General features: G+C 44.5%; 1 protein-coding gene across 1 annotated transcript; it reads right to left on the bottom strand.

The window, feature by feature from the left end:
• Nucleotides 1–1913: 1913 nt before the first annotated feature.
• DLL4 (delta like canonical Notch ligand 4) lies at nt 1914–31533 on the bottom strand. Its single transcript, XM_069637509.1, has 11 exons — nt 31117–31533; nt 30767–31027; nt 29452–29509; nt 27753–28019; nt 19439–19499; nt 19199–19329; nt 13271–13440; nt 10956–11175; nt 9667–10399; nt 8630–8738; nt 1914–3870 (listed from the first exon to the last, which is right to left on the bottom strand). Exons 1-11 carry the CDS (start codon nt 31171–31173, stop codon nt 3865–3867), a joined length of 2073 nt encoding a protein of 690 aa, XP_069493610.1. The 5' UTR covers nt 31174–31533; the 3' UTR covers nt 1914–3864.
• Between the last annotated feature and the right edge of the window lie 40556 nt (nt 31534–72089).

Below are 72089 nucleotides of genomic sequence, written 5' to 3' on the forward strand. Positions count from 1 at the left end.
TGCCCTCCCTTCAAGGGATTTATTGCTATTAGTACTCCGGCCCTCAAGACCGGAGTACTAATAGTCTTTTTTTCAATTGTGAGACGCCTTTGGCATTTCGCCCCTCAAAACAAAAATTGCTGCCACGGAACGCGGGGAAGGGCCTACATGTAGTCCCTTCTCCCTTTCCAAAGAACAACAATTAAAACAAAGAAAATGGCCGCCATGGAAAGGAGAGAATGGACTACACGGAGTCCCTTCTCACTTTCCATGGCAGCCACTTGAGGAAGGAACCCCGGGGCCACGGCAGTGAGCGGAGCCTTGTCAGGCATGTAAGGTCCCGGCGAGGGCCGATCAGATTGCCTGAAACAATCTGATTGTCCCTTGCCGGGTACTAATAGGACATATGCGAGGTGCCTGTACATCTAAAAGCTGAGAATGCAGACGGCAAATACAGAGTGAGCAGGACACTTCCAGAAAAGGCAACGACTAAGGGCCTCAGGAGACCATGGTAATATATGTATAGATCAAAGCAAGAGGTGCAAGACCCCAAAACACAACCTAATAAATAGGAAAGGAGAGGATGGGATAATCAAAGTGTTCAAGAGGAAAGCAGTTGATGATGGATGAAAAGTGAAGAGCCACGATGTGAGTTTATAAGCTGCAATTGTTGTCACTCATATGTCTGGGGAAAGAAGTGGCACCAGGGAAACTAGCGGAGAGAGTCTAAGTACAGGAGGAGGTCTTTTTAGGAACCTTGAGTCTACATGGAGAATCATGGTTGTGGCAAGACAAGTATGGAATGGGAACAGTCAGAAAGTTAAAAAAAAAGAGTATGCAAGAACTAGAACGTTGCAGACAAGATGAGAATGAATGGCCCACAAAGCAGACTGGATCAGCACAAAAGAGGCAGCAGGGATCAGAGACCAACATAGAGGGAGTGTAGCTAATCCTTTGATATGTCTAGGGTGTCAAAGTGTAAAGGCAGTGGAAGTACCGCACCTGCTCTTGACAGCAATATTGGGAGTGAACATTTCAAGTTGGAAGCTATTTGCCAGGCGGCAAAGTCACTTTCCCCGTTAGTTCTCCAAATGCACAGAGCACATGGGTCAAATGTCAACCATCATTTGCCAATGGCTGGTGTTGAGTTCAAATTTGAGTACGATAATAAGTTAAATACAAAGTGGGAGTGAAGGGAAGGAATACAGAGGGGAGAGTGTCAAATGATGAAATGAGAGGCAGGGAATGTGAGAAGATGGAGTGAGTGTGGAGTTCAGGGGATAGGGAATTATGTGCATAGAAGCAAAACAAAGTAAAATGTGTGAAAGGCAGAGTGAAATGCGAAGGGGCTTGTGTGCATTGTAATGAACAGGGAAAGATAGGAAGAGGGAAAATAATGGAGGGTAGTTGAAGATGTGAGTATGGATTGCAAGGCATGGACAGTGAAATGCTGAAGTGAAACGTAAACAGAACATGTTGCTTTACTAAGCAAAAGCAAGAATACTGGTTTTACCAATGCTTGCTTGCATTTCTTTTTCCAGCTAATCCACTCTAAACTCCCAGTGGCAAAGAAGAGAGGTCATCCATGTCATACTTTCTCCTGGCCATATTATTATTAATGTGCAGAGGACGCTGTGGGCTGTAGCAAAACGTGTATGCCTCACATGAGAGAGCACACCTGCTTTTAAGGCATAGAATACTACTCAGCGTTCAGTGATACAGAATTGTGCAAGCTGACATGGTTCCAAACAGTCTTGTCTTAGTAGTGTTGATGAAGAAAGCAGCGATCTAGAAGCATACATGCCACTCTACTGAAGAGAGTGGGGGTTTGGGAGTTGTTTTGATATGTAAGTTATCTATCATTTCTCAGAGACCTTGCATGTGTAGTGGCGTTAAGAAAGACGACCAACAGAAGAGCAAAAACGACAAGCAACTTCATAGTAGCAGGAAGATGTTTTCATTGTTGAAAACACATATGCAGACTTTGTTGACATAACATGAAAAACATGACATACGAAGAAATAAACATATCTACAATTCTGTATTGATTATAAATATACATTATATACAAAATAATGCTATAAAATGTAGAAAGTTCAGTGCTTTTCATTTTTAAATTATTGAAATTCTAGACTTCAAAATACCAACAAGCAACAACAATCAAAACGAAAAACGTATTATTGATTTCCAAAATGTGTCTTTGAAAAGTCTTGTAAAAAGCTTCTGTGTGGTCGGAGTGGAAGGCAAGCAGCGGACACGAGCACTGCCTCCCCACTGCACGATTCAAGGCAGCCCATGGACCAGTGGGCAAGACAGAGGATCAGTGTATTTCAGTGAGAACAGTCCCAGGTTCTCTAAATTAGGCCGTCATTCTTGTGTTTTCCTTGCATAAAGCGTTGTTCTTCCACAATCCCACTGAATTGACTCATTTCTTATTCAAACAATCATTTGGAGTTGAACTGCCATTGTTTTCGGCATGTGCATACAGTGTCCTCAATCTTCTCGAGCGTGTGTGTACATGTAAATATATTGTTCCATATACACATGTGTGCTCACTTTGCCAGTTCGGCTGGTTTAAAAGCATGCTCTTTTCCAACTGACGTTGGGCTTTTGTAGAATAAAGGATGTCGAAAGCCATCCTGTCACAGCCTACTTTTTCGTGGGTTCTCGGTTCAATAAAAGAGGGACAGCAAGAAGCTGCATCTGTTTCTTTGAGGGGCCACTGGAAACATATCTGAAACAGGTTGGAAAGACAGGAACTAACTGTAGGGACCACACTGTAGCACAAAAGAACAATAACACTATGTAAACCAAAGACTGGGAATGACAGATTCTTTCCAGCTCATAGTCATTTCGCTTTTTTGTTCCTAAACGAAACCACAAACTCCAAGTCTACGGAAAATACGAAAATACGATTGCTTCTTTCTGCAATCAGTAGTGCAAAAGGTGTGCAAGAGCAGAGATGGCCCTGCGCCTGTGGATTCCAGCTCCTGATTGACTCAAAACGCATTGTAAGGCTTCAGTAAAGGTATGGGTGCTGTCTCCCAAATGTAAATTTAGCAAGAGGAAGGGGGCGGAGGTGAAGGCCGGAGTTTCAGTTATATACACGCATCCTTCTTCTGGAGACCTTTGCTCCTTAGATTCCCATACAGCTCAGCAATGTCACCTACTTAGAGTTAACACTCACGTCGAGGTGTGAGCCTAGCCCTCAGTTTGTTGAGATGAAGGGTACTTCAAAAGGATTTCAACCTTATTAGTAATGAACATATGGGTAAAATGGGTCTCGACTCAGCCCAATACTGTTTGGGTATTAAAAGAAGGCAGTGATTCTCTCAATGGACGCTATAGATTCTATAACACACTTTAGGCACTTTCATAACCCAAGAGATTAAAACACATGTATATTTCGATTACTCTCAATCCAATATCTGCATAGCAAACATATCTAACTTGGCTTCTAAGATCTTGCCCGTTTGTATTGCATTGCTTCCGTACATCCATGGCTGTTAGCGTCTCGAAGAGCTGTCGACACCTCTGACTCTTACAGACAACAATGCCATTGGGTATTAGATGACGAAAGGCGTGCAACATTAGTGTCATCTTCAATTAGTCATTATTGCTCTTTTTCTCTCAGATGCATTTTTTTTCTTTCAGTGTCCGATTACATTCAAATTTCCAAACAGCAGAGCATGGAAATGCAGTCTATTGCATATCTCCTTACAGTCAGTCTTTCCTGTTCCCCTTGTTCCAGTCCACCTGAGAGCAGCAAATTGCATATAAAGAACACCCACTGTCAAACGCAGTTCTGCGTTTCAGACAATGCAGTGGCAGGTGCCTCTCTGGATCTCCTGCAGGGATAGCAGGTTGCAGATGTACATTCAAGCTTTACACCTGTGAAAAGAAAAGCAGGGGAGTGAGATTGCAATCAAAGGGAGGCGAAACCAACCATCAGTTCAATCATAGGCATTGTGTAACTGGGCAGAATGCATGCAACCTTTGTTTGCCCTTTCGCAAAGGTCAGAGTGCCTGAGCAGCTGTACTAATTTCCTAAAAACAGTGCCTTATGGACAGACTTACTGGCACTGAGCACAGTGTCCATCTGGAGGGATACATTTACTGATGGTGATTGGGGCTTTTTTTTGTTATCATTCATTGTAGTACCCGTTCGACCTGATGGCTCTAGCTAACTCACAGCCTCCTATTCTCTGGTATCTGTACCGTGTTACTTACCCTGTCTCTCTCGGCAAAAACAGCTGCTAGGGCGGTGACTTGTCTATTAACCCAGGAAACGCACTAATGAGGCCCTCTCACGCCTGTCCACAGTCAAACGCCACAGGTCAAGGTTTGTCATGATTATGCAACAGAGAAGAATGACCCCGATTCCATCTGCCCCTCTGCTGGTCACTTAACAAGTTCGCAAACAACACCCTGACTTACAATTTAGCAAATTCAAGAGCAGGGTTTGCTGGGGTCAGCAAGTTGAAGAGACCCTTCTTGGTTTTCTTTCTACGCCACAGAAGGCTGAGTTCCTGTAGGCTGAAAAGGACACGTATCAACTGCGTGATGTTAGCAGCTATGTACTTGTTTAGCGTATTATAAAGTTTCATCCACCCATGAATAATGAGGCTGTAAAAACGGAAGGATCCAAAGCCCTCATAGCGGATGCGAGCATGCTTTGAAACCGCCACTGTGACATTTTACAGTCTTAATTATCTAATTGTTGATAGTTGCTTTGTGTTGTTATATGCCAAAAAAGAAGAAAATGAATGGTCTAGCTTTCAAAAATGTCTGATGCAATGTCGTTTTATCAGCCAACCAACCTTATTCGGTCTTCTATTCTACATCCTGCTCACCTGCTCTCTTTCAAGCCAATCCAGACCATCTGTATGCTTAATATTTCATTAAAGGCTTAAACTACACTCTTTCAATTAAATAATTGAATCTAATGTTCTAGTTTAAACCAAACCAGTTTGCTGGCTTCGATCCTGCTCTGTACAGCTTTGTACAATATCACCATGCCTGCGAGGAGCCTCTAAGTCTATGTCAAGCCAATGACCTATATAACAGTGACACTTACTATTCTGAATGGCTTAAAACACTTAACAGATTCTCATTTGGTGATAAGAACAGATACCTAGTATCCAAAAGTGGATAAGGACTGACATGACCTTCACATCTGCCCATGCTCCCAACATGCAGATCCCAAATGGTCACTGGCATCACACGTTCTTTCTCAGTACTATTGTGCCCCTGCCCATTCCAGACCTTTTTATGATCAATTCAGGGTTTTGTATCAACTACTCCTATGGGAGGCTGTTCCATGCGATCACTACCCTTTGCGCTCTTCCTATGCCTCCCTCCTTAAACTCTAACTTGTAGTCCTAGGAGTCCCCTATTGATGAAGGATGTCCACTAGTACTGAGTTATTCCTCTTTGGAAGTGTGATTTTTGTCCCTCCGGTTTCTTGCTCTAGACCTCTTTTCCTTCAGAGTTTCATTCTTGAACATAGCTTAAGGCTCGTGGTTCAAGCCACTCATCATGTGGGTTATGAGTCTCTAAACTTAAATCTGTCTTTGATATTCCAACTATTTGGCTTCCACAACATGATATACCGCTAGTACCTACAGATGATGTGTATAATGACAGCAAACAGTAGCAGGAAACAATATATATATAGCTTAACCTAAGTGCACTTTTATGCTGGATGAACTTTCTCAATCAATCCTGACATTCACGAAACAGGGTCCACAGTCCTGATGCTTAGCCACATTCAGGTCATCTATACACCCTCAAGATACAAGGCCTGTTTAGAGTCCCACAAGCTCCCATCCCACACTGCACTTCATTATTTCTATGGACCAAGTACATACCTTTGCACTTTACGGCCCTGAACCCATGCCACTATGTCCAAGATGATTTTTACAGCTTTTAAGACATTCCACATAACACAGTGGGCTATCAAACGTATGCCAGCTGGTATCTGCAACCAGGCCTGCAGGACCTACCAGCTTGTCTAAATACTCTCTTAAAATGCATTAAATGGTATTTAAACCTGTTGAGAAGAAGCTAAAGAAATACAAATGGAATATTGACAAACAGGAGGTAGATCAGGTCAGTGCGTACAAGTACCTGGGGGTTGTTATTGAGGATAGCCTGAGATGGGACAAGCATTGGGAATCGGTAAATAGACGGGCTGCACACGTTTCTGGAGCTATTCATGTGTTTGCAGGTAATAATGGTGGCGTTCTGTACAGATTATATTAACCTTGTATAAAACTAAACTGAGGTGGATAATGACATATGGTGCCGAAATAGGGGCAGGAAATTCCTGAAGGAGCTAAATAAAATTGAAGCAAAAATACTTAGACGGCTCTTGAGATTACAATCTTCTCTACCTATTGGATACATAAAGCTAGAATGCAACATGAATAGTTGTAGTACTATGATTCCGCAAATGCAATTATTGTTGTGCACAAAATCATATGGGGCTGTTCTGGGTGCGCTAACGCAACAAATGTGATATGCTTTTAATATGCAGGAAGCTCAGCTGAAAAAGTGTTGTTTGGGATGTATTAATTAATACCTGCTCGGAAATATGGAAGCTGGGATATTGCAGTACCCAATGGAACAATAGAAGTCTAATGTCAGGAATGTACTAGAAACTCTTGAAAGAGAGCAGGATATTGTGACACTAGCGAAGACATTGAACAGTGGCCTAATTGTAGATAACTATATGGTGAGAAGTATTATACCTGCTTATATAAAAGCGTATCCCCACAGTTATAAGGTTAGGTTATATGTATGCTTTAATAAATACAAATACAAAAACAATGCTTTACTGGGCACTGGATCAAGAACGGAACCCAATTACACCCTACTTAATATCTCTCTGTCGCCTATCATTCCATCAGTTCCATGCCCAGGTTTCCTACCTTGAGTAGATCGTTGTTGAAACCTCCATTTCATATCAGCCACACCGCCTATTTCCCTAGTCAGCCATTCAAAGAAATAACTTAGATTTGTCTGGCATGAATTTATTTTACGGGACTATTATGGTCTTGGTTATGTATTCTACTGTGTGTATGCAAATTGACTAATGTTTTCTGCATCACTGATGACAGGCTGGTCGGCCAATACGTTCCGACCTCCTCTGTGCTCACATCTTCTAGCCCCCATGGAGCCACAAGTATAACTGGGTGTTGAGTGTGTGTGTGTGTGTGTGCGTGTGTGTGCGTGTGTGTTGGGGGTGGTGCTTTAGGGAGGTAGCATGGGAACTGTATGCGATGTGAGGATTTTGTAATTACTCCTAATGATGCCTTTGCAACCCTAGTTTGAAAATGAGATGGTATAACCTGCTTCAAAATTTAATAAGGATTATGGGCTATAGTTCAAGGGTTGGTTAACTCCAAGCCTTGAGGGCTGGAATCCTGATGGCTTTTCAAGATATCCCTCATTAATATTCATGAGAAATAATTTGCTACATTTAGAAACATTGTATGCAAATGTATCTTGTGAATATTAATGAGGGGTATCCTGAAAATCTGACATGTTTCCAACCCTCAGGGCCTGGAGTAGGACAACCACTTTGCTATCCCTCTTCAACCCTTGAGGTTACCATCCAGCACGAACGATGTGAGCTATTGCCCTGTGCTTCTACCTGTCAGTGAGAGAAGACAAGGAGACTCGAGGATTACTGTAGATCAAGGTAACAACCTCTCTCTCATATTTCACAAACATATATACACAGTAACTCATTGTTAAATCAGAAGGCAAATCAATTAATGAATCTTGCACATTGGTCTGAAAGGGTGGGATGTTTTCTAGGGTACGGTGTGATTACTTCAAACATATTTATTTACACAACTGCCATTTGCAGCAAATCTGAAATGTACATCAGGCTGTTTCAGCACAGCAGAACTGAAATGTACATTAAGCTATGTGCATCTTGCTTCTAATGAATCCTCTTAGTTGTTTACCTGCCTTCATATCTTCTGAACACAATGTAAGAGCATACCAGACTACCAGACTCTGCCCCGGCAACCCACCAGACCTATTCCCCTTGTTAGGTGGGTACATTTAGGAACATACATATGCTTAGCGGTGCACGTTAGTGGAAAATACATTTATATGTGTAATATATCACATATATCATGTAAATGGCATATCTCATATGGCATATATATGTATACTTATGTCCAAGTTGTATTTACCATATGTGTTTCATAGATATATATCACATGGTATAATTGTGTTATAATTGATATTTAGGGTAACACATGTGTACTGCCAGTGGCTATGTAGCCAGGGATGCCACAATATGCTGATTCACTGATTTCGCAGCGAAGGAGGTGCACACCCTTCGCTGCATACATTTTACAATCCATCAAAACAGAATGGAAGTGCAGAGGTGACACTAAATGGATGGGCTACTTCTGCAAAGCTGTTGTCCAATTACAATGGGCCTTCGGAGTGGAGAAGTAAGAACGTTCACTGGTTTCTAACCATTGGACAATTCAGTTCATTCTTAATGTGTTTGGTTGAGGCATTCCCATCTTTCAACACCACCGCCCCCTTCCATCTTATGTTCTATTTATTGCATACACTTTCTTTCGAACAATCCAACTAATGTGCACGTTAGTTTTGGACTTACCTCTGTAGCTATGACACACTCATTTTTTTCCTCTGTTATCACGAAAACAGACTGGTACATAGATTCCCTTGGAGAACATATCGTTGATATTCTACATTGAGGTTTTTCACTAAAAGAAGCACAAAACAAAATGAAATATTAAAAATTGTTTGTTGGTAAAAAAGAAAAAGAATTTGAAACCACAAAACTGATTCAGCACAAATTAGCTCCCATCGAACTACTTTCCTAACCAATTTCTCTTTCCTTAAATACTGGCTAATTTAGGATTCGGACAAAAAAAATTCCGTAACACCCAGAAACACAAAATGCGCCATATGAAGGGCATTGTGACATGGCAGTGTATAAACCACTTGGCAAAACAACTGGAAGATGCTAAATGCACAGCAGATTGTCTTCTACATGCCACATCGCCTGTTCTGTGTCATTGGCACATGTTGTGCTTGCTCCATATTTTTGGTAGCATGCCCATTTGCACCCTCCTTTAAATTCAGCTGGAAATGTTTTCCAAAGACGACGCAAGAGAAATGCTATATGACACATATGCTCTTAACTCACTTTACAAAATGTCATCAGCAATTAAAATCGCTCCCCAAATGTGATCCTTACTGAGTGAAACAATATTTGTATTGCACAGATGACACACACCACTGACAAAGTGGTTTGCTCAGGTATCATCTGCCTAAGAGAGATATGTAGTCATATTTCTAACCCAAGCAGCCTATTGGGGGTTCGGGGGTGTTGTACTCTTTCTCAGATACACCCTGATGGTTTTCTTCATCACAAACAGGGAAACAATAGATTATACAAGCACGAAGAAAATGGGGTATTCTAAACCAAGAAGAAAAGGCCTTTTAACACCTCATCGCACTTTACGTTTATACAATGGTATGCACATCTTCATTTCAGAATATGGTCTGTGAATATATATATGTTTTAAAATAGGCTGCTTCTACATAACTTCTGAGCACTCATGGTCCTGTCAAAGCATTAAAATGAGGGATCATGTTACAGTTATAACAAAAGCGGCACTTGCTCACCCATAAAAATATAGCGGAGACTTTTCTTCTTCTAAACCCTTTTCGTTTTTATGGAATTTCTCATCCTTTGCAGTTCTGTCATTAATAAAGCTTGTCCGATCCTTCGCCAGGTTAAAGTCCACTGAGTGATTTTTCAGTTTGTAGTTTGTTTTATCCACTCCACACTCCACCTCTAGGTCCTTCTTTATGTTATTGTTTTTAAGCTGAGAGTTTGTGATTAAATTGTCTCTCTGGAAGTCTGAAAGGTTGTTCATGGTTTCACCATCCTCTTCTTCGTTCTTTCTCAGATGTCGGAATACCATGAAGATCATAAATGACAAGACGAGTAGTGCCACAAAGCCAACACTAATAAAAATAGCCAACCAAGGGAAGTTTCCATCCTGGGGACTTGGTTCTGTCATAGTGACTGTGAGGACTGGGAACTCACACAGGCTTCCCATATACCCTGCAGGACAAGCGCAAGCAAAGCTGTGGTCAAAGGTTCTACTGTGGCACGTGCCACCATTTTGGCAGGGTGAGGAGGCACATTCATCTCTGGATTTGACATTACAGTTCTTGCCGCTGTATCCGATCAAGCACTTGCACTCGAAGTCATTTATCATGTCAACGCATGTACCTCCATGCAGACAGGGACTCCTGGCACAGTCATTGGTGTTGATTTCACACTTCGGGCCAGCAAAACCTGGACGGCAGCGGCATATTCGGGTGTGACCCAGGTCAAAGCACAGGGCTCCTAAAAGAAAAATGACATCAAGAATTCAGAGGGTCACATAATTTAAAATAAACTCTTGGGGCCTGATTCATGGAAGTGTTTTATAATGGTGCAATCCCATAGGAAAACGTTCTGTGAATCAGGACCTTGATCTTTTTAGGGGATGTATGTGTATGTGCTATTGGCGCTAGCCTCTTCCTTTAAACTAGCATACAGTGACTTATACTGGGAATTAATCTGAAACAAGAACCTTTGTCAAGGTTACCTGTCTTAATTACCATGGCTGTTTATACAACAACGGGAGCCTAAATCGAGATAAGTGCAGCTGATTTGTAAGTATGTACTTTGATCCACAAGGTTTATGTAAATATATAAATCTCTGTTGCCTGAACAGAATGTGACCTGACACTGCAATCTGACCTGCAAATAGCCTGATGACAACGGTGAGCAAAGAAATAAAAAGAGCCCTAAATTGGGTACTGCTCGATGGCATGATAATACATTAGAAGCAAAGGGTGATGAGTACTTAGCAGTAAAAGCCTGTGCTCAGGAGATCTTTACCAGTGAAAAGACGTACCATTCAGACATGGGTTGCTGGTGCATCTGTCCACTTTCTTCTCACAGTTGGAACCTGTGAAACCCAGTGGGCAGAAACAGGTGTAGCTAGCCCCTAGGTCTCTCTCCTGGCACGAGCCACCATTGAAGCATGGGGAATCTGCACAATTCAAGGCACTGTTTTCGCAGTGAGATCCGTAATACCCCGAAGGGCATTGGCACACGTAACCATTCTCTAGGTCCTGGAAGAGAAATAAAATGTTTAGCAACTGCGGTATGAGTAGATGAGTCAGTTACTTTGTAATGTTTGTTGGAGCAAATCGAATACCATCATAGCAGTGTTTCTAAGGTTTGACACAACCAGTTGTCACATGGTTAAGACAGGCACAATAAGGCAGGATTCCAGAACTCTGAAGTTACTCTAAGGGGTATTTATGTAACAGCATTTTGAACACTGGATTAAGGAAAGGACTGGGAGCAGCCCATCTGCCCTTGGATTATGTTTTTGAATGAAAAGATCGAAAAGGGCCACAGTATAAAACAATGTACACTTTCTGCATTAAAAGAAGAATTTAAAGACCGGGAATATAAAGCGTCATGCTTGTCTTTCACGCTGTAACAGAATACAGTCTCTTTGAGGACAAGCTAATGTCCCTGAAAAGAAACCCAGGAGTAATAATCAAGGCTGGTCCACAGAAAACTAATCAGTGAGACTTCCCCATAATTACTGCTTGTCGCTGTTGTTTCTTGTTTGTGGCAAAAAAGCTGAACCATAAGGTTTAATTGGATCTAAATGATACGACTAACACGGGGCCTCATTACGAGTCCGGCGGTAGCTGTGCCGGTAAAACCGGCAGGCTGCCGTCGGACTTGTGTATTTTTCCGGTGTCTGACTCCAAGGAAACACCAGGGTATTACGACCCTGGTGTTCCTGGACGTCAGGCGCTGGAAAAATGTAAATCCCCATTCCCATTTGAGTCCCATAGGACTCAATGGTAATGGGGATGAGGGAAGCACTGGCACCATTAATAACGGTGCCAGTCCATCCCAGAAAGTATGCGGGCAGCTGCCCGCCATGCCATGCCTGGCGGGCGGGACTGCAGCCGCACACAGACTCGGAGTGTGCCGTTTCGGTAACAAGGGTGCTGGTAGGCTTAACGGCACCGTTGTAACCGGACCCGCATGCTCGTAATGAGGCCCATAGACTAGGAGTGTATTATGGTGACTGCTTGTATGGCAGTCTAATACAAAATTCAAACTATATGACATGCCAACAATAAACTGTACTCTGGAAATATATTGACTAAATTTCTTCCCTGACAGCACAAGAAGGATTCCAGAGTACAGGGTTCATTCTGAATCTGGCATAATAACACATTTCCTGGCCAAAATGATTTTTTTCTGTGAAAGTCCACTTCCATGCTTTCCATGCTTCACAGCACGGAGTGCCAGTGGACGCAAGCAATGGACCTCCATTTTGAGAAGCATGGTGATTTCAAGTATCAGATACTCGAATCAGTGAGTAGATTGTGCCTGTTTATTCTGCATACACAAATTACAGGAATAATCTGCCAAAATGAAGGGCGGAGGTGTAAAATGAAGGGCGGAGGTGTTGCAATTGTTTCACGTGGCAGACCTCTACAATGTACATGCTCGTGCAGTGTACATGGTGGAGCTCGCATCTGATTCACCATATTCAAGTAGTGAAAGCTTGGCAAGTGGAGAGAGCCCCCATGCCTGAAGTGAATTCCCAATACGTTTTAGCACAGGGAAAAAAAAGCTCAGGATGGCTAAAGAGAAACCAGATGATGAGACATGTTATTGGTTGGGATTTCCATGCAGCGTTTATACAGGGATCAAAATGAGACACTTCGTGTCAGATCATGTTTCTTTGGCTGGAAATGCAACAATGGCTTTCAAAAACAAGACCTCTAACAGATAGACCTTCAAAATTCGAATGACTTATTTCTTCTTCTGTTAACTACGGTAAAAGAAGCTTTTCCTCCCACCTGATCCTTTTCTCGATTCTCTACTTTTTAAGTCCACAGAGGTGACGTTCTAATTATTGTGTGTACATATACTGTTGTAATAATAGATATATTCGCAGAAAGGACTCTGAAATCTTGACTGAAAACTATTCAACCTTGAAATAATGATACATCTATCACATATAAAACAACCTAACCTAACCCCCGTCACTTCAATTATACCTGGGTCTTTAATGCATAGAAACAAGTGATAAGGCAGCTTCATTTTTAGAATGTATATACCACTAGCTAATGATTCTATGATAACTGGATTATTCATTGTCAATGAATAGCTTCTTCCATTTCTTACCGTGCAACTCCCTCCATTTCTGCAAGGGTTGCTATCACATTCGCTGATCTTTCGCTCGCAGTCAACACCATTGAAACCGGGTTTGCATGAGCAGGTATAGCTGCCCTGTCCTGTGTTTGTACATGTGGCACCATTTTTGCATGGCTTATGGTGAGTGCAGTAGTTCAGATCTGAAAACAAACCAAGAGTTTAGAGAAATGGTTGTTTCAAAGATTTCAACAAAACATTTGTAAAAATATGTTTTGCATACGTTTTCACATCAATTAAAATGTAGTATTTACAATAAATCTCTGACTCATAATCCATGGAAAGCAATATTTATCTGTATGCACTTGTGGCCTACAAATGCACTCATCTAAAAGTTCTTGTTTTTCTTACAATTAAACGATACAGCTCATGGCCACGATTGTGAGTAGACCATTGTTGTCACTGGTTTCTTACATTGTATACCTCCACATTTATCTTCGGTGATATGCTCTGCTATCTGCTCACACCTCAATATCGCATTTTAACAATGAGGCAGAATGTAATATTATACGCATCATTCACATTTCTAGCCAATGACAATTATATATGGGATAAACACTCCCCTGCAGTACATCATTGGGATATTGCAAGTCACAGAGGAATTATGTGACCCTATAGAGGAGCAGGGCAAAGGTTGAGTTTCTTTATAAGGTAATGAAACTTCAGGGCGACTTGCAATATCCTTTTTAAGTATGGTAGGGGGTATTTAATTCCTTATAATACATGGCCACACCAGCATTCCCTTTAATACTGGGGGCCTGATTTACAGCACATTTTTAACATGGAAAAGTCACATTTAAAACTTGATCTCTTATTTACTCTACTTCAAGAGATCTTCCAGTTATTGGCAGATATAATCAATATAAAACAGACTTACAGCGTGTAGTATGTTTCAAAAAAGTATGTTAAGCAGTTTAATACAATTCATTTAAAAGCAGTTTTAAAGTGGCACAGAATGCCACTTTAGAACAAAGGAATCCGGGAATCTAGCTGAGGATATCATCAAGTGTCCTAGAGGAGGCTGGAATTCTCCTCTGTTCAGGTTCTAGCAGGAAGTACTGTGGTATAACAAATCAACTGTAATATGTTATCACAGTTATTGGTTACATTGATCATGTCAATTCATTGGTAATAAGGTATTTGAGTTACAGGGGACAGTGGTTGTGTAATTGTCCTATTACAGGTGAATAGTGATGTCACTGCTAGATTTATATTTTAGGGGAAAGTAGCATCCATTCTACTTTATAAAGATATTTCAAGTCATCAAGGAGTCATGTGACCAATTAGAGGAATGGGCATCAAAACAGGGTTCCTTTATAAGGTCACAGAACTCTGAGGTGGTATCCAATTCCCTCATATTGCACAACAGGGTGTATTTTATTCCTTATTATGTGACCCACAGTGCACAGATGCCTTAGGGCCTTGGTTTTGTTGTGCTTTACAAATATAAATCCATACATACATACATACCAACCCATAGCTGATCTCTTGCTCACACTTATGCAAACGATCTTCCCCTTGATGTAATGTGGAATAAATGTAGACTTTGTTTGGTTCGAATAACACACTAATATGCAGCATGTAATGTGTCAAAAACATTTAAAACTGTTTAATAAAATGCAGTAAATAACTGGCATTAGAGTTTAGAATTAGTGGCAACATCCAGATAGATTTGTACTCTCCTATTCTAAGTCCAATCAGTACACTAGATAAGCATACTACCACAAATGCCTTCTTATTTATCCAATAATGTCTGTGACTGGACAAAGAAACTGGGTTCAAAAGAAAGAAATCGGAAAAAAACTACTAATTGCTTTAAGTGCTTCAGTATCAATTGAAATTCTGAGGTACGTGCTACCTTCCACACTGCTCCATGGCCAAAGTCCACTGAATGTACATACAGGGATATAAATATGAACATTGATGGCATTTTGCGAGATATTAATAAGGCCTCACATGAAGAGTAAATGTGACAGATTGAAAAGCAAGTGTTTCTATTATTCAGAGCACAGAAGGTTTGTGTGAGTGCAAAGAAGTTTTCCCTAAAAGTTAAAAACAGTGACCTTCCCCCATCATACGCTAGGCTCTCCATCTGAAAGACCCTTGCTTTGAAGTGTCAGGGCCAGAGATGAAGCTGTATCCATGCATGACAGATGAATTTATTGGTGTGGCTGGGTTAACAGAAAGATTGCCGTTAATGAGTTGAACTGTGTAAAATCCCCAAAATTCAAGAACTTATGTGGTTACTCACTGGACTGACTGGGGGGAGGGCCTGCTTTCAGGATTGTCGCATGAGTCCAGAAACCCATCTGGACAGAGAGATAAGATCACTTTAGCATCCATTATCCAAGACTTTGACTATACAAGAATGTTAGTGGTTTACACCAGCCTGAGTCAGCAAAAAAATCTGATGCCCATGGCTCAGGTTGAATGGGAGGAAGCAAAACGTAATGTGCCATTAAAACAGAATATGCATATATGTAATTATTTTGCAGTTAATTTATATTGAGGATCAGATTGTGCTGATTTTCTCAGGAACCGTAAGTCATAGAACCCAGATGTCTTGGGAAAACTAATGAACAGACCTTTTAATTGATTCACCTCTTGGGAACAAATGTTATAACCTAAAATGTGGTAGTAACACCCCAGAAGATGTAAAAAAGCAGGGATTCAGGGAGGTGATAGTTTAATAAATTAGATATCTGTTTTTTACATGTTATGTTCAGAACTGTAATCATTTTTGAGTTATCCACAAAATTGGTCATTCGCACATGTAACGTTGTGTAGACGCCAGATACTCTTATTAAGTCTGGCAGGATGAGTAGAATTTGAAAATATATTTATATTGTTAGGTTTATTTAGAAATTAGAGAAATTTGTCATGTAGAGCGTTTTCAGTGCAAAAATTAAAATGTGTAAAAAGTAAATGCACGTGGTTGGACTAATCCCCTCCCAAATTTGACCTTGGTAAACTGAAGAGGGCAATCAAATCAGAGGGGCCAGCCTTGCACGAAGGGGCTGGAGAATAGTTGACCAATGAAAAGAAATAGCCAATAAGCTGGTATATGATCATTCAGACATTTTTGTGGGTGTGATTATGGGTTTAGAAGGTGACACAATAGAAATCAAGGGTAATTAAGAGAGAGCTGCCTAAAATCATCGTGATGGAAAGGCTGATGGAGATTTAACAGTGCATGGGAGCCTGTCTGGCACTACCTGGGTTGGAACGGCTTATGTGATTGTTGAAAGAAACCAGAGGCAGATGCTGCAATCTCTGCAAGGAGAGCTAAATAGAGGGATGAATGCTTGTGGTTTTGCCTTACTGAAGGGCCTGACCAGATCCCTGTGTTTCCCAAAAGAGTCCAGAAATGCTGATGTCTTTCCTGAGCACCAAACCCAGAGATCCAATGTAAGTAATTGTGCAACAAAACCAATTGTGTGGGGGGTCTGTTTCAGTTAATATCTTCCCCTTAATTAGTTGGTGGGGGCAAACTGAGTAGACCCTTAGCATATTTTACTGAATAGTAATTGAATGAACTCACATATAGTCACTGAAAGCGGGGTCGAAGCTTGGGCACAGTTCAAACCCTCCTCCTTCTTTCTTTCCTAGCGCTAATTCAAGCTATAGTCACTTATAACAATTCAGTATTCCTATTTCTCGCGTCCAACCTCGAAACTCCCTCAACTGTCCTTGTCTAAAAACGAAATTCCTAAAGTGTTCACCATTCCTCAGACCTGGTCATAAAGCAGAGGGGAGGTAAATGTACACTAAATGTCAGGAATTTAGGTGCTGGAGCAGACACGTGTCTTGCTAAATGAAATAGAGTGAAGTCCCTAATTGAAATATAAACTCTCTCTTGGGAGTGAGAAAGTGACCCTGATAGAAGTGAGATTTTGCATTGCTTCAGGGTGAAGGCGGAAAATGTTCCATGTGTGATAAATGTGCAGTTTTTTTAATTTTTGATGTGTTTCACATTGCTAGTTTGACATGTGCGCAGGGAGATTATAAATCAAGCGCACTGCATGGTAGAAAGTGTTTTACACAAATGAACAATGGCGCTGTGACTTAAATCCAACTTCAGAAAAGGATTACCAAGTTCATGATTTTGTAATGTTTCACAGTATCGTTTAATCGTTTAATTTTGACATTCAGGGTATTTTGTAGGACTGGAGGGTTGAACTATTTATATGGCCTGTGTTCCATGTACATGAGACCCAAAAGTGAAATCCCCAAAAAGGGGTTTTTCGTATTGAAGCTTTGTTATGTGCAACAGAGAAGGTGGCGTGTGTAATCATTTGGTGCAAATATTAATTGGACATATAATTCAATAAATATATACTGTGTCTGTACCCCGGCCTGGTTCTTAACTTATTGGTGGCACAGGGGGAGGGATCTACGTGGCTCTATATGAGTCATAGACAAGGCTAGACTGAATCAGACAAATGATAAATAAGGGTAGTCTCAAAATATATTGTTACAATTAGCACCCCAGGTTTACGTCCTGGTGTTCTAATAGTCATTTATTTCTTTGAACAAACGGGTTGCGGCGAGTGCGTGACCAGTTCTTTCAAAGAAATACTAATCTAACATGGACGCCATGGAAATTGAAGCGAGGCTCCAATCGGGGCACTTCTTTCATTTCAATCGTGGCAATCGGAGTTGAGCGCAGCGGGCGCCAACAGTTCAGAGGTTGCTCGGAACGTAGTTCTATACCATGAGGTACAGCCCGTGTTCCAAGTAACTTGACCGGCCGAGGTACCCGCCCGGGCTGCTAATTGCAAGTTGTCAGTTGAGTTGCATCTTGAAGAAGTAAATGTGGCTGGCAGATAGCATGCACCGAAAAAACATTGCATACAGAAACAGTAAAACAGAGGCTTTACAACTTTAGTAACCCATCCCTCAAAGTGCTATTGAGAGATGATAGATGAGTACAATACATAATGCCAATGTTGTTTGTTGTTTTAGAGACAATATAGAGGGAGCCCAACGGTTGTCAGAGGGGCAGATAAGAGCAGACATACTTGGCATGGTTAAGATTCTTCTCGTACAGACCACTTTTCAAAATGTCTAACAGATTTTAGGGGTTGGGAGATGTTTTTGTTTTGTCTACTATATTCACCCTAATTTGGGTGACCAGATAACTCTATATCACTGAGATGCAATATTTTCAGTTGCTCCCTTTTATTCTACAAATATGTATTTGATAGTTTAAAGAGAACCAAGATCAGAACTACCACAATGCATTAGTTTATTAAATCGTCTGGGACTGGAAAAGCAACGTCTTAGTATCATGGAGTGATCTGGTCACTGTAACCTCATTCATTCAATCATGAAGGTTGAAAGTTAGCATGTCAGCCATGTACTCATTTCTCTATTCTGCACACATCCAAATGTTACTATGAAGTTTTGTAATGTTAACATTCACACCTTAGATCAGTGGTGTTCAAACTGCGGTGCCTGAAGGATGTCCAGGAGAGGCACAGGCTCTTTAAAAAGGCATATGACTGTTTTCATATAAAATGTAAGCAGATTTTCTGCTTCTTATATTTTCTATTCAAACCAGTCACCTTTATCCTTGTTTTAAGACCCTGAGCCCCCTGAACATCCTTTGGGCCTCCTAGGGGGGCCAACCACTACGTGGGGGGCCCCCAGAAACAATATCTTTACTCAAGGGGACAGGGGGGCCTCGGTATAAAAAAGTTTAAATACCACTGCCGTAGATATACACTACTGCCACTATCCAACAATGTTGGTGATAGTCTCAAACCTAGCATGTGATGACGGAATACATGCAGATGGTCGCCTGCCTATTTTTTTTTTTAAGATAATCTGGGTGCAAGACAAGTAATTGATATGGAATTATCTGTCACTGTTGGCATGATGTTACTGGTTTGGACTCACCTTGATCACAGAAGAGACCACCCCATCCTTCATTGCAAGTGCATTGCCATGGAGTAGTACATGACCCGTGGCGACAGCCTACATGAGGTATACATTCTGTGCAGAAGCGACCTTGCCAGCCAGGGCGACAACTGGAAAAAAATAGTAGAATTCCTATTTAACCTGTATTTAAGTACTGTGCTTATACGATTATTCTTTAAAACGTAGTAACACTTGATATAACATATTATGTTTACTTACATGCACTCTCCTTGTTTACTGCAATATCCATTTTGTTCACTGCAGCCAGACAAACAGATGGCTGTAAAATAAATGTGTTTTACTTTAGAATGTAAATAGAAAAGTATGGTGCATAGGTCAAACAGTGAACAGTCATAGAAAATAAATTCATTTTCATCATTTACATATCATACGATATTTTGGAGACAAGATCTATTTATACTTATGTTAAGCATTTGTATTATTTATTTACTGTGCGACAGAAAATTAGTTTCAATGAAGATCAATGGATGTCATCTACTTCGTGCGCCCAACAGTATTTTCCACGTTTCCACACAGAACACGCTTAAGCAAGACGAATATTCGGTTGTATGTCATATTTTTGCTTTTTGTAGGTTGCCTAACAAAGAGCCCGATTTTTTCCTGCCGATTTGAAGCGGCCCCACAAAAAGCAAAAAATTACATTGCTTTGCTCCCACCCTCTCTGGCAGACTGTTTTCAAAATCGCGAGGGGGGGGGTTCACCCACCGAACCCCAGTCCCTCAGTCCCTGCCACCTTCCTCCCCACACAAGACTCACGCAAACCCACGCAAACCCAAACACACACACACAAACACACATGCACACAAACACCCATTCTCCCCTGACGGCCCTTCCGGGTCCTGGCAGGCCTGTCAGCCCCTGCATGCACTTGTGTGCGTCAGGGGCGTGACAGTTTGATTTAGAAAGACCACTCTGTGCGGTCACAGAGCGTTCTTTCTAAATCTGTCTTTTTTCTATTCGACGTATAGAATAAGACCGTTTGACCTAATACCGAATATTCTTCATATAATTCCTATGGTTGTGAACTTGAATAAGAACTGACTAAATTACAGGAGGAAAAGAACTGCAATGTCTGATGCATGACTGCACTCTCCATTTTGCTTAGTGAGGATGCCAAAGTACCTTAGACAAACATGAGTATTGGGGAGCAGGTCATCATATCACAGTCGAAATCTAGGAGCCCATTTTATTGTGGCTATGAGGATGTGAATGGGAGTGGGCAGGTGCATATTGTGGGGGCCAGAAACAAGTGGAAAGTAGGGACCTCCTGTTTAGCAGGAAAACGGCAGACAATGGGGTGGCACTGTTGTGGGGGGAAAACGGGTTATAGCAGTGTCCACCGTACATCAAGGAGAGAAGGAAAAAGAACCCCCAGACTAAAAGGATGCCGGCCACACCAAAGAGAAAATGATCCAGCCCGAGAGTTCGAAAAGCGAAAGGCCACTGGGGGATTGCAAATGGGGTAACCCATCGGTTATGGGAGGCAGGGAATTGCTCAGGATTAACAGGAGAGGAACATGAACAAACAGTATCAGTGGGCAGTATGGCCAGCAGGTAAGGAGACCAGGTGGCTGTTGGAAGATGCTGCGTGGAGTAATCTACCGCAGGTGCCCACATTAGAATGACCCTGATCTGAGTACTGAGCAGCAAGTATAAAAAAAGTTATATAAATTAGTATATGCTGAAAAACATTTATACATCTATCCTTTTACATGGTGATGAATCTTGTTTACCTTCAGCTGAATCCCAGCTTCATGTATGGAGGCAAGTTCGCCCACAGGAAGGAGCATTTAAAAAACTCTCATTTACCTTCTGAAGATTACTAGCTAAACATGGTTGGACTGCTCAATTAATTGGCACTTTTAAATAGAAACAGTCCCATGTTCTCTCATACAATCCTACGTTGAAAAGAAAAAGTAAACGTTGACCCGTGTTTCAGTGATTAAAATGTACCCTCTATTTCACCACATAGTTTGCAGGGTTTTTTTCTTTTTTAGAAAAGGCACTGAAAAAGAAACCACTTCTCTGTGTTCGCATACATTTGGTGCTTATTTATTTATAGTTCTTGTATAGCGCTACTCGCCTGAGGGCGTCAAAGTGCTCAAAAAACAAAGACAGGACATACAGAACAGAAAGCAGAAGGGGGTACAGAGACCATGGTCTGAGCTGATGAGAACAGATCTGGATCTAGATTGAACGAATGGGGGTTTAAGACTTTTCTTGAACTCAAGGCAGGACTTAGAATGCCAGAGTTCAAACTGAAGTTTATTCCAGGATAAGGGAGCCTGAAAATCAAAGGTGGAGCCGCCAAAGGTTTTTATATTATACCTTGGCTGAGTGAGTTATAAAACCATTCTCATTCAAAGAGCCGGAGATGTAGGTTTTGTAATACCAACTTCACTGCACCGATCACCAGGCCTGTAACAGACCCAGACAAAATCATGCTCCATCAATCGTTGCCCTTTCTTTGAGATTGTCAACAGTCATGCCCTACAATGATACCATTTAAGAAAATCCATCTTTCCATTGGACAGAGCAGTCTTCTCCACATTCATGGGGGAAGTGTATAAGTTCTTTGATTTGACTGAATTCAGAAAACAGCACACATTAGAGTGTTTTCTTTAATGTAGCTTCAATGGAATACATGTGTTTCCTTCTCTCCTGTGGCTTCAACGAAATACATGTCTTTTTCCTTCTGAACCGGTCTGTTTCACAACCAGTGCATGATTTGAACCATTGACAAGAGGCAAAAACTCAATCATGGATTCCTGGTATTTTGGAGCAAAATGTCTTTGTTGAAGAACATTTTCCAACTTGTGTCAAGAAAAACATGTTACCTATTTCAGCAAGACACACCAACCCACACATGTATTCATTCTTCTGCTTTACGGTGGCATATCACTTCAGCTTTACCAGCTCGAAGGCACTGGTAGTAGCCTGTGTTTGTTTCAATGAAATGTCCTATCATTCTCCCTAGATCAGCATCTCAATGTTTGGTGAATATAATATTTGGATCTGCAGCCTCTTGCCAAGGTTGTCAAAGCGGCAATAGAGTCTTGGTAATGAAAATGCTGTTCGAGCTTACAGGTTGCCCCAAAATGCATTGCTTAAGATAACTTTTTGTGAGGGATGCAAGCTAAAATGCATATTTTTTAAATAGAATTCAAGGCATAATTGAGGGCAGAATGACCTAAGTGATGATTGCTTCAGTTTGACACCTCTAACTTTGTTTCTACATCTGAAACCCACAAAACGTTTGGAGTGGCAAACCGGCAAATACGAGAGGACCTATTCATGCGTTAGAAGCAGTTTAATAGAGCTCAAGAGGGAACTCAAAAAGCTAAACTTTAACACTGGGATACATTATCTAGTTGTTAATTAAAGAAGCCTTGGGGGGTCAGCGTATGGGCCCTCAATATGTCAGGCACCAAGTTCATTGCATGTTCGCCAACCCCGTGTCTGCGTCTCCATAAACACCTGACCATTGAAGGGGTTTACTTATTCCAGACAGTTGTATGTTCTGTTAAGATTTCGGAGAGGGTTGCTTGCACGTCCAAGGCAAATATAAAGGAAAGCATTTGCCGCGCATTTGGGAGATATTCTCTCCCCTTTGGAAAAAAAATGTTAAGCAGAGGCAAAGGGCCGGTTAATTTAGTGCCGTGGGGCCTTTGCTGCGGGGGTGTCATTGATTGTGCACGCTTACAAGCGTCGCGTTTAATGCCTGGTTGGCCACGAGCAGATGCCTGCCTCCCATCAATCGCTGGCAGCTGCTTCATTGTTGCTCTCTGGTGGTAGCGGCGAGGACTTCCCCGCTCCCGCCCTATAAACCCCCACCGGTGCAGCTGCTGAGCCCCCACCCCGTCATGCAAACAATAACAGAAGCGCCAGGCGGCGGCACGTGGCGGCAGATAACGACTTGCCCATTAGTGGGAGACGCGTGCGCCCCTTACGCCCCCCACCTGACAGGACAGTGGGGATTAAAGGATCACAGCCCCCGCGGCGGGGGTGTGGGCAGGCTGGCAGAGAAAGGACGACGAGGAGGAGGCCACAGAAGCGGAGCTTCCAGAGAACGCGCCCTGAAGAAGGAAGTGTAAACCGCCCCCATTAAATTCCCGTTCCCAGAACACTCCAAAGGGTTCCGCACTCTGAGGCGGCTTTTTCCGAGTCCGTGATAAAAAAAAACGGACTTCTTTCCTCACAGCGCAAAAAAACGGACTTCTTTCCTCACAGCGCACCGCGCGCGCGGAAGACGGTTGGGCGGCATCGCAGGCAGCCAGCGCGAGTCAAGTGCGCGCGGAGGCGTTTGTTGTCGTTGTTCCACCTAACGCCAGAAGGGGGCGAGCGAATCTGAGCGGGAAACACGGGGAAGCGTGGCCCTTGCCCCGTTTCGTCCTACGGGAAATTGGTTAGGGAAGGAATTAACCTCCATTTGTGGGGGAGAGGTCGACCCCTATTGTATTCAGTACAGGTTTTTAGCCGATCATTGATAGATTTGAAAGTTAATGACAAAGTTGAGACCTGCGGGAAGAGGAGTGTTTTCCATTATCCCAGGTATGTGCCAACGTCCAAGGCCTCCGGGTAAGAGACTTTCCAGTCTTGTAGTAAACAGGGGTTTTAAAGCTAGAAACCATTGCCAGCCTACATTGTTTACAAAATCGAGAGAACCTTTAAGGAGGTATATTCCGAAGGACTTAGGTATTTTTTTTATGGGTACAAAATAAAGAATGTGCTAACCAGGACATTTAATGCTGACTTCCACACGCCTCCAAAACTGGAATTAATTATAAAGACAAATCACCACATTTGCATCAGGGGAACTGTATAAAATGGCCACACAGCACCATGACCACCTCACTCCCTTTCCATACTACAAACCCTAACTCAATTTCCACCTACAAACCGACAACCGAGATGGTTGTAAAAAATTGCACAAGCTGCACTCCATGAAAACTGAAGTATGAGCAAATATCTATAGTTAATCAAAGAGTGGATAAGTGCCATGGCCCAACTATTGTGCCACATTGAGTTGGCAGCTTGCCACCCACTGCTGCCCTCACTCACTGCTGCACCCCAAAGTGTCAATATTTTCAGGGTTGCGGCTGCAACTCCCACTGGTGCATTGGGAGGAGGGATGTGTGCTCTATCCATTGAAGACCTGTGATTTATAAATACAAATCATAATAACATAACAGTATAGTAATTGTGCCTTACAATGAGACACTAAGGGCCTAATTCACATAAGCGTTTTATAATTAAAGCCCCACATTACAAAACATTCTGTGACGCAGGGCCTAAACGTATAACTGCTTTTTTAAAACGCATTATCATGGGTATCTATTTGCTAAGATTCCAAAGGGAGCACATGGAACATTTTGACTATCCATTCATAGAGAATAGAGTAAGTGTGCTTTCTTTCTATAGTAAAGGGTTGCACGCATGCAGACAACTATTGCTGAATTGATGAACTGTCAAACACCACAGCCAGACCTTCTGTCATAGGGCAGCACTCAGCACAGGCACTCCACTTTAACTGTGGTCTTTTCTCTGGCCTTGCCCCTCCCTCTGGTGGTGCTGGTGACTGTCCCCTCTGTGCTGGGTACCCCTCTGCCCCACTAAGGACATGGATCACTGTGCAGCACTGATCATACTCATGTGCCAGTGCGCATTTAAGACTATGTGAGTTGGCAGTCTGGCACACTAGTATTGGTGCACTCCAATGTGTACCAGAAGAAAAGGGGGACATGTCCAGCTTAACAAGGCCCTGTTAGGGCTCACTAAGTGCCCCATCCTGAAAAGATGCAGCAAACTCGTCGTGATACTGACACTGGAACAAATAAATATGTGTGCCCACCTGTCTGATGAACTAGTGAATTGCACCTGGTAATGTGGCTACCTGCTGCTGCCCACACCACACACCAGAGCCCCCTATCCTGCTGTGGCAGTGAAGCCAGTTATTACACAAGCGGAGCGGCACCAATGTCATCTACGCTTACTAGATCCGTGTGCTGGCATGACACTGCGCGAGCAACCAATGCTGTCACCTTCCAGTTCATTGTTATTCATGAAACTGGATAACTAACACAATAGCACCAGTGTGGCTAAACTGTAGTAGCCTGACAGACTGACAATTAAGAGAAGTTGCCAAACACCAGATCATATTTGAACTGAGTCTGGGAAAATAAGTGCCAGTGCTCTGAAATACACAGATATGCATCTAGGCCTTTAATAGGATTGACCTCCCCAAATGCAAATTCGCCTAAAAATGGAAGACAACTTGAGTGTTTGATGTATTCGCTAAATTAAATGGATGTTGAAGTGTGCCACATATTTTGCCCAGGCTTAGCTAGGTGGACATCATAGGGTCTGTTTTTGTCACTGTATATCGTGCAATGGCCTTAAATTAGCCAAACAGGATGCCGAACCGATTCAAACAACTAAACAACATAGAAAGAAATAAAACAATGATCTTATTTTAAACCTAAAAATGAGTGCTGGGTGATGTTTGAACTTTATGTAAGATGTTACTGTTCTGCAGAGAGCATCACAACGTGAACATTTAATAAAGAGGGAGAATGAAGTGGGTTTGAACCCGATTAAAGCAAGTGTAAACTGATCTTTTCATTGTTAAGTGAACTATGACGTTTGCAACCAGTAAAGATGACACGGTGCTCTTAAATAAAGACATCAGCTCACCTGTTACGAACATGGCGGGCTGTGACCTAGATTTCATGAAACAAGCTATTCCAGCTCAGGCTTGACTAACAATGACTGGACGCCTTTGATAAGAGATTGCATACTAGCCGGGTGGGTGGGATCATGGCATCAGATCCTCTCTTTGATTTTACACAAAGCTGATATTGTTTCTCAGGAGTGATTTCAGATTAGGCATTGGTGATCATTTTCAAGTACGGGGAAGTAGGTGAACGTTGGCGTTTTGGTGATTACTTGCAGGATCATCTCCATGGGAAATGGTGCCAGATACTGATAGTAATATATTTGCATACACAACCTATCAGTAGAAAAAAGGCATGCAATTGGGACATAACAGTGTGGCCCGTGGCAGCCTAGAATTGTTCTATTGGACCTGGTTAGCATGAACATGTGTGCTGCTTATGCAGGAGAACAACTTGTAAATTCCACCTGTAAAGTTGCAGGGCATGTGGAGTTTGAGAGGCCCAGAAGGGTCAGATTAGTCTTCAGGAGGAGACTCCTACTGTGGAAGGTGTTTCTTGGGATCCCTTTTAAGTATGCTATAGAAAGCCATGATAACAGTTCAAGTTGGGAGAGTGTTCTAGTGTGTGTGTGGGTGGGGGAGGGGGGATATGGTGCAACCCATCTCAGTCTGGATGTATAGTAGAAAAATGCGTGGTGACTAGTCCAATTTCCAGATTGTACTAAGCCTTCAGCCTTTCCAGTTTTACTTAAGCAATGTGGTGAGTATTGATTGTTGAGAGAGGCAGGAGGTGGTCCTGGATCTTTGGTGAGATGGTATGAGTCAGGTGTGGGGTTGCCAAGCCATGTACTGATTTTAAGACTAAAGTGAGTAATTGCAGGGAGCTCTTTTTTACAGAGAGATAGCCAGCCTGGTGACTGATGGCAGAGGATGGAATGGAGACAAGGGCGTTGAATAGAATGTGGATGACACATAGATGGCTTATTGAGGAGGTCGAATGAGTGGTGTGGCAGATCTATGAGGTGGATATTGCAATAGTTGAATGTATTCAAGATGAGAGTGTTAATCCAAATAATATAAATATGGTGTGCAAAATGCAGGAACACGCTAAGTAGAATTTACATATAAGCTCCTGGTAAAAAAAAAGTTATGAATGTACCTTCCAGCGGAGCCTACTACGTCACCAACTCTTGACGCAAATAAAAATGTCCCTTCTCATGAACATAAACTAGGTCCTATTTTAGAACTATCTGCTTGACCCACGAATAGTGAAACCCATCCATGCTTTGATGATATCCTCAATGTATGTGTGAGAAACATTCACTTATAATGAATTTTAATGAAGATTTTCCTGTTATTGTCATCCTAAAAACCTTCCAAAATGTTACTATTCAGGGAATGAACAAAGTCAGCCATACCCTTTTGCAACAACAAAATACTCAATTTCTAGTGCAGGCTTTTAGGACCATCACTACAGAAGGCAGGAGATCAGCAGTGCTCTACAAGTTTCCCCATGCCATGTGCGAGAAAAAAATCCTGTCCAGTTTTATCCTTAGAATCCTGGGATTTGTTATCTACTACATTTAAAAATGGGAAACAAAAAAACTACATGTCCCAGTATTCAAAGGGGAAGAACAGGACCGGACCACCTTCATCCGAATGATATGAGAAACCGAAGAGCTCTGGGTATGTTACCAGCTTAAGTGTTACTGTTTCATAACATCCCATGGTTGCTTGCCATTGAATTGAAAATCAACATGCATTTATTTCTGTTCTTTAGCCACAGTGACTCTCATACTACCCTCGCTGGTGCAGTGAATGCAAATGAGAAAAACTTACGCTCTGTGCAGTATCCTCCTCCCGTCCACCCTGGCAGGCAGACCATGTTGCCATCTTGGTCGCAGACATAGTGCCCGAAGCGGTCATCCCGTCCCTTGCACAGTCTGGAGCAGCTCTCGCCATAGTAAGATTCACTGCAGATCACCCGGTACGAGTACTTGAGCTTGGTCTGTCCTTTCTCCTGAACGGAATGGGACCACTCTTCGCTCACATTCAAATGGCTTTGGATGGGGAACTGGCTGATGCGCGAACCTGCATCCAAGGAACCTGCAGCTCACCACAAGAAGACAACGTGCCCGTTACAACCCGGCCATGACTGCAAAGAAGCCGCACGTCACATTCTGGGCCCCAAAGTAATGCAGGAGCAAACAACTGTGCTACAGTGCAACAATACAACACTCCTCGTGTTTCTTGGTTACCTCACGAGGACATTAACATTTGACATTGTCTTACATCTAAATCATATCTGAATGTTTTCAGAACTGTGTTTTCTAATGGATATGCACATTTAGGAATTGCTCAAAATCTTAGCCCTCTTTGGCTATGCGCCTGCTTAGAGATGGAAAGTTCCTGAGGGAGTTCTCGAACATCAAGGGCCCGATTCACGCACTTTTTTGCACGTTTCAAAGTGACTTTGCACTGCTGAAAAGTGACTTTGCACTGCCGAAACAAACCCTGAATCATGGAACTGTGCAAAGTGTATTTTTGAAGTGCAGAGTCGGTGTGAAGTCATTTAGTACAGTGCAAAATCATTTTTGCAATACAAAATGAACTTTGCACTGCAAAAATACACTTTGCACAGTTCCATGAATCAGGGTTTGCGTGTGCACTGTAAAGTCACTTTTCAGCAGTACAAAGTCACTTTGAACCGTGCAAAAAAGGTCATGAATCGGGCCCTAAATGTGTTTAGGCAACATATAGACTGGTAATTTTTGTTTCAACATCCCCATTGCCCCCTAACATGAGAAGGATTCTTCAACAATAATAAACGATCAAAACTAACTACCTCTATACTGGTCTGCGAATGCAAGTCTGCTTCATTGTGCCTAATCGCCTACATTGTTTGTTCTAAATAAACAGAAAATAAAGATGTTTTGCGTTTTCGTCGTACACGGATGTATGCTAGAGCAGCCCAGATGGAAAAACATGTAATCAGAAAGATTATCTGGTTTAAAGGAACAACAAAGGCCCTGACTCAAATGCAACATCTTTAAGGAGCCTGTAAAAAAAAGTTTTCAAAGTGGGAACAGTGTTGTTGAAAGATCCCCTTCCTGTATGTCATCAAAACATCCAGAACCCATTATTTCTTTTCCAAAGGGCTGAATCTGAAAAGGTGTAAAATACAGGAAAAGGCCGCCAGGGCATTTTGGCAAACTTCTGTTTTTCTCACCAGAGAACGGATTTCTTTCCCACGCCAAAAATAAACTAGAGGAAACGCAATTGTGTTGTAGATTACGTAGGGGGGACCGAAATCAAAGCAGGGCCGATCCCTATCAAGCGGGCCTTATCGTTTGATTCTAGGCTAAAGCTAACATTGAAACCGCACTATAAACATCTGAATTCAATAAGGTTGATGGGATTGTTTAATAACTTTATAATATCGTATTAACTGTTTGAGCGCGTTTAGTGGGCCACTGTAATTTGTTGATGCTTGGCGCCCTCTAGCGGGTAGAATAGAAAAATATATGCAACTATTCACCTGGTACAATGCCGCCTGCAGGAGCCTGGAATGCTTCAACGATCAGAGAAAAAGTGCCCTGCAATAAAAGCAAAGATTGAGAAACGCTTTCGGAAAGTAGTCACCAATACACAAGCAACCCATCGTACATCCCCTGAGTTACCATTTGCTTACAAAGTGGATGACATTCTAAACCCCGAAGCCTGTGGAACTGCCAGGTCAGCGGTGCGCTTTAATCAGTCTAATTGCAGCTAATATTACTTTGTCCAGAGCTCAATTAAACAGAGCCTCTGCTGCGCTGCTTTTCAGTGCTCAGGAAGGAGGGGCGTGGGGGCTCCTCGAAATGTTGACATCAACCACCATGAAAGCCACGGCTATTTTCCGATGTGACAGAATAGACCAGTGTCAAAATGACAGTCAAAAACAACGCCTATTGTTCATGAACAGGTTTACGGGTTGCCCAAAAGGGTCACATTTTCAGATGATATAAAATAAAGTTTCATTTCGAAGTGTATCGCTAAACGGAGCTATTTTCTGGGCAGCCCCTCCCTAAAATCCATCTGTGATACCACCATCCACACCCCTGTGTGCCTTTCCAGTTAGCTTTGTAGATAACATTGTATAAAGATTTTATAAAAATACAAACACGCACAGAGATTTGAAGCACATGTTTAGCCGGCCGCACCGATCTAATTAACTGTTACTTGTAAAAAATCACAATTACAATGAAAATATGAAAACATAACAATTCTGCCTTTTCAAACATTGTGTGCCCTAAAACCACTCGAATCAAAAGACACAGTGCCATTCAACCAAAATAAACCCGCAACTGTGTCACACACAACACCCCCGACCTACGCGTGACACAAAGACGCATACACCCTGAGCCACCAATGGGTCCCACGCCAAGTCCCCTTCACATAAATTCGCTAATACCGAGTCCATATAATGGTGTCACACACGACTGACCTCCTCTCAGATTCGCTGACAAAAAGAGGGACCAGCCTCTAAGTCATCCAGCCCATAGTTACCGCATTCATACAGAGCGCAGACCCCCCCCCGTCCCCCCCAGGCCCCTCTATAGCACGGTGCAGTACCCCCTCCTCAGTCACAGAGACCATAGCCGCCCTCTTGCAGGCAGGCCATGTGTGCCCGATCTTCCCTATAGGGCACAAGAGCCCCCACCCAAGTCGCAGAGATCACCAACTCTCAGTAACATGGAGCAGAGCCCCCTCTGCCCTGCAGACCAGCCATCCCTTTCAGCCACACAGACCACGCTCGCCATCCTCCAGTCACACACCCAACCCCCCCACACCCACAGTCCCGCAGCGCTCACCGGCCAGGTGAAGTTAAAGGGTAACTTGATGGGGTTCCTGAATCCCGGGCCCTCGGCGATGCCGAATGAGTTGACGCCCAGCACCGGGGTGACGAGGCTCCCGAAGGTGCAGGTCTCCGGGGAGGGCACCTTCTGGAAGTGCATCAGGCAGACCCTGAAGAAGGTCCGGCAGTCGGGCCAGCAGGAGCCGCCGTCCTCCCGGAGGCCGGCGTCGTTCACAAACTCCTGCAGCTGCAGCTGGAAGACCCCCGAGCCGGACACCTGCACACAAGAGAGAGACGCACATCAGACACTCACCCCAAAACAAGCCATCCTCCATGCCGGAGCCTGCCACCTCCACCGACAATTACCTGATGCAAACCCAGGGAGAGAAGAAACGCCAGTCCACAGAGCCACAATGTTGCCATCCCGTCTGCTCCAGCCAAGCCGCCAATGAGAAAAGTTGCCCTTTTCACTCCCTTAATTCTTCAAACATCCGGGGCGGTTGAAAAACTTTCAAGAATAACAATCCCAAACAACGGCAAAAAAGTACACAATAAAACTCCGCTTGCTGTGTGCAGTCTGCGATTCCCGTTGCTCTGTGCACATGAAATCCAAGGGATTATAATCCAGGTGTTCCAAGAAGCTCCAGTGTGCACGGATCCTGCAGCCAGCGTCGCCAAAGCGCCTCGTGCGGAACTCCAGCTCCTTCGGATGGGTATGGACGGGGCCGTGGCGGGGCCGGGGGTGTGGCTGCTTCCAGCACAGCTCAGTCAATGCTGAGCCTGCTCCCAGCGAGCTGCTTATATAGCAGCGTCCCTCGCTGCTGTGCACTGGGACTGTCACTCAGCGCCGGGCGCCTCCCACCACGCGCCGCGGAGGTCACTCCTGCCCAGAGTGCATGCCCGGCTGCCGCACTGCCCGCCGCCGAGGAGGCTCTACGCTTATCAAAGAGCCCGCGCAACTGTTGCCATACGGACCATTAATCCCCCGACACACGGGGGGGGGGGCACTATTCTTCATGCCCCGCAGGCATGCTTTTACATGCAAGATAACGCCGCCCGTTTCACCCTAAGCCAAGTATCGCCTTGCTTCTTTTCGCACGCTGACACTCGTCGCCCTTTCGTTTTCACATGGCATGCAGGAAATGTTTGCACGATTTCTCCTGCCAAATACGCTGCGCTATACCATATCGAAAGTAAGAGTAATATGTGTTAATGTTGATAGAGAGTGACCGATGCCTCCCCTCGCCCGTGGATATGGGGCAAGGCCGGGCATGGGATTGGTACCCCGCCATCCGTTTTATTTGTTTTAGGTTGGCATGGCTGTGGTCTAGAGGCGGTGCATCCAACAGCTCCCAGAAATTCACATAGTGTTGAGCTGTTTTAATGGCAGTTGCATGCCTTACTGTAGCCAACAATGTGACCTCTGACTTTTACTCTGGGTGACGTGCCACACCGTCGCTTTTTAGCTCGTCTGCGCCATTGCAGGGGGCCACCTTGCTGCTGCCATGACATCTCTGCAAAGTGTACAGGCGGCCTGTTTTTGAGACTTGTTTCCAGGTGCAGTTGTTGCAGTGTTGCTGTTTCCTCGCGGGGGAGGGACTAGGAGATAAACTGCCCCCGCCACTCCCACCCCCCGGGTTTCCAGTGTGCCCGCGCCAGCCTCTGATTACACAGAGCAATCTGGGGCCCGGATCTGCAGCAGCCCCCGGGGAGCTGCAGGGACGCGTGGCTGCTGCGGGTGGGTGCCGCCTGGCGTGTGCCAGTAAAGCCCTCTGCCTGATTGCAGAGCGCGCTTATTGTTGGGTCGCGTGCCCCTCATTAAAGCCCGGCGCACAGAGCGCCTTTCATGTGGCTTCTTTACCAGCTTGTTAAAAGAAGGGCGGGGGAAGGGAGGGAGGATAACGCTTCAGCTGTATGCTAATGAGGCAGCGCCACCTTTACACTATCTCGTCGACAACCTATCAAGCCATAAACCTCTGCACTGTGTTCGTTTACCGGTAGACGCAGCCACGCCAGTAACAGCTATATTTACGCTTAAACGGTTTCTGCACGCAGTTTATATTTCGAGCAGGTTTTATTCCCTAGTTACTCTTCCTTTTTTTTAACACTTAAACGCATTTCCGAGTTTTTGCTCTGCTCTGAGATCGGAAACGCGTGTTTCTGTTTTATTGCTCATCCGGCAGTTTTGCACTTGCGTTTTTATTTTCTGGACCTTGTTTGTGCTTTGATGACACAAGAGGCAGAAGGAAGACACTTCCCTCTGGTATTATCCCCAAGTCTTACATTTCAACCAGGGCAATAATCAGAACAGACTTCATTGGTACGGAGGCCCACACTAACAGGGGGCTTGATTGGACACGTGCAGGTATTATGGACGGATATTAAGCAGCTTCGAAGAACCAGGCATTTAGATAGTCTAACACTTCGAGCACTTTGTTTGTGATATTGAAACTGGTCCCAATTCTGACATTTAAACGGGTAGAAACTAAACGATGCCTAGATGTGTCCACCATTCAGGCGTGCTCCCTTCTGTAAGTCTACAGATCTATATAGACGATTTCGTGCTCCTGTATGATATGATATAATATGATGATATGATAGGGCATTTATAACGCGCCAATACACACGTGTTTCAAGGCGCCTTCTGCTTCCTAAAGTAGGCCTTCTGCTTCCTAAACTCCTGCTCTGCTCTTTTAATTGGCTGGTAAGGACATTGCAGAGGAGGGCCCCCTATGCGTCTTGCTAGGAAAGTTTAGGTATGTCCAGATTGAACTGTACATGTACCAGGACATAGCTAAACTTTTCGAACAAAGAACAGGCAGAATTTCGCAGAAATCTATATACAAGAAACAAGTCAGTTTCTGTTAAGAATAAAGGTCTCTATTGCGCCAACCGGTCCTCCTGTCTTTATTCAACTAGAAATTGATATACTCAAATTCTGCACCAACCACAATACAAAAAGGTTAAACATCAAATCAAGGCTATAGCAGATAATTCTACAGAACCAATGACAGGGCTCAATCGAAAGACCCTGAAAACATTCAACTATTGATGAACATCAATGTGAATGAAGACATTGACCTTACCAACATTGCAATGGAACTTGATGTCAATAGGGAAAGGTCAGAAGAAAGTACAAACAGGCTACTACTTCCCCATGATAACACAATTTACCTCTTCCAAGAACTTACCACCAGAAAAAGATTACTGCCATGACAACAAACAAAACTTAAGAGCTATGGCCTTGCCAACAGTCTAATTTACGATAAAAGAGACGCACATAAACCAGCTTGCTGAATGATGACAGGATAGTGATCAAGGAAGCCAACTAGGGTGAAAACCTTGTCATCATGAATAGAACAGACTAGGACAAAGAAGGCAAACACCAATCTAAAGATAAACAGTGCTACACTAAATTGAATACCAATACATTCCTTGAATTAAAAATAGCAATGGAACAACCAGTTGACATCATGGCCAGACCAAAGTGAAGTACCTAAATACCCACAATACAAACACGCAACTATGCTAGCTCTTTACCTTTTGCCAAAAAAAGACATGGAGGAACTAAAACCTTTCTTTCATGTTGGTCTATGGGTTTGGATCCCACACATAGGCAACTTCAGAACACATTGACACTTTTCTTCAACCCTTGCTACTCTCACGATCATCATACTTCTGAGATATCAAACACATCCACTACTGAATCCAACAGCTCCCCTGGCTTCAAAACCACACTTACTAGTCATTTGACATATGCAAGATGGGCAAAAGATAATGTCTCCATATGGCTGTATCAATCTCCTGCTAAAGCCAAACGTTTTTGCAATCATCCATCTATGGGTATGCTAAAGAACGAGATATGATATATTTAGCCACTAAATCAACTAGTAGACAATTCTTAGAAAATTGGTCTGTTGAGCCAAAGACACCTAAATATCAATATGCGTTTCCCCATCATTCTATGGTTAGATCTTACCCCTTGTTTAAATTTAATAAATGTGATACAATGGAGATACTAGGTGCTAAAATTGGCATCGACAGAAAATGTAGACTATGCAGATTATGTGGCACTGTAAACATAGAGACTGCCAAACACCTTTTGTGTTATTGTGAAAGCCTTAACCGGCTGTGGGATAAATATCTGAAAAGATATAAGAATTCCTATATATCAGATAATATAGAAATGATATGGCAATGGTTGATAGAAGGCAATGATATTAACCTGATATTTTATATGGTGACATTTTATGAGCTAATTTTAATTATTTTAAAAGAACTGTCTTATAGAATTTTTGTATTATAATTGAGCTGATTAGAATCGTTTTTGGATATTGAAGTGAGTATGTATGTGTATTGTGTTGTATATGTAAAGCCCGTGATGGCTATGAACATATTTAATTAAATACAAAAATAATAAAAATAGTCATCCAGGATTTGATGTATCTTTAAACCAGCATTAAACATGAACTAGCCACAGGGATGACTGCCTACTTAATTTAAACAAGATCAGCATAATTTTTGGCATAAGCAATATGCTTCTCAAAATGAATGAATTCATACAGACTCACAACATCTTCTGCTTTGACTCTTCTAAATACAGATAGACCTAAAGTGCTGTCATCAAGGCATCATTTGTGTCCTCAACCCCAGCCTGCACATGGGACAGGTCCAAATGCCTTCTCCTTTGGCACCACAAACAATTCCTCAAAAATCCTGTTGTCTTTGGGGTCGCTATATTGACTATACCCTTATGGTATGGGATGCAAAGAAAGTGTTAAGATCTGCCAATAAGTTTGGTCAAAGTTTTCACCAAAACAATGGTTAATATCAATGGATAAACACTAACCTGGTCAAACTTGCTAATCACAAAGCAGCAAGTGCAGAATGTGAGAACCGCCCTGAGGATCTTGCTCCCTCCTTCCACACGGGACTGCACGACCAGCGGGGAAGGAGCACGAACCCCAGGGAAACCCTTGGATGTGAAGACAAATGGCTCCTCTGATGTATGGGCTCCTTAACGCGTGGAATCTCGGAGAGACTGAGGCTTGGATTCTACAGAGTAAAGAAATGACAGGAAAGTTAGTAGAATAAAGGTAAGTCGGGAGATAGTAGAAGTAAAGAAAAGATAAGTTCTTACGGAAAGTTCCAAGATGGGTTTGGGTTAAGACAAAGAGGTAAGCCCTTTCGATGCTGTCAGAAGTTTGAAAGCTAACTCTGAATCCTCCGGGATTTCCTAGAATATGGGAAGGAGTAAATAACGGAACAAGGAAAGGAAGCTAAGAAAGAGAGGGAAACTCACTGTCTCAAGAAATGCTGGGGTCCCACTATATTCCGAGCGTGTGCTTGTGGAAAACGGATCGGGGACTGTATCGGACCCGGAAGTAAAGACGGAATTGGACGAGTCACTGAAAGACTACACTGCAATGGAATTCTGAAGTGAAAGTAAGGAAAGAAAGGGTTAGTACAGGCAAGGATCAACAATTCAGAAGTAAGAGGTATGTCTAGGATACAAATTTACGGAGCGTCATTCAAAGCAGTAGCGACGCATCGTGGAGACAGTCTTCGGTCCTTAAATGTGATCATGTGACTCACCGCTGGAGTCTGTTGGAAGCGTGATGGAATCACGTGACTCGTAACAGGCGTCAATTGGAAGCTTGAAACAACTAGTTTGCAGATACTTGTATAACCTGGGTCTCCTACCCTTGGAAATGCATAAGATTGTATTGTTCCACATATTCTCTTCCGATGTAACCAGGACCAACGTCTGAAAGGTGTAACAGTATGCCCTCTTCTGCTGGGGGGAGAACCAGGCTTCCCCTGGTGAAGGCGAAAGAATCGTCGCACCATGAGGGGAGAATGGACACCCGAGGCAGGTTCCCAGGTTCTTTCTGCCGGGGAATAGCCTTTCCAATCGATTAGGAATTGAAGGCGACCCCTATGATAATGAGAGTCACAAATGTTGTCCACCTCATACTCAGTTCCAGAGTCGGGTACCACTGGCGGAGGAATCGCCTTAGTAGATAGGAGAAAACGGTCCTTCACTGCTGGCTTTAACTGGGAAAGGTGAAACACAGTGAATGCAAGACCAAGATGGTGGTAGGGCTAGACGGACAGCAGCAGTTCCCACCTTGGATAATACCTTGAATGGACCAAAATATCTAGGAGATAACTTAGAAGGGACCAGGTGTTTCGGGAGAAATCGAGAGGCCAACCAAACACGGTTGCCTATCTTCAAGTCGGCATCTTCCAGCGATGTTTATCTGAGTACCGTTTGGCTCTGTCCGGGGCAGCTTGGAGAGCTAAGCGAGCCTTTTTATGTCCTGTCTGGATGTCAGCTATAAGACAGTCCACTCCGGGAAAACTGGAGGAAGGAGGAATAGCAGTAGGGATAAAAGAAGGATGATAACCATAGGGACAATAGAAGGGTCTAGACTTGAGAGCTGTATGCTTTGCGTTGTTGTAAGCAAATTCTGCCAATGGTAACAAGTCCACCCAATCATCCTGTGCTGCCGATACAAAGCAGTGTAAGTAACCTTCGAGTGTCTGGTTGAGGCGTTCCGTCTGCCCGTTGGTCTGGGGATGATATCCGGAACTAAGGGCCCTCTTGATTCTCAGAATGTGGCAAACTCTTTTCCAATATTGTGACGTGTATTGAGGCCCTCTGTCAGAAACAATGACCTCGGGTAATCCGTGTCGTGAAAACCCTTCTGAAATGAATAACCTTGCCATCTGGGCTGCCCCTGGAAGCTTGATTAAAGGAGTGAAATGAGCTATCTTCGTTAAATAGTCTATGGTGACCATCATAGTGGTGTATCGGGAGGAGGGTGGAAGGTCCACTATAAAGTCAGTGGATATGATTTGACAAGGTTTTTCTGGTATAGGCATTCGAGTAAGTAAACCAAATGGAGGGGCTCGTGTGGACTTGGACTGAATACAGGTAGTACAAGCGCTAACGTAGTCCTGTACGTCAGCTTGAAGAGAAGGCCACCAGAAATGTCGTTTGACGAGATCGAGGGTAGTCTGTATGCCCCGATGTCCGGCAGCCCTAGAATCATGGCACATTCGAAGTACTTCTGTTTGAAGGGAAAGGGAAGGAATTAGAACTTGTTCAGCATGGAAGTATAATTCTCGATTCCTTGTAAGGTGAAAAGGCGAAGCAAGGTCTTCGCACATCGTTGGTAGTTTCTTGTTTGAGAAGCTGTAGAAAATCGGAAATAACTGCAACAAATCTTGCCTTTGGGAACATCTTTTCGGAACAAAACTGTGTAGTTTGTGGGGTCTTCCGAGACAGGGCATCTGCTCTCAGGTTTTGGCTACCCGGCAGGAAAGTGAATTCGATCCGATACGGTGAAAAAAAATGAGCCCATCGTGCCTGTCTGCTGTTGGTGGTTTGAGCCTGTTGTAGAACTTTTAGATTTTGTTGGTCTGTGCGGACCTCCACTGCAAAGGGTGAACCTTTAGTTCTTTTGAGCCAATAGTTCTTTTTCAAGTACTGAGTAGTGTTGTTCTGACGAGTTAAAAGTCTTCGACAAATAGGCCACTGGTCTCTCTTCTCCTAGGTCAGATTTTTGCAGTAGAATGGCTCCTAATGCATGATGGGATGCATCTGTTTCGACAATAAACGGTCGGACTGATTCGGATTGAGTAGGATTGAAGCAGATGTAAACAATCCTTTTAAGGTCTCAAAGGCTTGTTGGGCTAGCGGGTCCCAAGAGAATGTGGTCCCTTTCTTTAGTAAACGGGTGATGGGTAGGATTGTCTCTGAGTAACAAGGAATGAATTTACGAAAGAAGTTTGCAAACCCTAGAAATCTTTGAACTTCTTTTATAGAATTCGAGGAAGGCCAGTCTAGAACAGCAGATACTTTTTTGGGATCCATAGAAATACTGTTTGCAGATAAGACAAATCCGAGGTAGGTTATTTGAGTTTGATGAAACTCGCATTTCTCTGCTTTACAGTATAAGTGGTTGGCCTGTAAACGACTGAGGACTGTATTAACATGCTGGATGTGGTCTTCTAAACTCCTGGAGAAAATTAGAATGTCATCCAGATAAATGATGACAAAATGAAGGAGAAGATCTGCAAATAGGTGATCCATAAATCGTTGGAAGACTGCATGCGCATTTATCAGACCAAATGGCATCACTTGGGATTGGAAATGACCAAAGGGGGTACGATAGGCAGTCTTCCATTCGTCATTAGGCGCTATTCGTATTAGGTGATACGCCCCCTGGAGGTCTAACTTGGTGTAGAGAGTAGCACCTCGGACTGCTTCAAGAATATCTTTTATCAAAGGCATGGGGTACTTGTCAGGAATTGTGATCTTGTTGAGTCCTCTGTAATCTATACACGATCTAAGTTCTTCTGTGTCTTTTTTGGGGATGAAAAACAAGGAGGCACCAGCAGGAGATTTGAATTCGGTTATTAGGCCATTCTGAAGGTTAGAATGAAGATATTCTTTTAGAGCAGTCTTCTCTCGTTGAGAAAGAACATACATCCGTCCAAACGGAATGGGTTGGTCCGGAAGCAGATCTATATGGCAGTCATCTCTTCTATGAGGAGGAAGAGTGGGAAACTGTGGTTTGAAAAGACTCTAAGGTAAGATTGGTGACATTCAGGGATTAACCCTAAGTGACCTATGGAAGGAACCTCGGGTGTATCAGCCACCTCCGAAGGAATATGAATGCCAACTGAATTTTGAGAAAGACAATGAGATACGCAGTACTCAGAACCCCAAAAAAGGGTCCCAGCCTTCCAGTTAATATAGGGGTTATGCAGACGTAACCAGGGAAGGCCTAAAATAACAGGAAAATGGGCGGCTCTTATCAAATCAAAAACCAATGTCTCTTTATGGGAAGCGATCACGCAAGTCACGGGCTTGGTTTGTTCTCTAATGGGCCCTGAGCTCAACAGGCTACCATCCACCCTCTGAATGGGTGTTGTGAATGGTTTGGAAATTTTAGCTATGCCATTCTTGGCTGCCCATAGATCATCCACAAAATTTCCTGCCGCACCGCAATCCAGTAATGCAGGTATCCCTTGCAATGTTTGGTCTGGCAAGATCATGGTTAAGGTAAGCACTATCATGGAATGATTGGGAGAAAATGGTTCAAGAGATGATCCAATTCTAGCAGAGGAACCCTGACGTTGGATTCCTATCGTGGTTCCCCTTACGGCAGGGACTTGGTGTTTCCCGATGGCAGAGGTCTGGATCTGCGGTGAGGAACTACTGGGCAATCTTGGAAAAGATGGGAGGAAGAACCACAGTACATACACAGTCCTAGAGAGTTTTGACGTTCTCTCTCTGTAGCCGAAATATGACCCCTTACGGATCATATCTGCATGGGTTCTTCCGAGGAGGTAGGTTTACTTGGGAGAGAAACGGAATCAGCACTTAGGCGGAGTCCTTTCCACTTCTTTCTTTCTTGAGAACGTTCTTGGAGACAATAGTCTATCTGCATAGTCAGGGTTATCATCTCTGCCAGGTTAGCTGGTCGTGGAACCTTAGAGATCTCATCTTTCAGATCCTCAGCAAGTCCCCGTCGGAATAGGGTCAACAACCCCCCATCGGGCCAACCGGTTTCCGATGACAATTGTTTGAATTGGGAAACATATGTCATGAGGTCCTTGTGTCCCTGTCTGAGATCCAAAAGTCTTTCCTTAGTGGTTTACAGAAATCTCTTGATGGCTAAACATTGTCCTAATACTGTTGGAAAAGGCTGGGTAGGAATCCAAAATAGCGTTGCCTGACGTAACCAACGGGGTTGCCCACTCAAGGGCAGGACCTGTTAGATGCGATATGAGAAAGCCCACCTTATCCTTGTCGGTAGGAAAAAACCCAGGTTTGAACGTAAACTGAACAGTACAGCTGTCCAAGAATTCTTTTAGTTCATTTGGGTCTCTATCGTATTTGCCCGTGGGTAAGGCTACGGGAGGGGTTTCAGAAAAAGCTTGGGCGACCTGTTGCCTCAACTGAGCATTATCCTGTTTAAGGGTCTGCATCTCTAATGACATAGATTGCACAGCAGCCATTAGCTGCTGCATTTGCTACTCCATACCAAGGCTTTTGACCAGGTTACTTCTAAATTTTATTCTTTGTATGGTGTCGCTATCTGGTACGATCCGCCAACAAGTTTGGTCAAAGTTTTCACCAAAACACTGGTTAATATCAATGGAAAAAAACTAACCTGGTCAAACTTGCTGATCACAAAGCAGCAAGTGCAGAATGTGAGAACCGCCCTGAGGATCCTGCTCCCTCCTTCCACACGGGACTGCACGACCAGCAGGGAAGGAGCAGGAACCCCAGGGAAACCCTCAGATGCGAAGACAAATGGCTCCTCTGATGTATGGGCTCCTTAACGCGTGGAATCTCGGAGAGACTGAGGCTTGGATTCTTCAGAGTAAAGAAATGACAGGTAAGTTAGTAGAATAAAGGTAAGTCGGGAGATAGTAGAAGTAAAGAAAAGATAAGTTCTTACGGAAAGTTCCAAGATGGGTTTGGGTTAGGTCAAAGAGGTAAGCCCTTTCGATGCTGTCAGAAGTTTGAAAGCTAACTCTGAATCCTCTGGGATTTCCTAGAATATGGGAAGGAGTAAATAACGGAACAGGGAAAGGAAGCTAAGAAACAAAAAAGAGAGGGAAACTCACTGTCTCAAGAAATGCTGGGGTCCCACTATATTCCGAGCGTGTGCTCGTGGAAAATGGATTGGGGACTGTATCCGGACCCGGAAGTAAAGACGGAATTGGACGAGTCACTGAAAGAATACACTGCAATGGAATTCTGAAGTGAAAGTAAGGAAAGAAAGGGTTAGTACAGGCAAGGATCAACAATTCAGAAGTAAGAGGTATGTCTAGGATACAAATTTACGGAGCGTCATTCAAAGCAGTAGCGACGCATCGTGGAGACAGTCTTCGGTCCTTAAATGTGATCATGTGACTCACCGCTGGAGTCTGTTGGAAGCGTGATGGAATCACGTGACTCGTAACAGGCGTCAATTGGAAGCTTGAAACAACTAGATTGCAGATACTTGTATAACCTGGGTCTCCTACCCTTGGAAATGCATAAGATTGTATTGTTGCACATATTCTCTTCCGATGTAACCAGGACCAACGTCTGAAAGGTGTAACAGTATGCCCTCTTCTGCTGGGGGGAGAACCAGGCTTCCCCTGGTGAAGGCGAAAGAATCGTCACACCAGGAGGGGAGAATGGACACCCGAGGCAGGTTCCCAGGTTCTTTCTGCCGGGGAATAGCCTTTCCAATCGATTAGGAATTGAAGGCGACCCCTATGATAATGAGAGTCACAAATGTTGGCCACCTCATACTCAGTTCCAGAGTCGGGTACCACTGGCGGAGGAATCGCCTTAGTAGATAGGTGAAAACGGTCCTTCACTGCTGGCTTTAACTGGGAAAGGTGAAACACGGTGAATGCGAGACCAAGATGGTGGTAGGGCTAGACGGACAGCAGCAGTTCCCACCTTGGATAATACCTTGAATGGACCAAAATATCTAGGAGATAACTTAGAAGGGACCAGGTGTTTCGGGAGAAATCGAGAGGCCAACCAAACACGGTTGCCTATCTTCAAGTCGGCATCTTCCAGCGATGTTTATCTGAGTACCGTTTGGCTCTGTCCGGGGCAGCTTGGAGAGCTAAGCAAGCCTTTTTATGTCCTGTCTGGATGTCAGCTATAAGACAGTCCACTCCGGGAAAACTGGAGGAAGGAGGAATAGCAGTAGGGATAAAAGAAGGATGATAACCATAGGGACAATAGAAGGGTCTAGACTTGAGAGCTGTATGCTTTGCGTTGTTGTAAGCAAATTCTGCCAATGGTAACAAGTCCACCCAATCATCCTGTGCTGCCGATACAAAGCAGTGTAAGTAACCTTCGAGTGTCTGGTTGAGGCGTTCCGTCTGCCCGTTGGTCTGGGGATGATATCCGGAACTAAGGGCCCTCTTGATTCTCAGAATGTGGCAAACTCTTTTCCAATATTGTGACGTGTATTGAGGCCCTCTGTCAGAAACAATGACCTCGGGTAATCCGTGTCGTGAAAACCCTTCTGAAATGAATAACCTTGCCATCTGGGCTGCTCCTGGAAGCTTGATTAAAGGAGTGAAATGAGCTATCTCCGTTAAATACTCTATGGTGACCATGATAGTGGTGTATCGGGAGGAGGGTGGAAGGTCCACTATAAAGTCAGTGGATATGATTTGACAAGGTTTTTCTGGTATAGGCATTCGAGTAAGTAAACCAAATGGAGGGGCTCGTGTGGACCTGGACTGAATACACGTAGTACAAGCGCTAACGTAGTCCTGTACGTCAGCTTGAAGAGAAGGCCACCAGAAATGTCGTTTGACAAGATCGAGGGTAGTCTGTATGCCCCGATGTCCGGCAGCCCTAGAATCATGGCACATTCGAAGTACTTCTGTTTGAAGGGAAAGTGAAGGAATTAGAACTTGTTCAGCATGGAAGTATAATTCTCGATTCCTTGTAAGGTGAAAAGGCGAAGCAAGGTCTTCGCACATCGTTGGTAGTTTCTTGTTTGAGAAGCTGTAGAAAATCGGAAATAACTGCAACAAATCTTGCCTTTGGGAACATCTTTTCGGAACAAAACTGTGTAGTTTGTGGGGTCTTCCGAGACAGGGCATCTGCTCTCAGGTTTTGGCTACCCGGCAGGAAAGTGAATTCGATCCGATACGGTAAAAAAAAATGAGCCCATCGTGCCTGTCTGCTGTTGGTGGTTTGAGCCTGTTGTAGAACTTTTAGATTTTGATGGTCTGTGCGGACCTCCACTGCAAAGGGTGAACCTTTAGTTCTTTTGAGCCAATAGTTCTTTTTCAAGTACTGAGTAGTGTTGTTCTGACGAGTTAAAAGTCTTCGACAAATAGGCCACTGGTCTCTCTTCTCCTAGGTCAGATTTTTGCAGTAGAATGGCTCCTAATGCATGATGGGATGCATCTGTTTCGACAATAAACGGTCGGACTGATTCGGATTGAGTAGGATTGAAGCAGATGTAAACAATCCTTTTAAGGTCTCAAAGGCTTGTTGGGCTAGCGGGTCCCAAGAGAATGTGGTCCCTTTCTTTAGTAAACGGGTGATGGGTAGGTTTGTCTCTGAGTAACAAGGAATGAATTTACGAAAGAAGTTCGCAAACCCTAGAAATCTTTGAACTTCTTTTATAGAATTCGAGGAAGGCCAGTCTAGAACAGCAGATACTTTTTTGGGATCCATAGAAATACTGTTTGCAGATAAGACAAATCCGAGGTAGGTTATTTGAGTTTGATGAAACTCGCATTTCTCTGCTTTACAGTATAAGTGGTTGGCCTGTAAACGACTGAGGACTGTATTAACATGCTGGATGTGGTCTTCTAAACTCCTGGAGAAAATTAGAATGTCATCCAGATAAATGATGACAAAATGAAGGAGAAGATCTGCAAATAGGTGATCCATAAATCGTTGGAAGACTGCATGCGCATTTATCAGACCAAATGGTATCACTTGGGATTGGAAATGACCAAAGGGGGTACGATAGGCAGTCTTCCATTCGTCATTAGGCGCTATTCGTATTAGGTGATACGCCCCCTGGAGGTCTAACTTGGTGTAGAGAGTAGCACCTCGGACTGCTTCAAGAATATCTTTTATCAAAGGCATGGGGTACTTGTCAGGAATTGTGATCTTGTTGAGTCCTCTGTAATCTATACACGATCTAAGTTCTTCTGTGTCTTTTGTGGGGATGAAAAACAAGGAGGCACCAGCAGGAGATTTGAATTCGGTTATTAGGCCATTCTGAAGGTTAGAATGAAGATATTCTTTTAGAGCAGTCTTCTCTCGTTGAGAAAGAACATACATCCGTCCAAACGGAATGGGTTGGTCCGGAAGCAGATCTATATGGCAGTCATCTCTTCTATGAGGAGGAAGAGTGGGAAACTGTGGTTTGAAAAGACTCTAAGGTAAGATTGGTGACATTCAGGGATTAACCCTAAGTGACCTATGGAAGGAACCTCGGGTGTATCAGCCACCTCCGAAGGAATATGAATGCCAACTGAATTTTGAGAAAGACAATGAGATACGCAGTACTCAGAACCCAAAAAAAGGGTCCCAGCCTTCCAGTTAATATAGGGGTTATGCAGACGTAACCAGGGAAGGCCTAAAATAACAGGAAAATGGGCGGCTCTTATCAAATCAAAAACCAATGTCTCTTTATGGGAAGCGATCACGCAAGTCACGGGCTTGGTTTGTTCTCTAATGTGCCCTGAGCTCAACAGGCTACCATCCACCCTCTGAATGGGTGTTGTGAATGGTTTGGAAATTTTAGCTATGCCATTCTTGGCTGCCCATAGATCATCCACAAAATTTCCTGCCGCACCGCAATCCAGTAATGCAGGTATCCCTTGCAATGTTTGGTCTGGCAAGATCATGGTTAAGGTAAGCACTATCATGGAATGATTGGGAGAAAATGGTTCAAGAGATGATCCAATTCTAGCAGAGGAACCCTGACGTTGGATTCCTATCGTGGTTCCCCTTACGGCAGGGACTTGGTGTTTCCCGATGGCAGAGGTCTGGATCTGCGGTGAGGAACTACTGGGCAATCTTGGAAAAGATGGGAGGAAGAACCACAGTACATACACAGTCCTAGAGAGTTTTGACGTTCTCTCGCTGTAGCCGAAATATGACCCCTTATGGATCATATCTGCATGGGTTCTTCCGAGGAGGTAGGTTTACTTGGGAGAGAAACGGAATCAGCACTTAGGCGGAGTCCTTTCCACTTCTTTCTTTCTTGAGAACGTTCTTGGAGACAATAGTCTATCTGCATAGTCAGGGTTATCATCTCTGCCAGGTTAGCTGGTCGTGGAACCTTAGAGATCTCATCTTTCAGATCCTCAGCAAGTCCCCGTCGGAATAGGGTCAACAACCCCCCATCGGGCCAACCGGTTTCCGATGACAATTGTTTGAATTGGGAAACATATGTCATGAGGTCCTTGTGTCCCTGTCTGAGATCCAAAAGTCTTTCCTTAGTGGTTTACAGAAATCTCTTGATGGCTAAACATTGTCCTAATACTGTTGGAAAAGGCTGGGTAGGAATCCAAAATAGCGTTGCCTGACGTAACCAACGGGGTTGCCCACTCAAGGGCAGGACCTGTTAGATGCGATATGAGAAAGCCCACCTTATCCTTGTCGGTAGGAAAAAACCCAGGTTTGAACGTAAACTGAACAGTACAGCTGTCCAAGAATTCTTTTAGTTTATTTGTGTCTCTATCGTATTTGCCCGTGGGTAAGGCTACGGGAGGGGTTTCAGAAAAAGCTTGGGCGACCTGTTGCCTCAACTGAGCATTATCCTGTTTAAGGGCCTGCATCTCTAATGACATAGATTGCACAGCAGCCATTAGCTGCTGCATTTGCTACTCCATACCAAGGCTTTTGACCAGGTTACTTCTAAATTTTATTCTTTTATGGTGTCGGTATCTGGTACGATCCGCCAACAAGTTTGGTCAAAGTTTTCACCAAAACACTGGTTAATATCAATGGATGAACACTAACCTGGTCAAACTTGCTGGTCACAAAGCAGCAACAGCAGAATGTGAGAACTGCCCTGAGGATCCTGCTCCCAACTTCCACCCTGGACTGCACGACCAGCGGGGAAGGAGCACGAACTCCAGGGAAACCCTCTGGGGAATAAAACCCTGGGACGCGAAGACGAATGGCTCCTCTGGTGTATGGGCTCCTTAACGTGTGGAATCTCGGAGAGACTGAGGCTTGGATTCTACAGAGTAAAGAAATGACAGGTAAGTAGGTAGAATAAAGGTAAGTCGGGAGATAGTAGAAGTAAACAAAAGATAAGTTCTCACGGAAAGTTTCAAGATGGGTTTGGGTTAGGTCAAAGAGGTAAGCCCTTTCGATGCTGTCAGGAGTTTGAAAGCGTGATGGAATCACGTGACTCGTAGCAGGCGTCAATTGGAAGCGTGAAACAACTAGACTGCAGATACTTGTATAACCTGGGTCTCCTACCCTTGGAAATGCATAAGATCGTATCGTTCCACATAATCTCTTCCGATGTAACTAGGACCAACGTCTGAAAGGTGTAACAGAAAGAGTCCCTTGACAACAATGTAAAACATTTGAATGATGACATCTACAACCTAAAAATCACCATGCAAGCCAGCAGCACCTTTGTCGGCAAAAAAGAAGCATCTGCCAACTCAATCCTTCATGCATTTAGCAGTCATCCACATAGTGTTATTAAGAACACCCACTAGCAGGAATTCCCAAAGCTCAAACGGAACTGCAGCAAGCACATGTCGGATATTTTACAGCAAACATGAGACCTAGAATTAATAAAATGAGTAAGGACTGCCTGGCAGAGCAAGAGAGGCAACAGTAATAGATTATTTTTTGTATTGGGGATTTCTTCCTCTTGCTTGCCTGTCATGATTAAAAGGATGACGGATTAGAGTGCACACCATGCTCACTTTCATGTTCAAATGGAATGCCATTACATATTTTCTTTCAGGCACTGTGTGACAGCCCCAAATAACAAGGCAGCGATGAAAACAAGAAACATTCTCCATTTGATAGATAGGCCCAAAACGGAAGTATTTATTTCCTAAGAAATACAGCAACCCAATAAATGTATACTGTGAATGCTCAATCCACTTCGCACTAAAAACAACATTTAAAACTGAATGCCCTTTGGTGCCACCTTAATGTGGAATGCCTTTGTAAAGTTAAGAACATTTTGAAAAAATATCAGTGGTCTAAGCCAGTTTAGAGACCTTTGGACATGGGGTGTGTTGCGACACAATTGTCTGATAAATATTATGCTTTAATGCAGCCAGGGGAAGCCATTGTCATTGATTAGATCTTTGCACAACAAAATGTTTGCTGAGAGAATTACTTCTATTTACTAAGAATTGTGTGAAGTGCAACACTCTGCATTCCCTTGTTTTTCAATGCATAGGCAGAGTCAGGTGTAACGTGGGAGGGAGAGGGTTCTTCAACTAAGTATTTGTCACATGAAAATAGCATCTCTCCAGCCGTGAAATACAAGGAGAATGAAAGCATCACCTGCTGGGCCCTTTAAACTGTCACTATTCTCACACAGGCACGCCTCACTCCATGATTATAAAAAGCTGCGCTTTTGAGTGTGTGAATTGAGTAAGTGACAATGAGAGTAAGGGAGTTGCATTTTCCTTGCAGGTGATAAGTTTGAGCTTTAGCTGGGAAGTGTGGAAACATCTATAGCAACATTTAGAGTTGCATTTTCGTTTGAATATGTACAGAAACAGCAACAATATGCAGGAAGATTATGTATGGATTATCTTAGTATCCTTGTGGTGTTAAGGATGTAAGCTAAGTGTAGTGTTAGACCGATGAAGCACATATACTTACATATGTTTTTAATTGTGTATCCATCCTCACAGGGATGCTCTGGAAACTACATTGAAGAGAACAGTGGGATTGATCCTCTGCCACCCTTAAGATACACACTTTACTGCCCCGAGGAATGTCCGGCATGGTTCAGCCACAAAGGACAGAAACTTATATAAATCGGGCGACGACAATCATAGTGTGAGAACTGGGTGTATTAAACCAACACTGAACAATCAAGTCATAGGGACTTGATTTTCTATGTGCCAATCGGGTACACAGTGTATCATGTTTGTACTAATCGGAGTATTAATGATCACGTCATCAGAGGTTGTATACTGATGAATGTATATGTTTTTAACAAATGATTTCTATGTGAAATAGCAGGTGGCTACATCTGTGATTTGATATATTATTAAATAAAATTGACTAATGCTTTTGTATGTAACATCAATTTGATCCTTTGATATCAACCTATATTTGTTTTCAGGGTTGTCTTTCAGAGCTCCATGAGGATTAGACAGGGTACATATTTTATTTGCGTTTTGAGACCTTCATTTGGTTTATTGTATATGGGCCCTTTAAACTGTGCATGCATTTAGATTGAGAGGAACATATCCATATTTAGTGAAAATGACATATTCATGGCTATAGAAAGCTGCACCAACGCATTCTGAGAATACAGTATGGGGGTTCAGAATAGAATCATCAGATCCATGAGAGCCTTGTTGATAACTGTCTGTTAAGTGACTTTTCTCTCGTATCTTACTTGCCTTAATACTGGAGAAGAGCAGGTGTCTTAAAATTGTTTGAATAGAGAAAACCATATGCTCGCTGCTTGTTAAAATACCATCTTTAAAGCATTCTGTGTATTTAGCCTGAAGAAAATGAAGAAAATGAATTGAAACATATATCATGTTGAGTAGTCTTTAGAATACCAGCCATTATGATACAGAATAAATGCTTGACTGACTATTGCGAGATTAATAAAGGCAAAATATATATTGTAATACTCTTCATGGTGTGACGCTGGATGAGGCTGAGTCAGCTGAAATTAGATTATTATTTTATATATTCTTTTAAACATTCTTTGAACATGGATGTGTTCCTCTCAATTTAAATGAATGCACAGTTTAAAAGGGCCAGCATTTGATGCTTTAAGTTTCCTTGTTTTTTTGGGATGGATATATATTATTTGCTCGATCTGCAACAAATCCCAATTGATTCTCAACCTCTTTTTTCGGCTTCATTTACAATTTCTCAGTTTTACCGAGACATGGCTCACACCATATAATGCTTCATTGCCGGCCTCTCTTACTACTCCTTCCACTAAAGTTTCACATTTACCGTGCCCCACTGGTCATGGTGTTGGTACTGGTATTCCTTTTCACTCTTTGGGGACTCTTTCTGCTCCTCTTCCTAATCTCCCTATCTGCCCTCTTTTCAAATATCATCTTTCTTCATTCTCCAAACCACATACTGTTACTTTTCTTACTATCTACTGCCCCCTTCGCCTGACTTTTCACGAAGACTTTAACTCTCTACTTTCTTTTCTTCTTCCTTTGAATTATAATTTCTTTCTTTTCTGTGATTTTAACCTTCATCTTTCATCTACTCATCAATCATCCCACTTTATCCCACTTCTTGCATCCTATTCAATGTTTCAGCTCTCTACTACGTTGTTCCATGTTTGTGGATCATCACTTCATTTAATTTGTTCTTCTCTCTCACTTGACCTCTCGGTTTCTTCACATACAATATACACCTCAGATCATTCTTTGTTGTCGTTCCTTTTTTTACCACTCTCTTGCTTCTTCTCTCCCTCAGCTACTTTCTCTCATCACCACCTTTGCTCTTTTTCTTCAACCTCTTTTCTTTCCTCTCTTTCAACCGCTCTTATTTCTCTTCCTGCTTTTTCCTCTCTTCCGATTGATGCTGCTTCTACTACTCTTCAGACCTTTCTTTCTTCCACTCTTGACCTGGTCCACCCTTCTAGCCCATTCTCCCGTTCTCGCAAGCCTCAACAACCCTGGTAGACTCCTGGCCTTCCTTCCCTTCATTCTGCCCTTCGGAAGGCGTAACGCATCTGGAAAAAAACCTGTGCCCCTTCCGACTTCTCTTTTCTAACTGTTCTTCACTCTTCTTATGATGCATCTCTTCTTGCTGCTAAAAAGTACTATTTTCCTCTCTTACTTCCCATCTTCCACATCACCCCTGTTACCTTTTCCAGGTTATTAACAAGATGCTCTGTCTGTCTGCTTCTGATCCTTCTATCTCATTGTCTCTCTCTTCTTCAGACTTTTCCGACTTCTTTTGTTTCTAAGCTCTCTACCCTGCGCTCATCACTTGCTGATCTACCCTCACAACCTATAACCCAACTGTGTCGACTGATCAAACTCTCCCTGCTCTTCCCTTGTTTTGTCATCTCACTGGCTCAGACACAGCTTCTACTCACCCGTGCACAACCCACTGCCTCTACTCTTGACACTTTGCCCTCTTCCCTCATTCCTGCTGTTTATCCTATGATTATACCTTTTCGATCATCTCTTTTCAATCTGTCGCTCTCCTCTGCCACCTTTCCTCCCCCCGTCAAGCACGCCGCAATTATTCCTATTCTGAAAAAGCCTTCTTTCACCCCTTCATCTCTATCTATCGCCAAGTCTCACTTCCTTCCTTCCTCTCAAAACTCCTTGAACGGACATTGCCATCACAAATCTCCTCCTATCAATGTGAGCCCCCACAATTCCTGTGTACCTGTATGCCGGCATTGTTGTCGATCCAGGATACTTTACTTTACGTTACAATATTTATATAGCGCGTTGTAGACCCTGGGGCATGAAGGCGTTGACATTGTGACCTTGGGATTACAAAACAACGTACAGACAGTGTGGTGAGGCTCTCACCATTGGGATGCTATATACGGCTAAGGGGCTTCAGGCAAAGAGGAGAGTTTTCAAATGTTTTTTTAAAATCTGTAATGAGCTTTGGCGTCTCAGCGCGATGGGAAGCTGATTCCAAAGTTTTGGGGCTACAAAATGGAAATCTCCTTTCTCAGCCTTTGAGGTTCTGCTCCTAGGAATCTTAAGCTGATTCTGCCCCCCCCCCCAGGGATCTTAGTTCTTTTCCCCCCCATTATTTCATTAATGACATTCTGCAAATACGATGGCATAATGCCCTGTCTGCATTTGAAGGTGATTGTTAGAATTCTATATTTAAAGCGTGCTTCTACTGGGAGCCAATGAAGTGAGCGCCTTGCCTCCATTACAAGGTCTCTTCGAGACAACACCAAAACCACTCTGACTGCCCTGTTCTGCATTGCCTGTAATCTTTGGGTGTCTGCCTTTTTTAGACCTACTGGTAGACTCCCACAGTAGTCTATTTTTTCCCCTATGATGGCTCTGGCAATAGGTTCTGAGTTTGCCTATGTAATGAGCGGTCTAAGGTGGTGTAATAGCTTAATGTAATATGCTCAGGCCGAGATTACACTAGAGACGTGGTGTGACATGGACAATGATTGATCTAATGTAACTCCTAGAATCTTAAGTTTTGATACTGGCTTAAGATGGTCCGATCCAAGCTTTAAGGATTGATATTTGCTTTCCAGCTTACTAATGGCAACAAAGCTTCCAATAATCATTAGTTCAGTTTTTGCTTTTGTTCAATGCCAGGTTATTATTAAGCATCCAGGTTTCAATGAAATTGAAAATTCAATTTAACTCTGCTTCGCCTTGCGAGTGGCAGCCTGAGAGCGGGATGACACATTGAGTGTCGTCCGCATAGTTAGAGAATAAGATCCCCTCTAATTCTGCGGAAAATTGTACCATAAAAAGATTGTATATGCTCGCAGATGTACTAGCCCCCTGTGGGACCCCGAACAGAACCAGTATGGAAGTGGCTTCTGCTATATCTGAGCAGACTCTACTATGTCTGTTCTCCAAGAATGACATTGTCCATGCGACTGCCAAAGGTGAGAAATTGGCTATATCAGATAATCTAAATTTCAATATCCGGTGGTCAACCAAGTCGAATGCCGCAGATTGATCCAGGGATACTAGAAGAGAAAGAGAACGTTTATCTAAATGATCTAAAGGTTTTGATTTAAGGTCAAGGAGGGTGGTTTCTGTTCCAAAGCTTTGCCTAAAACCGGATTGGTGTGCATTCAGAATAGTGTTGGAGATTGGCGTCCTGATGTTTGCACAGTGACAGACTCCATCTCCTGACCCAGACCAGAAGGTGTATACTAGCTAGGGACAGGAAGCAGTTCCCCAGCACCCCGAAGAAAGGACCTTGCACGATTTACGCAATGCCAGGGAGTAGAAGGCACTGAGCGTGGGTGGCTACAGAAGCAGAAAAGGTAAGCAAAGAGATCAAGGCTGAAAAGAAAGAGTAACACAAAATGACCCAACACCAAGCCTGAACATGCAGGGTCAAGAGGTTGAGCAGAAAAGGGCTGGCCAGCAGCAACTGAAGACAAGAAGCAGGCAACTGAGCCAGCAGCAAGATCAGGTAAAATCCAGAAAAGGAATTGAGCAGCGCTCAGCTGCGTTACCTCTAAGCAAGAAGAGGTTGTAACACACCAAGGCTGGTCCCTCTCATGTATTTATGGTGTGCACTGTCCAATGAGAGTGGTGTGCCAGCACACAGGTTGTCAATAGCAACAACCCACACTGCCTGAACTGCACATGCACGGAAGGCGGCCGCCGGACCCCAACGCAGCCCCATCACAGCCAGTATGATGGCCCCCAGTAGATGAGGGCAGCTGGTCGAGAAAGACTGAAGAAGGCGATCTCGAAAATGCCAACGGGCCTACCATGGAAGGCAGGCATTTCAGGCCAAACGGACAAACGATGTGATACCTCCAATCTTAATCTTCATTCTCTTCTTCCCCCGACTCAATCTGGTTTCTGCCCTGCCCCTTCTTCTGAAACTGCTCTCCTCCATGTCACTAATTTACTCCTCACTGCAGGCCACACTAAATCCTCATCTATTCTCATCCCTCTCGACCTGTCAACAGCTTTTGATAGGGTAGACGACCCCACTTTACTTTCCTCACTTTCATCAATAGGTCTGTCTACTTCTATCATTCTGTGGTTTCGATCTTATCTTTCCAAGTCCTTCTCTGTATCCCAGGCCGGGCCCACCTCTCCTCTCAAAAATCTCCAAAACAGTGTCCCTCAAGTTTCGTGCTCGGTCGTTTACTTTTCTCTATCTACACTATTCTGTTATTCTCTATCATTGAATTGTTCAATATTTCCTCTCATTTATATGCAGATGATACGCAAATCATTTTCATCTTCTCAACATTTTCAGATTCTCTTCATGCTTCTGTCTCATCCTGCCTTTTTGCTGTCTAATCTTGGATGCACTCCCACTTTCTTCATCTCAATCCCTCAAAAACTGAGATCCTCTATTTTCTCCCTGTCTCTCCCATTCCCACGACTTCCTTCTGGTATCTGCTTTCCCCCCTCTCTTCTACCCTTTTCAACTTCTGCCCGCAATCTTGAAGTAATTGTTGACTCGTCTCTATTCTTTTTCTCACATATATCTCTGACTGACCGCACCTGTTGCTTTCTTCTCTTTAATGATTGTAACGAGAATTCGCCCCTACCTTTCCTTTTATGCTGCAAAACTTCTTATTACTTTCTCTATTTTTTCCCGACTTGACTACTGTTCTGCTTTACTCTTTGTTCTACCCTCCTCACATCTCACTCCTCTTCATTCAATATTTAACTCTACTATTCGGCTTCTCTTCCTCCTTCCTCCTTGATCTTCTATTAGGTCATCTCTTAGCTCTGCCTCTCTCCTCCCTTGTGGCTCTCTTCTCTTTCATTTTCTTTGTCTAGTTTTCAAGTGCTGCCACAGCCCTGCTCCTCTGTATCTTCGTGCATCCCGCTTCCTTCACGTATTTCACTTCCGCTTAAAAGCGCATCTTCTTTCTTCTCGATCACCTGCTTAAATCTTCTGTTATGAAATTGTGTTCTCTCATTGTGTGAATTGTTGAACCGCCTTTGTTCGTCATGTACAATGCCTTGATCTGTGTCGGACATGATGGCACATGCAAGAAAACCTGTAGGCCACTTCAAACATTCTAGTTCCGCCACGTCCCGCTTGCACGCACTGCAAAAAGTTCTAGGGTTGCCTGAATTGCAGTTGATTCAAGATGTATCTACACGGTGGAACGCTCTATAAATTAAAATAAAATACTAAAAACAAATAGATTTCGATTTTTAACTGCCTCACTGTCTGTTCCTTGCTCAGAATTATGGAGGTGGGATTGCATAAATGGGAGCGTGAGATTGGCATGTCACAACTGCGCGAGCCAATATTAAAATACACAAATAATTCTACAGACACAGAATATGACAACCATGCTGATCATTTTCTGAATAGGTTTCTCAATAGATGCTATGAGAGTTATCATGAACAGCTCTGACAAGAGCGAATGCAGAAATCGAAAGGATGCACTTCTTGATAAAGTCAAAATGAACTCCAGTGACAAGATGAGAACAGCAGCAGTGGCATGCACTAAAGTGTTGAAAAACACTGTCATATATTACAAGTGGAGGAAGGCCTACAATCTGATGCACATGAAAAACCTGTTATCTCCTACCGCAAAGCACAAACCATCAGGAATCATTCAAGTCACAGTGTTCACTGAGCTTCCAGTGAAGCAAACCCCTACGAAGGGTTGTTACAAATATGAAAAGTGTGTCATCTGCAAATACATTAAGAATGGAACCAACAAATTCCTAGATGCCTTTGGCCATCAGCATTTTATCAATATGTACATCAACTCCATCACAACCATCAGAATTTCTGCAATCAAATGTGTGTATAAAAAACAGAACCTGTGCTCCACTCATCCCATGTAAGCCACCAGCCTATGCATCACACGTATTTTACCCTTTCCTGTCCCCACCATCACCCACAATGCAAACACCCAGTCTGCAGCCTGCTCCCAAACACCTCCAATCTCAATAACCCCATCCACACTTCACTCTAAAACACATGCAATATCATGTTCATCAATGCTAATCCTGCAGTGCAACATGCAGCACACACCGTTCATCTACTGGACATAACCCAAACGAAACAAGACACCCCACCACGCCTTCAAAAACTTCCCTATGGATACACTAGAAGGAATCCTCATTAGGTTGACCTCCACATCCGATAACTCGGAGAGAATGTCAACGCCAAGCTAAGCTCTAAATTCTAAATTAAACATTCAATTCCCACGCACTACTCAAGCTTCGACTCAAGAAACTTAAGCAATTCACATACACAGAGGAACACATTAACAGAAAGTGCACCATCCAAAGTCAAGAAACATTCTGGAGACAATCCTAGAATTGACCTGATCACCCTTAGAACCCTCAGTTCAGTACGTATCACCAAAGCTGTCGAAAGTGGCTATGTAATTCACAGTGCGAGTGACGGGCTGATACCGCCAGAGGTTCTTTCCTCTAGAGCATTAGCAGCTTACCAGGGCCATCAGCACTGAACTGCAGCACGTAGGAGTTCGGAAGCCCTGAACATCGAGCCCTAGGCCCCCATCATAATTTATATGTGGGGCATCGCTCCTGTTAACAGGAGGCATGGAGGACGAGAGTCTCAGAGCGAGATGGTGAGGTGTGATGAGATTAAGTGAAGCACACTCCAGTCAACCTACTCAATATTATGTGCTCCGTTTCCTGCTGCATGTGCCTGGGCCTGGTCTGGGCCCTGACAGGCTGACTGGTGGTCGATTGGTGGCCGACTGGCAGCTGACTGGCGGGGGTTGTGTGTTGTGGTCTGAGGGCTTGTGACAACCCATCCCTGCATAGGGGTTTGGGACTGGGAGCCAGCCTACCTCCCACCAAGTACATGGGATTGCGAAGATTAGCCAGCACATCAAATCATATTGTTTCAGATATTACATCATACTTCTGACTATACACAACTACACACATTGTTACATCATTGCAGTTAGTATTTTCGGACATCCTGATTGTCAATTTGTCCCAGCCAGCCAGCTTTTATGCCACATTACCTAAAGATTTTTAAGCACTTATGTTTTTAAGCTCTTGAGGCTTACATTTTTCTGAAGAACTTTTAAGAGTTTTTAGAACCAAACGTGCTTTCGAGGTGTCCTTTTGACTGGAATTTTGTGAATGTTTGCACCTTATAAATTGCCACCCCTTCCTGTGTTAAAGATGGGACAGATGGGACTGTGTGACAAAGCCCTGGCCAGAGTTAAACTAAAGCCCAAACTAAGAACCAGGGCCTAAGTGGGCCGGACGGAGCAGTAGCCCAAGGACCCCACTCACCAACGATCTGATGGGCCTTACGTAGCCGGAAGCATACCGCACCAGGAATGGTGGAGGGCCCGAAGGACCCAGAGGGGGCCAAGGAAGCTGAAGAGGAACTACAGGTACCTGGAGATGGCCACGTAGGCCCGCTTAGAGAAAGATTGGAGGAGCGCCCGCAACTAAGTACTACCAAATCAACCTCTAACTTTCAGTTGCTGGAGTGTCTCCACAATGATCAGACATTGACTGACTTGCCATCAGGGAAACCACAGCCCCGAAACGGCAGTAACAGGGAGTTCCCAGGTTTATGAAAAGTCGGAAAATCGAATCAGAACTTGCATCAGAACTTAATCCTATCCCTACACCAAATCAGTATCTGGCAGTGCAACACATTTCAGATAGATGATTCTTGGAGGCACTAGAGAAATCAATTGACAGACATACGAGGAAAATTGCCTCAATTTGGTCGGCACTGATCCTGTACTGATCAGTGAAAGGAGGGCCTCTTGAGACGGGTCGCCAGCGTAAGGCGGGAAGGAGTTTCCAATGATCCTGACCTTTGAGGACATCATCTTGAACCCATGGAGCAATGCAAACGCTGCACGCAAGGGTAACTTGATCTCGTCACAAACAAAAAGTCCCAATAACCCCAGTTTCAATGTTAAAATTGCAAACCAGCGGTAGGTAAACCACACAGAACTTCTGTTGGTGTTCCAGGAATACTCACAACCTTCGTTTCTGACCACTATGCTTGATTTGGAGGCTTTGCGACTTGAAGCAACATCTTTCCCAACCTTACATAACATAAAGGGGCCGATGCAGGACAAGTTGTGGAAACATATGCTGCGGATGGAAACTGCAATCGCAGTGCTTAAACAATCATTACATGTCTTGAGAAAGGAATCCACGTTGGATAGGAAATGCCTTCTCAAGTCACTAAAGATGCTGTCCTGCCTCATGCCCAGGGAAACGTCTATTGAAAGATGTTGCCCTAGGATGGCAAGGGAGACTGACAAATCTACACTACAGTCACCAAGTAACAGAGGTGTCGTGGAAAGGGGGCTTGTGACACTTCGATAAGAAGATGATTGGACTCAATGAACGACAAATAAACGGCAATCAAGTCAATTACAGCTAAGCCCATAAGGCAACAACGTGGTCCCAGAAAGAGGGCCCCACAGCACTCAACACTATCATGCATATTGAAACTGATGTAGCATTACCTCAACCCAATACTGGTAGCAACAGCGAAAAAGTCATCCCAGAAGTGCCTAAGGCGCTCGAGACCAGGCTGACAAGGGGAGGGATGCAGCCAACTAAGGGAGACGGGCCATATCATTGACAGAGAAAAAAAGCTTTCAAGACAGCTGCCTGCATTCCAATAACAATGCACCCCTGAGACAAGCACGAGTCTAAAGGTGCCGACCATGGAGGACCGCAACCCACGTTGGGACTGGAGTAAAGAAAACCTGATTGCCACCTTCAAAGGTCATACACATGGGAACAAGAACAAACGGGCCCTGGCCTGGGCTGTCCAGGACACACTGGGTTTCACCAACGTCCTGCAGATATTGGGGGTCATTACAAGTTGGGCGGTAAGGGATACCGGGCACCGGTAAGAAGACCGGTGCTGATAATCCCTTACCGCCCAATTCCGAGGTCCCTTAGCAGGAGCCTCAAAGAACATGTGGTCCGCTAAGGGACCAGGGTGCTAATAACGGTACCGCAAATTGCGGTACCGTTATTAGCTACTTGCCAATACCCATTGAGCCCTATGGGGGCTCAAATGGGAATGGGGAATGGCATTTGGAATGGGGATTTACCGGGTCTGCCTAGGGCGGAATATCACGGTAAGTCCCCATTCCACCAGACCGGACCCAGACACGATTTTGGAGGAAGCCATGGCGCTAATAGCACCATGGCTACCTCCTAGGGCTGTACCGAACTTCGGCTTCGAGTCCCTATTCTGCAGAAGTTCGGCTGAAATACAGCTAGCCGGCTTCGGCAGAATAGTTTCTGTTTAGGGACTCGAAGCCGAAGTCCACTTTCTATGATTAGCTGCCCTCTCCCTGTTTGGAAGATGACAGCTAATCATAGAAAGTTTGACAGTGTTCAGGATGCAGAAGCCAAACAAGCTGTTTGCCTATTGGCTTCTGCAGCCTGACCACAGAGGAACCAGCCTAACGTGTTGAAATAGGGAGCGAGGGAAGGGAACAGTTCTTCCCTTCCCTCGCTTCCTATGCCAACGGACGGGCTCCAGCAGATGCCAGCACCCGGACCCGGAGAAATCACCAGGTAAGTGCCCCCCCCTGACCCCTCATCACGGTGAGGCCTCGCCGCAGTTATATTGTTGTTAATCGTGCCACCAGTGCAAAGCCGGTGGCCCGACATTGTATTGCATTGGGGGGGCGCTCCTAGCGGCCCCCCTAGAGTCATGAGGCCGCCGGGGCACTTTGCCGACCCTGGCGGCCTCGATTTCAAATGTGCCCCCCCATGCCCTCTCATCACGGTGAGGTCACGGGGGTGGCCTGCGCCCCTGCGACCTCGCCGCAGTTATATTGTTGTCAATCGGGCCACCGGTTCAAAGCCGGTGGCCCGACATTGCTTTGAGTGGCACCCCCAGACTCATGAGGCCGCCGGGGCACTGAGGCCACCCCGGCGGCCTCGCTTTGAAATGTGCCCCCCCTGGCCCCTTGAGCACGGTGAGGCCAAGGGGCCACAGGGAACCCCCGCTGCCTCACCGCAATAATGTTGTGGTGTTTGTCGGGCCACCGGTGCAAAGCCGGTGGCCCGACATAGTATTGCATTGGGGGACCGCTCCTAGCGGCCCCCCAGAGTCATGAGGCGACCGGGGCACTTTGCCGACCCCAGTGGCCTCGATTTCAAATGTGCCCCCCCATTCCCCCTCATCACGGTGAGGCCGCGGGTATGCCCTGCACCCCTGCGGTCTCACCGCAGTAATTTCATTTATGCTGGTCGGGCCACCGGTGCAAAGCCGGTGGCCCGGCTTTTGTTTTGCATTGGGGGGCCCCCCCATTCCTCCTCATCACGGTGAGGCAGCAGGGGTGCCATGTTCCCCCTACCCGCACCCGCAATGTTCTCCCATGTTCCCCCCACCCCCACTGTTGTCCCACAATGTTCTGCCATGTTCCCCCCACCCCCGCTGTTGTCCCGCAATGTTCTCCCATGTTCCTGACCACCCCCACTGTTGTCCCGCAATGTACGCCCATTTACCCCCACCCATCCATTGTCCCATGATGATCTCCCATGTTCCCCCACCCCCACTGTTGTCCCGCAACGATCTCCCATGTTCCCCCACCCACACTGTTGTCCCGCAATGTACTCCCATTTACCCCCACCCCCTCCATTGTCCCGCAATGTACTCCTATTTACCCCCACCCCCTCCATTGTGCCATGATGTCCCTGCAGGAGCGGCCCCCAGGGTTGCTTTTAGCCTTGCCCTCCACAGAGTTCCGTGTCTGAAGTGTTTTATGAGTGGATCTCAGTCCCGCTGGCTGTGATGGGACTTCTGCATCCCAAAGAGTCTCATAGTTTGTTCCTTTTAGGCCATAGTTTCTTGATCATATGATCCAGTTGTCCTGGGCCATGTATTTATTCTTGTAGACTTGTTGTGACAAAATGTGATGAGTAGAAAAATTGTGCATTTTCTTAATCCTGCAACACTTGTCTAGCAGTAACATCATCCTTTTCTTTACTTTAGTTATAGCACAGCCCAGAAAAGACGCAGCACCTACCAATGAAGCTCACCCCTGAGACGGACTTACACTACCTTGATGCAGATGCCTGCTTAGTGCCTACAATCCTGGTGAGTACTATGGGGGTTTTACTATTCAGGGGAAGCTTGAGGTGGGAGGTTAACACTCATATGCCTGATTAAATGAAAGACTGCTATATTATGCTTGCTGCCGTCAATGGATGTACTTAATGACTCCTTCAACTCCTGGCAATTTCAAGTGGAGGTTTTTGTCATTCATATTTCGTTTTTTTACATAGTTATTTTTGATAAAAGGCTTTTTCAAAAACTTTTTTAAAGGAAACCCCGATACCACTTCAGCGCCCAGAGCCATCATGCAGTACTGCCCTGGCAAAACTCTTAAGTTTGACTTTTGCTTTACATTTCTTTCTTACCAGTACGAGCTTCTGATTTACCTAAAGGCCCACAAGCAACAGCTAGGAGACGTGCCCAGCAGAAACCCTATCCCTCGCCCAGAGCTGCAGAACCCCCTCTGTTGTCGGCATGAGTAGCACCAAGGAGAAAACCAGCCGTGTGGGATTACTTAACCATAAAAATGGATGATAACTCCAAGGCAGTGTGTTCTGTGTGCCATGCGGTTTTGTCTCGTGGATCTGCAAACTCGAGACAGTGCAGCACATCAGCACTGACCAACCATCTGCGCTCCAAACATCACAATGAATATGTCCAATATGAAAGGAAAAAAGAGGCAGTTGTTGGGAGAATCAATAGCAATGTGTCTCCCCCAAAGTGCAAGAGGGCATTGTCACAGCTGTCCATTAAAGATTGTCTGGACAAAAAACAAGTGTGGCCTCTGGACAGCCCTTCCGCACATGCAGTGCATCACATGTGCAAGGCCTTCAGAGAAGCAGACTTAGCTAGTGTGGGGTGTTTTTCTCACACTCTACAGCTTTGCATCCATGATGGCCTTTTTGTGCAAAGATCTGTGTCGGACATGATGGCACATGCAAGAAAACCTGTAGGCCACTTCAAACATTCTAGTTCCGCCACGTCCCGCTTGCACGCACTGCAAAAAGTTCTAGGGTTGCCTGAATTGCAGTTGATTCAAGATGTATCTACACGGTGGAACTCGTCCTTTTTGATGCTGGGGTGACTGGTAGGGCAGAGGCGGCCAGTAAGTTTGTACTGTGCGGAGGACGATAAAGTGTCATATCTTTCTGCCTGCCAGTGGCTTTTGGCAGAAAATGTTTTATCTTTGTTGGCACCCTTTGCAGAGCTCACAAGGAGATTTGATCCCATGCATCAAGCATCTCCTTGGTGGTTCCTGCTGTGAAAGCTTTAAGGGCATACCTGAGCTCTGGCGAGGTTAGGGACACTGGTGTGAAGCTAGTGAAAACAGAGTTATCGAAGGCTGTAGAGGCAAGATTCAAAGACATTGAGGCTATATCCATCTACTGTGTGGCAACAGGCATCGATCCGCGGTTCAAATTAACATTTTTCAGCAATGATGTTGTCGCCAACAATGTGAAATGTTCTATGCACTCTACTGCCTTAGCCCTCTGTGAGCAGTCCTCCCCTCCTGAGGGGTAAACTGCAGACCCTGACCCACAAGAGGATGAGCCACCAACGAAGAAGAGCGTTCCACTATGTGGCATATGGGCATTCTGGGACAGTGTTGTTGAGCAGTCCACGGCTGGTGTGAGTCAGTCCATAAGTTCCCTGGACACTGAGTTCACTGTCTTTTTGAGAGAGCCGCTGCTGCCTAAAACTGCAGACCCACTGGAGTGGTGGGACATGAACAGTGTTCAGTTTCCAGGGTTGGCAAAAGTTGCGTGTGTGTACTTGGCACCTCCTCCTACCAGTGTGGACAGCGAGAGAGTGTTCAGTTCAGCTGGAGATATTTATTTGAACACAGAAGTAGCCTCTTAGCTGAAAATGTTGAAAGGCGTGTTTTCCTAAAATACAACCTTCCCCTTACAGGTTACTCTTACTAGGAGTGAGGGCTTTTCCCATAACTTTTGTTTTTTCTTTGTCTTTTGTCATAAGCTTACAGAGATGTGTCGAATTAATAAATATGTATCCATGCAATAGAATGCCTCCTTAGTTTATTAATTGAAATGCTGTTTTTTTATGCCCTAGAATATGTTTGCCTAAAAAAACAACTATTCGGCTCACTATTCGGCTCCGGCCGAATAGTTGACAAACTATTTGGTATCCGGCCGAATACTAAATATGCTATTCGGTACAGCCCTACTAGCTCCAAAGTCGTAATGAGGCCCATTGTCTGAGTGCTTGTCTTGCAGGGGTTCTAACATCCAATTTGGCTTCAACAACCCACACTTTTGTGCTTGCCTGAAATAATGTAGAGAGGGTCTGGTTGGGAAAGGGATTGAGTTGTTCATGGACATTAATGCCAAGCAGTACCATATTCATGATTTATGATTCAATTAAATTACCCTGGCAATACCTTTTCCCCAGGAGATTGTCCAAAAACAAAATGGTGAAAGGCCAGTGGCTGATATCTCATCGACTAATTTTAGGCTGAGCATCATCGACCCTACTAAGGACGAATTAGATAAAAGTCTGATGAGGAAAAAAACAACTACAAAGTATGTTTGGTCTAGTCATGCAGATGATAGGGTGTACAAATGCATTAAGCAACACAAACCGAAGCATCCTTAATTAGTCATTCACGTAGAGAGCACCAAGGGCTCATCGGATTTTGGTAGGGCAGGTAGGGGGCTAGAGGTATAATCTCATGGAATGTCTGGGGGGCACAAGCAAACTGCAAGATGGATGATTTCTGTATACAAGGATATCAGGTGTATTCAGTGAAGGCAGAGAAAAGTGCAAAAGTCTGAAAGAAGGGATGCATGATCACAATGATCTGACTACAAGGAGGGACACAGGTGACTAGGCTTAGTTCAGAGGTTAGATCAACGATCATTTTTATCACTGTCTTGGTCAGGTACAAAGTTTCAGAGTAAGATATATGTGGTTAACATATAATCCCCCAAAACAATGCTCGAGGAGCTGAGATCATTCTTGTCTGAGTCTACTTTAGAGGGGTTGAGAAGCAGCATACTGATCATGGGCAAGTTGGACGTTAAGCTAGGCCCATCTCATGCAGTACACACATAGAGCAGTCCTTCTGTTCTCTTTTCGTCCTGATGAAGGCCCGCGCAAGAGTGGCTGGCATAACAGCTAGTGAGGGCCGAACAAACAATTGTGTAGACAATTTTTGCAATTACGGACAATTTTGCAATTACGAGTACCGGGCCTAACTGTCAACACTGTTCTAAATTTTCATATTTGCTTCATTGTAATATATGTAACCACTGTTTTTGACCCCTGTTTTAAGATAATACAACAGTAGGATTTGTATTGTTTTTACTGAATGAGAATGAATGTGGAATTTGCATTTAGCTCAAACTGTTTATTTTTGACAAACTTGTTGTATGTACTGTATTGGACAACTCTATATTAATGTGTGCTATTAGACCAGTTGGTCTCTACCTCTAAATACACATACTTTGCATCAGTACAGCGAGGTGTGTCTTATATTCTATGTACAATTGGAAAAAGGGTATAAGTGGGGCAGAACCTTTCCTGTGTTTTTTCTACCATCTCATGTAATACATAATGAAGCCATATTAGTGGAAGATGCCTGTGTGGTTCCTAGGAGGAACCCGGCATTCAATACACCTGATTGTGGAGGTAGACAGCTAGCTTCCTTGACATCAGAGTTTTGATTGGATGAGCTAAATGGAAGACTTTCAGGTGCAACCCCGCCTAGGCACACTTTCGGAAGGGGAACCTACTCAACCATTATGGACTTTATGATTGTCGACTGCTACCTCTTCAGACAGGTCACAGACCTCTGTGTGGAAGAACAACCTGAGAGTGATCATTCTTCATTAGTACTACTTGTTGATCTACATGGCCAATTGACTCTATCGGAGGATAAATAGATTGTCTCACATACTAGTTATCTGAATAGTCGTCATGTTGAAAGAATTGTATACGCAGGGCATATAGAAGCTATGCATAATATATTCCTCCAAATATAGCTTCAAGCAGTCGAATTGCTGGAAAAATGCAATACTGGCGGAGTAGCTATGGAACAAAATATGTGAGGGCTATAAGTGACACTTGAGGAACACACCCTCTACACACGCTTATGCCCCATGGTTTGACTGCTACTGTAGGGAACAGAAGAGAACTTTGAACGATACTGTCAGGGGGATACACTTTCAGCTGGCCAAATATACCATCAGAAAAGAGAATACAAAAAGTTTCTAAAAAACAAGAAACAGTAACATATAGAGAAACAGTGGAATCTTTTATCTGTATCAGTATTTAACATGACCATAAGTTAATTTGGAAACTGGTAGTCAAGGGATCGGAAAAAAACAGGTGATCCCTCAATAGAAATGATCACTAAGAATGCATGGGTGTCATACTTCCAGGGGATTGTCTATGATGATCATCAGGAGGAGTTTCAGCTCACAAATGACAGCACCTGAAAAAAAAACCTTTCTAGAAGACAAAGATTACTATGGCTATTAACCAAGTGAAGCGTGGGAAAGCGGTAGGCCTGGATGGGTTGACATTGGATATTCTAATTGGTGGGTTCCTATTCTGGGCAAACTATTTGATGACAATAAATGAGGGCGCTAGGGACCCGGAGAATTGGAGAAGTGGCATAATTGTACAAATATTTAAAAAGAGTGCCCCAGACTATCCTCCACTGCTATAGACCCATCTCCTTAATACACATATCTTCGAAAATGTATGGTAAATGTATTTTAACCCAGTGGGAGGAGTGGGTGGTTAAGAATGCCATCCTGCAAACCAGTGCTTAATTTGTAAAAAAATAAGTGCCAGTGCCCAAAAAATATTGGCCCCATAATGCCGGGTGTGGTGCCGCCCTCAGCGTGGGCACGGCACCGCCCTGAGTGGAGGCACACTGGCCACGCCAGTTTAGTGCTAGACCTACCTAGATTGGCCCATCACCAGCCCATCACACTGCTGCTGCTCCATGTCACATGTTTGGCGCTGCAGCAACTGCTGGCACAGGCTAGTAGTGGGATGGATGGGGAAGGGCACACATGGGTTGAGAAAGTATAATGCTTTAAAGTTGGAAAACACTTGTTATGGTAGGTGTAGTGGTTCCAGCATTCTGGCAAACCCAGAGGCAAAAGAATGCATTTGAACACACTTCTAAGTTCTGTGGATGTTATCTTATTTGTCAATTTTGTAGAATGACCCTCCACCGCCCGGCCCACTCCCTCCCACTGCCCTGTTTCCCAAATCGCTGTGAGTTGAGCTGCGTTTTAATCATTGTCCCGGGACTCGGGATAGCTCACCAGCAATGGGCTCGATTGGAAGCAAGACGACACAAAGCAACACAGGTTCGATCCCCGACTCCTCGCTTAGAAACCTCTGTGTATTAAGCGTGTTATAAATACGCAATTAAGATATGCTCCTCCTGTAACTGCGCCTCGATGCCCCCGGGCTGTGTGACTGCTTTAAAAATGTAAGTAAATAAAAAAGCATTCTGTTTCAGTCACCGTTGCACTGTATTTGTCTCTACCACTTCTGCCCCATCTGACAGTCTGTTAAAGTACACCAAGTATTGTTAATCGGTTACTTCAGGAAGAGCACCCTCCCCTCAGCCCGTTCCTCAGTCACCTCATCCAGGTGTTTTGTGTAATCAATTTACTCTCAAGCCCTTTTCAGTCATCACATCTCATAAATGCATCCCCCTTCACTCTTCCTTTGAGCATGGTGTTGTATAACTTGGAAAAAGTCATTTCTGCAAGACATTGTTGTGAAATCAACGGTCTGTGATACTTCTGCTCTAGGGCCTCTTTCCACCTTAATACATATTAAAAAACTAAATATGTTTTGTCACCCAATATTCAGGAGCCAAAGGAGAATGCCTATTCAGATATTTCCTTCCCACTAACATGTTCTTGACATACTTCACTAACTGCGGGGTGCAACAGACATCCACCTCTATCTGAGGATTCCTATCTGAGAATTGCATGTGCTCTAATTCGGAGCACATGCTAGGAGCGTATTGTACCCAGGTTAAGGGGCCACATCTGGTGTATAAACCACACATTAGGATAGAAAACATACGCTGGAATTATGTAAAAAAATGACAGCAAAAGACGGTTGAGAATTATATGCGAATACTCAACTAGTGCTTTTATTTATAACAACAGATTTGTGGGCACATGCACCATGTTTATCCCCATCTAATTTCCATGTGTGTATCTTTGCCTAAAATGGCATTTCAGAAGTTTTGTCTTTGTATGGGCTTTTCTCGCGAAGTGCAGCCGGTTCGGTTTCGGCCAAATATGTGCACCGTTCCGGACCAGGTCCCCTGACTGAAGCTCGTTTGTGAACTAATGAGGCCGATAACATTAAAGAGGAAGAACGGAAACACCCAGGCAAAAATTCACAGTTCATGTTTCGCTTAGATGAATGCTATCCAGGGTCGGACTGGGGCATACAATTGTATCGAGTTGGGCTTGCCACCAATGAAAAAGTGGCCAAAATTGCAAACGACATTTCATTCCTTTTGTGCCAGACTAGTGGAACCACGCTGCTGCCCGTGCTCTGCCCGGTCCTGGGCCTTGCCCTGCCTTGCCTCAATCACGTAGGCTACCTGCCGTGGGGCCGCCACTGCCATGCTGAGCCTGATGACAAAAATAGGTGCTCAGCGCAGCGGCCCCACAGAAGGTAAGATTTTAAAAGAAAAAACGTATATTTGGGCGGCTGGGGCCCATCACTTTCAAAGTGGTGGGCCACAGCCGCCACTCAAAATACATTATTTCTTTTAAAACCTACCTTCCGCGGGGCGGGGCCCTGGCCTTCGGCCCCACGGAAGGCCAGGTTTTCAAAGAAAAAAGTAAAAAAGTACTTTTGGGCACAATCCACGGGCCCAGCTGCCCGCGGCAGCCGGCAGCCCTTGGTCACAGAAATTGGCCTGGGCCTGGCACTGACTGAGGTCAGCAGCACACTGCACACAGGTCACACAGACAGAAGCATGGGCGAGGACGGGACCCTGGTGGGGGGGCCTGACTACTGGGCAGTCAGGACACCACCAGGGGACTGTGCCCCCACCCATGCCCCGACATGGGCCTTGCCTGATCACTTGACTGACAGGCTCAGAGTGCACCGCACACAACAACAAGTGACTAACCTGCTTTGCCGGCTGGGACTTGGTCTCCTACTCGGTGCCTCAGGGTGGGGGTGGGTGCGCACACTGGCACCCGCACAAATTAAAAAAGCAGGCACGGGGGGGGGCCCAGGAAGCAACTAGACCGCACAACGCAGGGCAGGCTCTCTCTCTCACAAGTCGTGCCCGACGACGCCACGCCTCGACACCTTCACTTCACAGTAACTCGTGAAATGAAGGTGGCGCCGCTCTGCCTCCTGGGGCAACAACAACACGTCACCATGTAACTTCACTGGCTCAGAAGAACAGCCAATGAAAACTGCACATTCTGTCTTACTATACAGAATGTATCAAATACTGCATAGCAACAACAGAATGGTAGTTTTCATTGGCTGTGTTTGTAACAGTTTGTTGTTCATTGCTATTGCTGGCCCCTCCCAGGCCCAGCGAGCCATGGCCTGCAACCTGCAAGCACAAGAGAGATCGAGATCATAATGACAAATCCCAATGATTTATAATCGAAGCAAAGCGAAGTGGAAGAACAAACAAAGCAATTGCATGTGCGCTGGCCCCGCATGAGTTCCGGTGCCCAAAAAAGAGTGCCGGTGTTGGCCATCGGCAACCACCCCCACAAATTAAGCACTGCTGCAAACACCCCAGGCTAGTATCAGGCATGGCTTCTCTACTATCGATCACTACGTCACATTAAATACAGTCATCAAGAAATACTGCAGGGTTAGAGGAGGCAGTGTGTATGCAGCATTCCTTGACCTGGAGAAGGCATTTGATTCGACAGGTGTACGCTATGGCATAAGCTCAATGCCATGGGGATGTTGCAGGGCCTGCTGAAACAGATTCAAATCGGTTACAGGGACACCAAGATTGCAGTAAGGTATGCTGGTGCAGCTGCCATCCCCCCTGTTTTGATACCAGCAAGGGCGTTAAGCAGGGCTGCCCTCCTGCCCCTTTGCTGTTCATCCTGTTTATGTCATATTTCAATCCCTCGAGCCACCATTGGAGCTAAATTGGATTACTGCAAAGCTCTCCTAGCAGGCACCTCAGCCAAAAACTTGAACAGACTCCAAATAGTTCAAAACAACACGCTTAGAGCAGCCTTTAGCATCCCCAAAAGAGACCACATCACCCAGGCCAGACGATCCGCTCACTGGCTCCATGTTAAAGAGAGAATCACCTTCAAGACCCTCACCCTTACACATAAATGCTTAAACCTCTCTGCCCGCCTTACTTATCAGACACCATTACCAGAGAGTCCTCTGGGCACCCCAAAAGAAGCTACTACACCAACCAACTTCACATCCCACACATCAAAAGAGCCAAAGCAGGAGGGATTGGTTTTCCTCACATAGCTCCCAAACTCTGAAACGGCCTGCCCATTGGCCTAAGCGCCAAGACCTCCATCACTGCTTTCTGCAAAAGACTCAAAACCCTACTATTTAACTAACCCCTATTGCCCCCCCACCAGCCTTCTGCCTACCCCTTACCACCTTAACCATGTATGTATTATCTGCCTCTCTCTCATGTAACTATGTATGTACAGTCTGCCTCTCTCTCATGTAACTAAGCTTTTTGTCTATAACCAGCAACATCTTCTTAGTGTTCTGTAACAGTGCCACAATGACTCTGGGCTGTTGTGTGCTTTATAAATGTTAATAAATAAACCTGGTTACGGCCGATAATAAGCTTCTCTTGCGCAGCTTAGGGAATGTTGAGCACAGTGCCCTACTGTATGCAAATGATACAGTGATCTTGGCACTAAGCCCATGTGGCCTCAACAAGGGACTATCATTTGCTAACAATTTCCTAGAAAATAACCAAATAAAATTAAACAAAAGTAACACCAAAATTATGATTTTCAGCAAGCAAGGTTAACATTACAGCTGGAATATTTTATTCATTTATTTATTTGTTGGATATTTGTAAGGCGTCTATACAACAAATGGTGTTACACGGCCCCACAAGACAAAAAGGGGGGGGCAACAAGGGAGAAAGATAACAAAAACGGCCCTACTAGGCCTTTTGAAATTCGGATCGTGCAAGTGCAGTAACAAGAATTGTGGGAGAGGGGGGTGCCGGTTTGCATGAATGCAAAGTGCTAGGGTGGGAAGGGAAGTGCAGGGCAAAGAGAAGGGAGTGCAAGTGAAAGGGGGTTGCAGGAGGGGTGAGAGGGAAACATGGGCTAGGCGAGTGCTAAAGGGAGGCCAGGTGGGCAAGTGCCAGGGATTGCATGGGTTCAGGGTGAGGGCCAACATGGTAAGTGCGAGGAGAAGGGTGGACTGGGCAGGGTGCCCCGGTGGCCTGTAGAACTCAGAGGAAAACCAGGCAGCCAGTCACTGTGGCAGACCGGGGTGTCAGCAGGGGAGGGGGCGAGGGAAGATATAAGAGAAAAGGAGGGTCTTGAGGAGCTTCTGGAACTATAGAGGAGTTGGCTCAAGCCTGAGAGGGTCCTGGAGACCATTCCAGAGGGACGCTCATGCGGAGGAGAGAGATCTACCCTGCACTTTCTGATTAGAGAAGCCTCTGACCTGCAGAGAGTTGGAGCTAAAACTCCAAAGGGCTGTAGCAGGGAGGCACATAGGGAGAGAGAGTTGGCTATGGAGGGGTCCCAGGCCCCAGAAAGTCTTGTGGATGATGCAGAGGGTCTTGAACATGATCCTAGCAGCACCCGGGTGCCAGAAAAGAGATTTTAGGGCTGGAGAGATGCAGTCCTTGGGCTTGAGGCCAAGAATAAGTCTTGCAGTCCTATCCTGGATTAGTTGAAGGGGGAGAAGGGGGGTAAAGGAAGATTGAGGAAGAGGCTATTGCAGTAGTACAGCCTAGAGGGGACCAGAGCTCTGGAGATATTGAGTTTGTGGGGGAATGTGAGTACAGGGAGAATGCCTCTGAGGAGGTGCAGCTGATAGTGGGCCTTCTTGTCAAGGTCTGCGATGTGGAAGAGAAGTAAGGAGAGTAGTCAAAAATGACACCAAAGTTTTCTACCTGACAAGAGGGTGAGGGGAGGGGGACCATAGAGGGTGGCCAGAGGGTAGGATGGAAGGGGGGAGCTGCAGTCCCTATAAAAAGGGTCTCAGTCTTACTGGCATTAAGACAGAGATTGTTGGCAGCACACCATGCCTGTATAGCAGTCAGACAGCCAGGGATGAGAGAGGAGGAAGAGGAGGCAGTGGAGGGAAGCTTGAAGGAGAGCTGATTGTTATCTGCATAACACTGGAAGTGAGGAGAGAATGAGAAGATCAGGTGGGCCAGAGGGGCAAGGTAGATGTTGAAGAGCCATGGTGAGAGGATAGAACCTTAAGGAAACACTGCTGGTGGAGAGTGTGATAGGGGAGAGAAAAGGACTCAATTGAACCTGTGAAAGGTGTCGGAGAGGAATGAGATCAATCAGCCAGTAACAGGCCTGTGATGCCAAGGGTGTCACTGAGCCGATTTGTCAGGGTGGCAAGATTGACGGTGTCGAAGGTAGAGGAAAGATCCAGAAGGATAAGAACGGATGGAGAGTATCTAACAAGATTTGAGAGCAAGTCATCATGGGTATTCAGGAGAGCAGTTTCTGTGCCTCTTGCAGCTCTGAAGCCAGACTGGTGGTTGTGGAGACAACCAACAGATTTAGTGTGTTGAACCAGTTGGAAGATGATCAGTTTCTCCAGGAGTTTGCCCAGGAAGGGGGTAATGGAGATAGGGCAGTAGTTAGCCAGGTAGGAGTTGTCAGAAGGCTCTTTGAGGAGAAAATGCACACTAGAGTGCTTGAGGGGTAGCGGGAAGCAGCCAGTGGCAAAAGAGTGATTACAGAAATCGGCCAAGGCTGGTGCAAGGGAGGCAATGTTGTCCTTGTTAGTTCTGGAGGATCATGTGTGCACCTATTTGGAAGAGACTTTGATAGAGAGGACTTGTCTAGAGACCTCTTCTAGTATTATGGGCGAGAAAGAGGAGTGTAGTAGGGAAGAGTGCAGGGGGGCAATGGAGGCCTGGGAGCTGGGGAGGAAGGAGGGTGTAGAGGAGAGTGAGGGCAGGCTATCCTGAGATTTTAAAAAGTTTTCCTGTTTTGTTAGTGCCCCAGATATGCAGGCTTGGATATGGTCCCTCTTCTTCGAGTGGATGGAGAGTCTGTATTGCCTTTGGAGCAGGCGGCAGGTCAGTCTGTCAGAGGATGTGTCTGAAGCCCTCCACTTCCGCTCAGCAACTCTGCATTTGCGTTTCAGAGAGGCTAGGTCAGAGTCAAGGTATTGCGCTTGGAGGCAGGCTTCATGTGGATCCTCATTACAGGGGCAAGGATTTCCAGGGTGTTGGTTATAGAGAGGTGAAGATTAGCAAGGGCAGAGCCTTTGCCAGGGGACCTAAGAGACCTGTTAGAGAGGACAGGAGAGCATGGTCAGACCAGGGTTGAGGTTTATTGAGAGGACTGGAGATTGTGATGTCTGCTGAGATGAGAGCATCCAAGGTGTGTCTGGCTGTGTGCGTCGGACCGCAGGGAAGAACAATGAGGGAAAGAAAGTCACAGAGACTGCGCAAGAGTGCAGTGGCCAAATCAGGAGAGTCAGGGTGAATATTGAAGTCTCTGAGATGGAGAAGCTTGGAGGTGGAGGCAAGAAGAGAAGAAGTAAGTTCAGACCACTATGAGATGAAGAGGGAGACTGGACCCGGGTTCCTTTAGATGGTGGCTAGATTTAACAAGAGGGTTGGAGAGACACCAAGCCTGCAGACGAGGCATTCTAAGGAAGAGTAGGTTTGAGTGGGAATTATATTAGCAGGACCCATTCA

The sequence above is a fragment of the Ambystoma mexicanum genome, chromosome 14 (genome assembly GCF_040938575.1).
Source record: "Ambystoma mexicanum isolate Mex_15411 chromosome 14, UKY_AmexF1_1, whole genome shotgun sequence".
Lineage (NCBI taxonomy): Eukaryota > Metazoa > Chordata > Amphibia > Caudata > Ambystomatidae > Ambystoma > Ambystoma mexicanum.

Coding starts and splice junctions, on each gene's coding strand:
- DLL4 (XM_069637509.1), bottom strand. CDS start 31,173: ATGGCAACATTGTGGCTCTGTGGACTGGCGTTTCTTCTCTCCCTGGGT. Junction 19,330..19,438: donor AGTAAACAAGGAGAGTGCAT/GTAAGTAAACAT, acceptor ATTTTTTTCCAG/TTGTCGCCCTGGCTGGCAAG. Junction 11,176..13,270: donor GAAATGGAGGGAGTTGCACG/GTAAGAAATGGA, acceptor TTTCTCTTCCAG/GACCTAGAGAATGGTTACGT.